We start from the raw sequence: 66,462 nt of genomic DNA on the forward strand, positions 1-66,462 counted from the left end.
GATATTAAGATACCTAATCCGCAGTTGCCTTCTTAATCTGTTAATCCACTTACGTGCACATCTGCAGGTTCACGAAAAAAGGAGGCACCGTGTTTACTTTTGCCACAAACGTTTCCAATTTGGTCCTTTCGGCTTTAAAACCCGGATGTCGTCTATTGAAAAGTAGAGAAATTTCCTAGCCAATTACCACATTAATGTACTTCACTTTTCTCGGATTCGCGAATCAAGTTTCATTTGAGAAGCAATTTACAAGAACGGGGCATTGCACTTGTAAGATACAAGCAAGCGTATATCAGCGCCAACCAGCCACTTGACAGACCAAACAGCAAATTGTTACACATGTTTTTCATAAAAGATACTCAGCGTTGGAAGATGTCCGCCTTTCCAAATTAAGTTGAAGGGGAGACAAAGCCTTTAACTGAAACACGCTGTCCCTACGGCGCTCAAAGGGGCATACAATTTACAGCAAACAGTACCGCAGTGCTTGGAGATCCCTATTAATTATGCGGCAGTGTCCTTTCGTTTATGGAATGTTTACATAGATATTGGGGAAAAAATGCCACAGATTTTTAGACTTCTGTATTAGCCAGTCATATTTCTGTGTTTTTACTTATATTTCTCCTTTTCAAAATGTTTGCATTTTCTTCGTTGCTGGTAGTGAGAGAGAATCAAAGAGTAATTGAAGCGGAATCTTTGAAGCATCTTGCGGCAAAAAGTTGTGAAATATTTTGTCATTTGTAAGATGAGTACTTGCAAAAAGCTGTCACGTGTTGGCAGATCTATTGAGCAAATAAGACATAAAACAAACACAGAAAGTTCAAAATTTCAGAAAATGAAGAAAATGCTTTTATCATTGGCAGAAGACACGTGCAGAACATGTTCAGATGGAAGGATATCTTCGCAGATTTTTAAAAACTGACTTTGTGAAGGTGACACGTGTCATTGTGAATAGCTACCCTTGATTTGTACACGATGCTCTCGCTGACGTATTCCACTGCAGAAAACCTAGGGTTGAACCATGAGACTGATTCTTACCTGCGCTTGGACTACTCAAACGATTATATAAATTTGTTCCATGCACCGAATGCGCTTTTTCATGAGTAAATGCATATGTATTTTTAAAATGTGTTATTACACAATTTTTTCAGCCATGAAAACACATTATGAGTAAGAATGTGTTGTATTCATGGAATTAATCCCGCTGCATATAAGTCTTTACTTTTTATAACACACGAACCGCTTTTCTTTGATGTTTAATCAACAGCGTTATCGACTGTGTAGTGGCTGAAAGAGATGTATAAAATGCTTTGAACAGCTTAATATTGCTAAACAGACCGATGTATAAACTTCACAAATTAAATTATTCTGATGGCATCACTTATAACGAGACACCATTTACTTTTGTCGAATCAACCATTCGGTCAACGCCTTCCCCGCATGCATCAGGCGCGGAACTGTTACGTCATCATCTATAACCTTGTAACGTCTCGCAAGTCGGATGGAAACCCACAATCTGACCCAGCCGCTGTTTAATGAAATCGACTTGTTTCAACAAGAAAAAACAAGGGTAAATAAAAACGCTTAGAGAACAATTGGAGGACGAGTGTTTTGGTGGCTGTCGAGTTATTTCTTTTCATGGTTTTTCCGCGAAGGTCTGACCCCCAGAGAGTTAAGGGCGGGCTCCCCCCTCGACGTCATCTAACGTCAAAATCAAGACAAGATGTGGAACAATAGGATGGCAGGATAAGCTATTGAGTGAGATGATCATTAAACATTGCCACATGTTTACCTCTCTCTGAATGTTTACCTGCATGACTAGCGCACACGAAAACAATAGTACGGGGCAGAGGTGATCGCCTTGCCCTACCCCGCGCTCTCAACGTACAGAGCGCCACGGCAAGATGGCGGCGGTCTGTCGTGCTCATCAAAGGCGTGCTTTAAGTGCTTCCAATATCACTCTTCCTCTTCCCCTTTGCTCTGCTCGAGCCTCCTTCCACAGAAAACACAAGACAGCCATTGTATCCCCCTCAATCGAGTTTCCAAAATACACACTCACTTTAAACAAGAGAAATGAAGTAACACTTTTTGGCGGTTTGCTCTCACGTCGAGGGCATAATTTTACTCCGATGTGTCTGTCTAGCGTGTTATTTGAGAGATTTGTATCTAATTCTCTAGCACCTGTGGGTAGGGTTCTTTTAGTTTCGCAGTCTGTCAATAATCAGGGAGGGGATCCCTATTACTACACACAAAACAATACTACTTTCTCTTGACCCGCCTTGTTAGCCCCTTCCAATGCTGCAGTATTTAGAGGAATTTTCATTATTGTGTGGGGAGGGATGTATGAAACATATTTCTATATTTAAAATCCTTCTTTGGAAATATCAAGTGTATTCTCAGAGTTTTTAGAAGATTTATGTCTTTGAAATTGTTTACAAATGTTAGAGTTGTTTAGGAAAGAGGCAATATACATTAGTATTAGTACGATGCGATATTTTAGCAGACAAGCTATTTGTTAAATTATTTTAGATTGAATACGAAACATCCCATGAACATAACTGTATTATCTTCTGGGTGTTACCTTCATGTTTATAAAAGGTCAGATATTTTTTGCATATCAACGTATTATGATACTATATGTTTATGGAACAACCTTTACTTGTTAGAAATCTGTAGAATCTCGAATATCTTCATAAAGCACTTCGATATATCACGAGGATGACGTCCTGAACACTTTCGTATACCAATGACAAAACCAAGTATTGATGACGAGCATTGGTAATGTCAGCTGGATGAACAATGCTTTCTCCAAATGATAATATTATTGATTTTGTATCCGTTTTAATTATTCATCAAACAAGAAATATTCCCCTTTGAGACAGATATTTCCTTAAGGAATATTTGCAATTTAGAAACATCCTTCAAAGCTTTCCTCGGGATAGACAACATAGACAAGATAAACTTGTGGTATTGTAGCAAAAGACACAATTCTGATTTTATGATACCGTGGAGTCGTATAACAAATAGGAGAGATGTCTTTTATTTATAAAAAAACGTTTTTGTCGCTTGTGTTTACAGTAATAAGTTGTTCTTTAAATACAGTAAATGTTGATTCTTTACTGTTAAGCTCGCTGCTTAAAAGCTGGGATTTTATAAATCTGTTGTATTTATGCTTCAATTACAACAGGTGTGGAGAAGAGAGTCTTATTTATTTCGGTATCGATAAATCTATGAAGTTTCTTTGTAATGCAATTGCACGTACTTCTCTCCGTCAGGGTAAATCACCAAAGTTGATACCAGTTTAGCCTCTCTGACTCCTCCGAGTCATTCTGTGTACAAGCCTTCATTCTGGAGATACTTACCTGGACCACATTCGTGGTAAGTTTGTTCAGAAGACCTTTTCGTGTCTTTAGTTCCTCAAAGGACAACGTTTTTTAGCGACTGAACATCTTTAACTGACTCGCCAAACACGGTTTTATTGTGACATAGACCAGTTTTTCAACAGTGCTATGAAATGAACATGTATTTCCGTTTTCACAACATGCTAGCAAATTTCACATAGCATTGGATTCTTTTAAACCCTAACGTCATACTTATCTGCAGGGAAACTCTCCACGGAATGAAAAAGTGTATTTGATACTCGTATTGACCTTTCGATCGACACTTAGTATTGTTGTGTAAACAAACAGGATGCTATGCCTTTAAATTACTGACCTAAATGTGTTTTTTTACAACGCTGCACATACGAGGTGCTTCAGATGATTTGTTTACTGACATCATTGATTTAATGTTTTTGGGTGATATGTAATTTGTGAACCAACCAAACAAACAAACAAACAAACACATATAAATAAATAAATAAATAAATAAATAAATAAATAAATAAATAAATGAAATCCATCAATCGTATTTGGGTTTTGTTCTGGAAACTACTATAATAATTAAGTGTCTGCAACATCAGGCTATTTATCAGAGCATGGCTTAAAGAACATTTGAAAGCCTGAATACTTTTATTCAGAAATAAGAACGTGATGCAATAATATTGATTCGTATTCACATTTTTACTCTGACCAAAGCAATAACGTTTTCCCTTACAGATGGTGCTATCTCGTGCTTCTTTTCCAGGCAATAACTGTTTTGGTTAGGAGGGTGGTTTAAGGTAGTATTAAAGTAAAACTTTACCCTAAAATTTGCCGCCATCCCATTTTCTAAACAGATTAACCTTGTCATTAAGAACTTTGAAAGAAATATGAAACGGCAACGCCAGAGAATAATCAATCAGTCCCGATTATCTACCGAAATAGTTTCCATTGAGCATAAAAAGCAAAATATCGGTGAAAATGATATGAATGGATCACTGAAACTTAATGATGACACCAGGAGTTCGCGAAAAGGGTAAGCTTGTCCTATGAACCCTCATCTTATCGACAATTTTTGTTTCAGGAAGCCGTTGATGTAAACTGTTTTAACGTTATCGGTTCCCTTTACAATATTTACAGTGAGTGAGTGTCTTACCAATTAGCGTCGCATCAGCAATTATTCAGTTGTGATTGCACAGTATTGGCCTTTGTTCATTCATGTTTATCTTAAAGGTTTACAATATACTTTTGGAGAAGCAAATGCTCTTCTACATTTACACAAACATTAATGAACATCGACATCACTCTGTTTCTATTCAAACTGTCTACTTTGAATTAATATATATTTCTTTCATCATGAACTCAAATTTATCTGATAAATATACCATATAATTAAAAAAACACAATTCACATTGTTACGGACTTTGCTGGTATAATCTAAAACAAAGAACTAAAAGTCAATGTACTTTTGTAACCAGGATGCGAGAAGATAATTCTGGGTTTATCATTTTAAAAAAGTGAATTGCGAACAACATTATTCATGGCATATCACGTATAACGCATCTCAAGCAACCAGGGAGGTACCTGTTCCATGTTTTCATATCAACAGACAAGAAATTGAAGCAAAGGTCAAAGGGGAAGGAATATGTAAAGTAGATGTTTCGGCGTCATTTTCACATGAACATAAAATGTGTAGGCCATTTTGTTTGAATGTGTTTCTTTACATGAACACAATTGAAACTTTTTTTTATCGATAACAACTTCTTTATTCTTTACAGTTTTAATCGTATTTCTGTAGGTAAATAAAATCAGTAAGAGTCAGCAAAAGTTTGGTTCAGTATCACTTTGTATATGTATGAAACGCGCTTTAAGTTCTAACACTGTATTTATTGTTTGATACTTTACTTAGAAGTTGACGGATGACAAAGAAGAGACAAAACTTTATTTATTTAAACTATGCAGATGAAAACATTGTGTCCCGATGTATGGATATATTTTCTAAACGATTCACTTGGTGAAAACATACTTCTAATTACCTTTTAACGAGTTGTTGTATTTATCTAATAAAATACAACGTAAATTTAACATATTGTGTCCAATGAAGCATAGATGATAGAATCTATGTAGGTAAATAAAAATAAAACCTGGATACAGCTATTTGAAAACTGGGGTGTGGGTTGAGGTGCATATAAAAAAAATGAACGGAATAGTCAAGGAAACAATTTGTTTGTTAGTCAAACAGTAATCAGTTAATCGTTATTTTGCTGGAAACATGTCACTGAATAATCTAGATATATTTTTATCGGTCAACGTGATCAGTATGTATTCAAAAATATATTAAATTATGGCGGTACACAGTCGTGCAAACCCACTCCCTTTAAGAAAAGTTTAACTCAGTGCTTCAATTATATGTTGAGTGTGACATAATTAAGTAAAATTATGTACGTATAAGGTTCGGCCGCTTTCTCTCATAGTACATGTGTAAATCTTTCATTACACTGGTAGACTGATAGTGCTATGGAAGCAATGATAAATGTATTGCTTTTCAACGAATTCCCATTTGTTGCCTCTTTAGATCATGATAAAGCGCACATTTATCATCACAGAAATCATTTTGAAGTATTTTGTGTTCAGCCAGTTTTGAGGTGTGCAAACGAATATTGACGAAGATCAGACAGAAAATTGCGTTTAACAAATTTATGACAAATTGAAAGTTTTATTAAACGGAATATTTGTGTCGCGAACTTTGTCCGCACTTACATGTATTATCATGTGCATGTTTTACCTGTGGAATCACATTGCATGTAAGAAGAAAATAAAAGAAACTTCAGTAATAATATGCGAATAAAGAATTATTAGCCTTCTTCTTCAAACATTGTTTAGTTTATTGTTTTGCGTTTTGTTCTAGATAAATAAAAAACTAAATGAATGAATGAATGAATAAATAAATAAATAAATAAATAAATAAGTAAATAAATAAATAAATAAATAAATAAATAAATAAATAAATAAATAAATAAATAAATAAATAAATAAATAAATAAATAAATAAAATCAGCATTTTCCCATATTCTGGGTGTTCCTTTATGATGTTTGCCGATATAAAAAAAAACACCTTGTACATTTCGCCTTGTTTGGCCACCATACCTTGTAAATCGCATGAGATCAAAGGGATATTTTAAGTGTGACGATATTGATTTCAGCGTTAAGAATGTGGCCGAATTTTCTTCTCACAGTAGTCCGTGGCTAACCCACGTTGCATGGACCACATGGAACACATGGAGGAGAGGGTTGACGATAGCTGGAACAAACAGGCTCGAGAATGATCGGGATTATGTATTCCATGAAGGTAAGAGGCAAGATTGTAATGGGATATCAGGAGACTGGGGGGAAGGTGGGGTTGCGTCACCCAGGGGTCGGGGTGTCTGGGGTGCAGGATGCCCGTGCTGTTCAATCCCGTATATGCCTTTGAAGGTAGTTCTGTGTCTTTGCTTAATGGAATTTGTATTGATGCTACATTTGTTTCGACGATTATGGTTTATATGATACATTGTAAAATCAACTTTTAAGGATTTTAATCCTGGGGTAGAGTTTGTGGGTATACGGGTAATGGGTGTACTTACGTTTTGATTATTATATATGAAACTAATATTTCTTTTGAATTGTGACGATAGGTAATATAATTGCATATCAGTAATGTGAATGAGGTACAAGTTTCATTTTATTGACTTTTTAAGTTTCATTTTATGCACATTTTTTTGCGAACACCCTGTATCATCAGCATTTGATGGTGATTCTTAAAGCCATGATCATGTTAACGTCGGAATTGTACAGTGGATGCTGTTTTTAGCAGATATTTCTTATGAATATGGATAGGGTTTTGTCGCTTTTATATATAGGCATGCGTATAAATATCTACGTATATAACGTGATCACATAGTTATATCATCATACCACAAGACCCAATTTCAATGTTGTTAAATACATACAAATTCTTAAGAAACTATTTGAATTGCATTAATATATGTATATTTTAAAGGTTCAAACATATAACAATGTGATATTATTTTAGTAGCAGCTCAAATAAGACTAGCAATAGTTTTATAAGTCTGCGGTGTTGTCAACCGACTATTGTTTCTCTGTGAGCAAATGAAACGACTCTGAGGTTATGCAAATACGAGTTTTCGCGCCAATCCACAAGCGTTTTCAGGCTGAATTCGAAGTGTTATTTGTGTGTGTCTGTTGTGTTAGGGACTGACAGTAGCTGACAGCTGAAGCATAGAGCATGTTCCAACTTTTGTCAATAAGATAACAAATACATTTACAACTATAAATGTGTCTGTGATTTCAATATTGTGAGATGCATAATATATGTAATTTGCATACGTGTAAATAAGAAATATTTTGATAATACTGAATTACATTTAAATCATTACACATCTAATATTCTTTGTACATTGATTGATGAAATAGTTTATTTACCTATACTTAAATAGAACAGGTTACCGTAATGCAGAATGTTTACGAATATTTCTTTATATTTGGGGTCTTTGTTTCTTAAAGCATGGTAGTAAAGCTACTAAGGGCAAGAGGCAAGCAACTATTTTTTCTCTCGAATAAGACATATTTTAATATAGACAGCTTGGTACTTTAATCACGAACCGAGTTCTTTATAGCTACTCCAATTGGATTTCTTACACTGTGTGTGTAACTCGCAGTAATTATGACATTTATGTTATGTATTTAAGTGTCATGGATACGAACTAATTAATCAACAAAGGTTCGCCATATCCAGTATCTAGATCGACAAAGGCAGGTTATGAAAGTAATGTCAATCTTGACTCCACAAGTTGAAAGAATGTATTTTTCCAAACACATTTCATGTAGCAATTATGCAAACGTACGATTTACACTGCAGTATTTCAATGGCCTGACGTATGCATTCCCTCACACGTAACATAATGTTTCCATAACGCTTCTTCACACGAAGCTGTTTCTAGAATGATGTCTGTAGTTTTGATAGTCTTTACCATCCGTATTTATTGTATCAGTTAGTCCTGTCTGGTATCAATTGGCATCGTGTGGTATTGACATTATTTGCTATTGTCTGGTATCAGTTGGCATTGTCTGGTATTGACATTAATTGATATTGTCTGGCATCAGATGGCATTGTCTGGTATTGACATTAATTGATATTGTCTGGCATCACATGGTATTGTCTGGTATTGACATTAATTGATATTGTCTGGCATCAGCTGCCATTGTCTGGTATTGACATTAATTGATATTGTCTGTTATCAGATGGCAGTGTCTGGTATTGACATTAATTGATGTTGTCTGGCATCAGATGGCATTGCCTTGTATTGACATTAATTGATATTGTCTGGCATCAGATGGCATTGTCTGGTATTGACATTAATTGATATTGTCTGGAATCAGATGGCATTGTCTGGTATTGACATTAATTGATATTGTTGGCATCAGATGGCATTGTCTGGTATTGACATTAATTGATATTGTCTGGCATCAGATGGCATTGTCTGGTATTGACATTAATTGATATTGTCTGGCATCAGATGGCATTGTCTGGTATTGACATTAATTGATATTGTCTGGCATCAGATGGCATTGCCTTGTATTGACATTAATTGATATTGTCTGGCATCAGATGACATTGTCTGGTATTGACATTAATCGATATTGTCTGGCATCAGATGGCATTGTCTTGTATTGACATTATTTGATATTGTCTGGCATCAGATGGCATTGTCTGGTATTGACATTAATTGATATTGTCTGGCATCAGATGGCATTGTCTTGTATTGACATTATTTGATATTGCCTGGCATCAGATGGCATTGTTTGGTATTGACATTAATTGATATTGTCTGGCATCAGATGGCATTGCCTTGTATTGACATTAATTGATGTTGTCTGGCATCAGATGGCATTGTCTGGTATTGACATTAATTGATATTGTCTGGCATCAGATGGCATTGTCTGGTATTGACATTAATTGATATTGTCTGGCATCAGATGGCATTGTCTGGTATTGACATTATTTGATATTGTCTGACATCAGATGGCATTGTTTGGTATTGACATGTTGTGTTTGATTTTATCTGGTGACGGATGTTATGTAGCATTCCTTTATTCTGGCATTTCTTCATTTCAAACATGCATTTTTATGCAAACAGTGTTAATGGCGGGTGTTACGGGTAGGGCAGGATGTGCTTACCGTTTTCGCGAAAACCTGGTGTCAGTGATCCATTCATATAACTTCCATCGCTATTTTGCCTTTTACGCCCAAAGGAATCTGATTTTGTAGAATAATGGTTATTCTCTAGCGTTATTTATTTTTTTATAATGATAATGTCTGACTCTTGTATTGTTAGGCGCGAACCCTCCGTTCTTCAGATATATAGATACCTACTAAGGCAGATATTTATTGAAAACGAAAATGTAAATAACTGTATTAAATGTTACTGTTATCCCGAAATAGTGTTTCCGGGACGATCATGGTAAGTCACCAATACTGAAAAAATAGTCACGACAATTGTTCATTTATTTGATCATGGAAGATTTATTCAGACCAGATACCTCGGCCTAGTATGGAAATAAAAGCGACAAAGCTATTATCATATTCATAAGAAATCTCTGTCAAAAACAATTCGATTTTACGATCACGACTATATCATGAGCACTATCAAATAGTTATGATACCAGGTGTTCGCGAAAAACGTTAACGTATCCTGTCCCACCGGTGGCACCCGTCACAAACACATGCAAAGGTAAGTTATTTGTTCACCTAAAAACACGGGAACATATGGTACAGTATAAATAGGGAATTGCACCGGACATCATTTTTGTCACTGTTGCCTCAAATTTAGAAATGTCCCCCACGTGTCTACCATAAAACTTTTTGAAAGCTTTACTGAGGCCTTGAATGTGGTAAATGGATCAAACAACTTCTAAGCAAGAATTGTATGAGGCTCTTTGAAATCTTGGTACAAAGAGCGTGGTCGAAGGATTGTATGCCCTGTCCAGGGAAGACTTTGTGTTTGGCAGGAAGAAAATGGAATCAGACCAGGCGATATAATTCAGTAAGACAGAAATGACATGTTGGTGAAATACCATTATGTTTTATAACTGAAGATAAGTTAGACGTAGATAAGTGGATATTTATTTGTACGAATTCTTTTGTCAATATTAAAATATCCGTAATGATGTCTGTCTGTGGAGTGAGAGGCTGGCCTTGCGGGGTGAGTGAGTGAGTGTTTTATTCCGTTTTAAGCAATATTCCAGCAATATCACGGCAGAGGCACATATATCTTTGGAACAGTTTAGGTTATGCGTATGGAAATGCATTAGTAGGTCCTGAATCCTCAGTGGCAGTACTTTGAAATATATACAAGCAATCTCAACAGAGCAGCAGTCCTCACAGAGATTCTGCTTTCTGCTTTTAATTTAGTCATTAGTTTTTCAGTGTAAACAGTTCACAGTGTCTGTTTGCTGATAAACTGTCATACATAGAGATTACTGCTAATTTACCATATAGCGTTATGAAATATCCATGTCATTAGGCGAAAAATACAATTACACAAGTCAGTTTACAGGACTTCGGGTTTAACGTCATTTGTGAAAGCACTGAGTGAATGGTGAGTTGGTTGTCAGTACGTTTCAGTTATATAACGTTGTGTCAGCTGATGTGGGAGGAAAGTCCCAAGTGATGCAGATCATAGACGTTTACCACTTTAGTGAGGTGTGGTGAGGTGAAGTGAAGTGAAATAAACGTCGCGTCCAAGATGAACGCACTTATATAGCGACGTGCATGCACGTGAATATGTGTGACAATTTATAATGCTAGCACTTTGAGATACCATACCGCAGTTTAACATGAATACCCCACTCAGACACCCTCAGCCGGCCACTCCTTGTTTTAGCCCCTTAATGCCGAGCGCCAGACAAGGTAACAACAAGTACCATCTTTTAACGTATTTTTGTATGACGCGGCCGGGGATCGAACCCCGGACCTTCCGCTCTCCAGGCGGACGCTCTACCACTAGACCACGGAGACGGTCCACTTTTGTGAAACCTAAGAGTAAGTACTGACAAACCAAGGATCATAATCGGGGCACATCCAGATTTAAACCCAGGATCAGCGGATCCTGGCACAATTCAATTTCGGTGCTTGCCAACACCCGCCGTTGTGACTTCAAATGCGTTGTACAAATGAATTCGACTACTGGTAGCTGTCCCCCTTGAACGGCAACCGTAACTGCTCAAGCAAATTCTGCTTCATGAGAAATGCAGCAGAGGGTCAAGTGAAGAAGTGTATCATCCTGAGAATTATAAAATAGACGATGTCATGTCAAAGGTTACCACGACACATCTAAATCAGAAATACTGTTTTATCCCATATTGCCCTATATTGCCTCGTATTACCCTGTATTACCCTGTATTACCATGTATTACCCTGTATTATCATGTATTACCCTGTATTACCATAGCGATCTCCACATTGTAGACGCGGGATAAAGATTCAACTGCATGTAGATCCATTTATATAATTTACATTATTATTTTGCCTTTACGCCCAATGGAATATGTTTCGGAAGATAATCCAGACTGTTTGGTCTCGGGCGTTGACGTTTTATATATATATATTATGCCCCGTTCATATGCACAACATTTACTCACATAAGTAAATTTGCACATGTGTAACTATACACACATGTGTATATATAAATTTACTCTTCGTTCACATGAAAATTAACTCAAGTGTGTAAATAAGGTATGCAAATGGTGTAAGGCACACATATTCATCGGTATGTTCACGACTTTCAACATGAAAAGGTTGTTTTCGAATCATGAGAAGAGAGTTAACTTACAGAAATCTTCGCATGAAGCAACATGTGTTTGATTTAATATGTACACCAATTTGGACTCCTTGAGACCCAAAGAACACACCGTCCACCCAGCTCTGGGTGTCAGCATAAAAGTTGATATTGCTGTAGTCTGAATAGTGTCATTTTCAGAAGAGAGAACTGTTAACAATGTGTTTGGTGTTGGCAAAACAACAGATATATAGTAATTAGATCATCCTCTGACGTTGGCATAAACATTCACATTTCAACATATACATACAGTACAAATTTATATTTACATTTGCACCTGCTCCAGACATGATGTAAATTTGCTCCTGGTGCTAATATACATACATATGTAAACGCGTTCACATGACAAATATACACGCATATGAATAGAGGTGCATGTGAACGGGGTATAAGTCCTACACCTATCGACACATAGTTATCACATACGTTTTATACGTAACACGAATATTCCCCCATGTCTTTCGAAACTGGAAATATCTTTTTTGTGTGTGTCGTCAAACCCTTGACAAATTTCAATTTACTAAGGATCGGTTTGAATTTCTGTATAAAGAAACACTTTTAATGAATGAATGATCGGCGAAAACATGTGAGAATGTGCAATAAGCTTCGTGTAAAAGGATGTTTTTTAGAGGAGGTTATACTTTCTTAGCCAATGCACTTGATAGCTTAATCTTTTTATGATGTATATTCCGCCGTAAAATGAACAACGAAGTTCCATTCCATGTGTGTTTATGTGTACATTGTCTCATTTCTCGTCTGACGATGACCGTTTTTTCACCTTTCTTTATAATATATTCTGTGTGTCATGCTTTTATTGCATGATATGATTATGATTATAGAAGGGGTTTTGTTGCTTTTATATTCATGAATAATTATACATAAAACGTCAACACAAGAGAATAACGTCTTTATTATCGGCTGAAACAGATTCCATCAGCGTAAAGGGCAAAATAGCTTTGAGAATGATATGAATGGCCCACTGAAAATAGTCCTCGTTTGAAGAAACCCGATGCATTCATAATTGCGATTCATATTTTGTGATGCTGTACAATAAGGTACGGATGTAAATTACATTCAACCTATTTCAGTGGTTTTATTGTGTGAACGAGAATGACACGATGGTGTAGTTTTTTACATATAGCATTGACAATAAACATTGAAATGTTTGAACAGTTAATCGACTTTATTCTGTATACAAGTCTGGGGCGAAAAAGACCTAACATGATACGAGGGAGAAAAAACATACAAGTCCACCATTTGTCACATCGTCATGATGAAAATATACTACTCAAAAGAAGTTAACGAACAACCTTTCTTTCATATGATAACAGTTAATCTCTCATGCCGTGACAGCTTAACTATAGTAATGTGAAAGAATAGATTGTTATTTAACTTCTTTTTGAAGTATATTTAAAATGCGTGACAAGATATATATTTGAAAGAAAAGAAGCCACGTTAAATGTTACTTTATCATTGCTTTAATTATTTTAGGTTCACCAAAGGAAAAAAAACACTCGTATATTTATCACGTGACCTTCCGTCAGAATATATAACAATGCAAATGTAAATTACGACGTTTACCCTTGAGAATATTCAGTCTCGTTTATTGACGAAACAGATTCAAGCGGGTACAAAAGGTAAAAATAGTGAAAGGATTAAATGAAGAAAGTGGGATATTGTTTCATTCAAGAGGCATCATACCTGGTAAGAGCGCAACGATAAAATATATATTTTAACTGTTTTGCTGTAACAAAATATAATTTCTTTGGATATTCCCAACTCAATTTCAACCCGTAGACTTCCAATATCCATTTAAATGCACAACTCCAGAGAACAACGAATCTCCACCACGATTAGCTAAGAGTTATTTCCCTTTGAATGATGACATCTAATTCTGCGTCATACTCTCCTACCACCATAACTGTGAAGATACAAATCCCATTCTCAGGTTAAAGTTGTCTTTATTTCTGACCCGACTGATAAGTCATGCGTTAAACGGTTGAGCATATTTGCTGTTGTATGTTTACTATTTGCCCTTTTGTACGACGTATTGAAATATGATTGAAAATACAATATATAAAACATTTAAAAAAACATTTAGAAAAACTCATTTATGACTGTATTGCATATGCTCATCTGATTGGTCGGTAAAACTAAATGTTCTAACAAAACATATCTGATGCAATTAAGTATTTAGATTATTTTTATTTTTGTTGTTCGTCAGAGTTTAAAATAATTTGTTAACTATAATTCATGTAAACATTGTCTTATTTCCTAAAGGCTTACACTGTTTTTATTACTTTAAAAGTTCCAACCGAATTCATTGTACATATTTCAAAACCAGCACCGTTACTATGGACGAAACCAGGCGCCGATCATTAACCCTTTTAGACATACTTATCTCCCCTTGACCGAGATCGCCATGCATTGACCAAATCCACTATGAATAGGATGCCAGTGCATGGATTTTCAACGATCCCGTCCTCAGTTTCAAGACGTGAAGATGAATACACACAGTTTCCCATACCTACGATTTTGCGATCTTATGGTTTTCTGCGAATAACTTTAAATCAGTTGTTGACAGTGCTACGATCTCTTGTCTCAAATATGCTAAATCAATTGTTTGGATTTACTTGCTTTAATCGCGGTAAATTCGATTGCTTATTTATATTGCCGATGTACAAGCTAAATACGCATTCTTTTAGAAACATCGATCTAAAGCTAGGTGTACATTTAAGAGGAACATTCTCTCATTTAATTGTATATTCTCACGAAAGGCTTTATGAAACTTCAAAATTTGAACGTCATGCACAAACGAAAAAAGGTCATATATGTGTTTGCATTTTTTCTTCCACAAAGGCTTTTAGTTGTGTCATACAGATTCATTTAAGACATTTATTATACTCTTCGAGGCACCTTCTTAACGAATCCCCCTCCCTTCCTCTCCACCATACCATCACCCCACGGGACTAATACCTGCCACACGTGTTGGCCATACGCTCCGCTGTTCCTCCGCATCAATTAAGTTAATTAACACTTCACTATTGAAACCTGGTCTCGTAGATCTAGCTCTAAAGCACTTCTCAATTTCTGTTGTTTTTGTCAAGATGTTTAACATGTTTTTGGCCACTTCAATGACCGACATGGGAGCATTATTCGTGGACGGTGTTGAAGCTCTAGTGGGTCTTGATAAGAAGGCTGACACATGAATTCTGAACATGTTAGTAAGTTGGTAATATATGAATAAGACTGATATAACTTTATAATGGATAGAAATGCTTGGAATATTTTGATTGAAAACATGACGCCCATAAGCCCCCTGCTACAATGAGTGTAAGACAACTATATAAAATAATAAGGAACAAGCATTTTCCCCATGTTTTGAATTTATGAAGAGAGAGAGAGAGAGAGAGAGAGAGGGAGAGAGAGAGAGAGGAAGAAAGTTTCAACATCGACATTATAGTCACCGAGTTAATAAAACACTTGCATTTCTCAAAGAATACTCTTAATTTGAATACTCTGTATTTGTTTGAATATATTTCATCCACAAAACTCAATTTGTAAATTAAGACATTAGACATTAACATCGGTGGCGCTCCTCATCATGTTGAAAAACCTGGTTGCTGTAGTAACATTTGAGTCACTTTGAGGTGATATTATTTCAGCAGTTGACAGTATTTCACACACAATAACCCAGTGTATAGTATTATAGTGTACAGTGTATTACTTTGATGCCTGTTGTAGTTCACGATTTGCTCTGAAACATAACGTCTCGAAGCACGCTGATACAGAAACACCATGAGCATGTTGATTTCCCTGCATGTATGATACATGACACCATGGATAATCATATGTGTTAGACAGTAACACGGGAGCCTCATGTAAATACATGTACATATATGTTGATACCTACAATGTTAGCAGGCAAGAAGTTCCGTCATTCCGTGTAGTCTCTCCGAGAGAGAACAAATACAAATCGGTTGAGAAAATACATTTTTACTTTTAGTTGCCTCACCATTAGGAGATAAGAGGAGCGTTGTTAGGTTCAGTCATTCCTGGTGATATCAGGACGTTGAATCAATGTAGTTCACAGTGAAGTCCAACATTGCTAAAACTAGAGAGACCATATACGTCTCTGTTTAAACACATAAGAACTGGCATCTAGAGCAGAATAAAATAGAAAAAAATATAAGTCGCATCGGAAAGCTGTAAAGTAATTCATAAATACAACGTGATAAAAGAATTTGTAAGGAGGCAAGTGTAAGCCTACCTGTACAATATAAAAGAATGGAAAAATTATTTTTTCTTGTACCTTTTTTCAGTAGAGTAGCACAAGCTTACCCTGTTCGCCAACACCTAGTGTTATCACAGAGTATCAGTGATGCATTCATATATTTCACACTCTTTTGCCTTTTACGCCCAATGGAATCTCCTTCGTCAGATAATCGTGACTGGTTATCCGCTGGGGTTGACGTTTTATATTCCTAAAAAATATCAAAAATATATCCCAATAAAATTCATGTCTGTTGTTGATATCAGGTTATCAATGACGTGTACTTCATTTAATTAATTATATCAAATTTAAATGTAAGAATATGTCTGTCAACATGTGCAACGAACTGCTCGTAAGTGGAACGTGTGACAGTGGACGTTATATTGGCCACACTGTCAAACACAGTCAGATCTTAAATATCGATGTGGATCATTTATCATCTTTCAATGCTTATCATGCGTGTAGTGACTTTTTGGACCAAGAACAATGTCAAGAACCTGGTATTATTAACACTGAAATTTATTTTTATGTCCAGCGCTATTCCAGCAGCTCCAGCCTTTGGTGCCTACATTTCAACTTTTGAGTTACAATCGCGCATGCTCATTCTACGAAGATTTCAAAGCGCATCGTGTGACTTTTGTATCAAAAGTTGATTGATTAGGGTTACAACATTCACGGCCGTAGTAAAGCCTTCAAAACGTTTATGGTAGAAAAGTGGAAAACATTTCCAAATTTGACGCATCAGTGACAAATATATTGTCTGGTGCAATTCCGTATTTTGACTTGTACCTTATGTTTCCGTGTGTTTTTCTGGTGAACAATTGACTTGCTTGTACGTGTGTTTGTGACGGGTGCCACCGGTGGGGCAGGATATGCTTACGTTTTTGGGAAAAGCTGGTATCACCTCTATTTGACTGGGATTCATAAATATAATAATAATACAAAACGTCAACGCCAGAGAATATCCGCCGAAACAGATTCCTTTTGGCGGAAAGACAACATAGGGTAGAAAATTATATAAACGAATCCCTGAAAATCAGTGATTACACAAGGTGACACACGGTTTTCGCACGATTATTGATATAGTAAAAAAAATGAAACTTTCAGAAAACAATTCTTATGATTGTGGAAAGGGTTTTAACGATTTTATTACAGCATCATATCTTCAATTTGGATGATCTCAGTTTACGAAGTTTGTCCTACGTTGTTTATTATCCGCTTAGTGATATTTTCGATCAGAGTGTTGGAGTGCGTGTCTTGTCATAGTTCCAGTGGCGTCGATATATTGGCTGCTGCACACCAGATGAGGAATCACAAAACAGTAGTATGAATGGTTCTCGTAACGCCTTTACGACCGATGTATCCGAGTACAATAGGTGCTGAAGTGACAGTTTCGTGCTGATTTGCGTGATATACAGGTGCTTAGCATTTCACTATCTGCACCCCATAAACATTGTACACAATGCGAGGAAGCTAAGACATACTGACATATGCAAGTATACGAAGGCGAATTCAGAAGGAGAATGAAAGGGGTAACATCGTTGACATTTGGAATTGTCAGCAATAAACAATGTTAACGTTGAAATTGATATTTTGTATGGACATCGTTGATAGCTAAAAATTCTCTTTTCATATACCCGCGTGTATATTTTATTCAACGTATTCAAATCGTGTGCATGTTCAAACTAACACAGCAATCGTCTTTTCTGTTTCTTAAAGTGCATTCGTTTTCAACCATCAAACGCTGTATAATTCTAATATTAGTTCTCAAAATGGTGTTAGGGAGACAATTACGTTTTTCAATCAAGAACAACCTCATGTAGGAATGGCAATAATTATCATTATTATCAAATGAATTGATATGGGTTAACATTAATGGTTCATGGTACAACTAAACGGTGTAATTTTGTACGCGCTGCAGATATTAGGTTCTGTTCATACCAAGGAATCTTTATTCCAAGAAACACGAAAGCTGTAAGGGAAAGGGGGGAAGATATTGTGTGCGCCCGTATCTAACACGTGTTGGTGAAGCTGGGGGTCCGAGAACAATACGATACTCTCTTCACCTAGCATCGCTGGCCGATTTGCGAAATTTGAGACCAAACATAAATATAACACGGTCCCGATCACCGGGGTAGCTACATCATCCTTAGGCACCGCTTGTCGCAAAGTCTGGGAACTCTGCTTTAATCTGATTGGCCTCAGTCAGCTGTCAATCACGGCAGGGGGCGGACGTCAGAGAAAACAAGCGCCCAGCGCGGCAATCGTTCTAGATGTCGTTACAAAGCTGCCCCGCCCCTCAAATTCCGAACATGAAGAAATACAATTCCACGTACTCATGGCAGTGTTGAAATCGTCTCATGGTAGCAACGGATAACGGTGTGTGGGGTTTGGAGAATGACTTGCGTCGATCTTATGTATCAGTTTTATTCACCTTATTTTCCGTACAAATCAGCCAGCGATGAAAATCAGGTAAGAGGAGCAGGGCTTCAAGAAGCTGACAACTTTTGTAATTGAATTCTAGCAATACTTTAATTGTATCTTTCGATAAGGGCATAATTGCATGACAAATAGTCGCGGTTGGAAGCATACCAATAGGGACTCTCTAACATACTTCACGCTCCCGACATTACCAGTGATTCTTGCCCTGTCTGCCTAGACTATAAGCTATAAATTCCATTCTCACAAATACTCCACACATCACATAGCCAGAAATTCGCTGCCACCGATGTTTAATACGAATGTGCACGTTTCAGAAATTCGGCGTTCCGTCGATGTATGAGAGTCCTCATGCCGGACATTATGTAGAAGGCAGTCCCGGATCCGAACGGGACGGCGAACCAGCTAAGGAAAATCAACCAAAAGGATCTCAGTACCTGAACCCAAACTGTCTCCTACTTACATACTTCTCTGGAGATATTGCCTCCGTTGTGGACGAACATTTTAGTCGAGCTCTCAGTCAACCAAGCAGCTATACGATAGACAGACAAGGGAGCAAGACATACTCCAGATCAGGTAAGTGCAAGTTTCATGCATTTGAAAATTTAATATTTTAAGAAAAGACCTTATTGAAATGATATTTGAAGTCAATAGTTATTTAAATTAGGTCTTAAGGATTTATTTGAGGTGCCACATATAATACCAGTTCAATAAATTTGAAATTATTTTTCAATAATCGGAATATTGGTGATGGGGAATATTTGTCATTACCGTCACTGTCAAAGCTATTGATGCTTCGTTTGCTCCATTGGTCATTATCTTGATGAATATACATTATATCTAATCCTTCTAATTCCACCATTAGGGAAATGTAACGTTATTATCAACACTGAATTTATGTGACTGGACATAAACATGCATTTTAAGATTTTTCATAGATCATATCACTTCAAGCAAAAACATGATCAGATAATTCCCTATCCGACTTAATGTTTATGAAATATGGTAATAAATATATTTTACATTTCGAGTTGTATATCTCTTAATGGAAAAATCATCGATAATTATTATTCACCAGATAAAGAAACATTTATATTAATTATTAAGATGATTTCCTTCAACGTCATTTATATCTGCACTATCATGATGAGAGATTAGAACAATAGTCACACGTGTTTAATATGTGGGCCCAATGCTAGGATGTATATTGTCACGTGACCTATCAACCTGCACTTGGAACTCAAATATGCTCTGTTTATTTGCTCTGATTAACTACCATTTGGTTTACCAAATGTTCCTTATTTATTAAGTCACAAGGTCATTAATAATTATATGGTGTTTCGATTTTTTTCAAAACCATCATCCAAAAGTAACCGGAAGGAAAGGTTGTAATTTTGAAATCATTTTCTAAAGGAAGGCTTTCCTACAATTAGTGCAAATAATAACTAAGATATTGGGAAACAATCCAGAGAGATTGATGAGGTTTGGCGTATCTAACGCTAGTTACCCACTTACACATTTCCAGTACTAATTAATTAAATAATCCAGCAAATACGCCCCAGTTCATATGATCCTACTTTTATAGCAACCTTGCTAACTAAAGAGAAAACATCCACGATATGAATAATGAGATTTAGTGCTAACTGTTATGAACCCTAAACTCGCACTGTTAGCTAATCGTGTCCAGAGTACACTTCTTTAGAACATGTTCAAATAAGACATATTGTTTATTATATTAGTTTAATGATTTGTTTATACGTCGACAATAGTTTCAGTTTCAAGTCAAGATGTGTTCTCTATTTCAATTTGAATGATGCGTGTTTGTAAACCAACCTCCGCAAATATGTCTACCATTAGCTGCGGAACTGACACCTATCGATGTGACGCAACAGCACGAGTTCCTAACGTGATGGCGTCATCAATGACTTTCCCATGCCCGCGTCAGCAAGACGTTATGGTAATGCCATCATGTAAAGTGGAAGTTACCTAAAGTGTGCCAACGACTCTTCAACCCACCCACACCTATGCAATATAGATCAAGTACATGTCATTATAAAATCAGCTGATGATGTCAGGCAGTAGATTAGAGATCAATTTCACTCGGTTCTTGATGCTTTTGATTACCCTATAAAACATGTTGGGTTTAATAGGTAGTGATTCAAAAAGACATGCTCATGATATAGTCGGATTCGTAGAGTCGGATCTGCTTTTGGGAGAGAGTTCTGAATATGGAAAGGGTTTTGTCGCGTTTATTCCCATAGTATATGTTAACTAAAGTTATATATATCTAGTGAAGTTTTGTCAATTGTCAGATCAATTTCATTTGGCTCGTGACATTGTTCTGTTTCTGAAAGTCTATCATCAATTTGAGGGTTTTGATTTCATACACGAACTCAGCTGATCCTATTAATCTGCAGACAGATTATCAATTTCTGATCTTTCCTGTTTGAGTTTTTAAAAAAAAGTTTTATAAGAAAAAAATCTTCACTGACTGACCCCTATTTGAAAACTAACAACTCAAGTTTCACCATTTTGAACTCTTTGAGTAAACATGATAGCGAAAGACTGATGTAACAGATCGCCTGATACCAAATGGTTCTGTGTAGGAGCTCGCTTCATCAACGTACTTCTATTTATACTACACAACGCTCATTGATTTTTATCGCGAAACAATAAGCTTTGAAACGTTTACAGTCTGTTACACTTGCAAAGGCAAGCAAAATATAAAAATTGAAAGAGGTTATTTATGTGTCTTCTTAATGATATGTGAGAAAACACGAAACTTCGCAATAAAACAACAGCAAACACGTTGTTTTCTTAAAGAAAAATATCAAGATCGTCAAGTCACGAAATCAGCGCTCAAAGGCCTGTCCTGTCGACAATACCAATGTACCACCCCCGTCCCTTCCTGCTTGAATTAAACCGAGGCTCATACATAGCATATGTCTTCACATTCAAATTACAACTTTGGAAAAAAAACCTCTTTTATCGTATCGTTTCTCTGTGTGTTTTAGTTTGGCCGTCATTGGCGCAGAATTTGGTTACGATTTTTTACGGTCTTCGTTATCTTGTATCGCCGATTGTTGCAACCGGAGCATATCCTGAACAGGCTTCGTTTCGTTTTTATTTTCCAACTTTTTGTATTCCCTTAACACGGTAGTTTCAAATTCATTGACACTTCCATTCAAGGTTTAACTTTTTAACTGGTCTCAAAGCAACGTTTTTTAAATTTCTCAGCTAATTTTTGAAAACTATCTTCAACGTTTGAATATCTGTTTGAAGTTAAGTTAATATCTTACACGAGGGCTTTGCTCTCCAACTGTTACAAGATCACACAGTATCACTGCTTGTCACTGTACCAGTTTTACTTGGCACATGTTGGCATTGGTTCGGGATGCCCGAATTCTTTCTGGTAACGCTGCCACACTCTGTTGTCAAATAAATTTGTCGTTGTTGGTTCCCGAAGGGGTATACCAGTGCACCAAGAAACAGTACCATCTAAGTAGGAGTTCGTAAATTGTTTTAGAAACACTTAATGAAGTATATCCAGCGTATTATTTAGGTGTAGTCATTTTTGTGACACAGTGAGGCACATTACGTATATACAATAAAAGATTGAATAATATATTTTGATCATATTGAATAAATACAGACACGACAACATAAGCATTTCGGGATGGGGCAGGATACGTTCACCGTTTCGCGAACACCTGGTATCATCACTATTGGATAGTGGTTCCTAAACACAGGCTCATGATATAGTCAGAATCGCACAGGGGACGGTTGTTTACCTAATCCATGTACCGGTAGCGTTCTTGAACCTTAAAATATTGTGTTGCTCTCAAATCGCATTTTTACCTAATCCATTCAATCCTTTTCTCAATAAGTATTCCAATGATAAAGAACACCATTGTCCACAAGGTACTGATAATAATGTAGCATGTACTTATTGTACAACATAGCACAGCACAGCACAGCACAGCACAGCACAGCACAGCACAGCACATAACAGCACAATCTCATCAAAGAGAACCCGCAACTTGACCATCTCATACTGGATAACGTCTTACCTTTATTCGGAGGACCATACGGACATACTGCTAAACACATTGTGGAATATTTATGGGACGATATTAAATATCCATAAGACACCACGTTTAACAGCTTCTCAGACACGATCTTACACGAGTCCTTGTGGTTACCAAATTGCCAGACGCATACCCAGACAAACCAACTATAATTCATACAAGTGTACATTCATCAACCATCACCCCCACCTCACCCACCTCCAACCCAGACGGGCACATGTTCTCACAAATTAAAACTAGTTTTCAACCAACAACTGGAACACGGTTCTAACCAATGTAACCAACTGTTTGGCAGCACAAAGTTAGAGCAATTAATTCTTTAGTTGCCAGACGGGCTGAGTCGCCCCTTCATTATCAGCACCCCGCTCGTCTTGCACGTGCTGTCTGCTGACCTCAACAGGGCTATTTCTCCATGTCAGTGGTCAGTCTGCACGTGCTGCTCATATGTTGTAGGCTGATTGACCACTTCTCCGTCGGGCACCTGTCTCCGTCAGCTGAGAGATTGTAGTTTCAGGGAGAACCTTCGGGGTGTGTTTATAGAACCGGATGCTAACATGCACAGCCAGTATACCAGTCTGTATCAAGAATCAAGAATCAAGAATTTTTATTGTACAGAACACCCTCGTAGGGTAGGGTACAAACTATCTACATGTGGGCATGTATATAATTCTAGACATGAGAGGTAGATATACATGATGTACGTTATACATAGAGGTATTACATGTTATTTCATTTACATTATATAAACATTTATGTATATCATGAGGTGGCTGGTAGCGTACACTTAGTGTTGATACTGCATTGATGGACTAGAAAGGGTATTTCTCATGGCCTTAGCTTAAACATGTGGAATACAGTCCTGGCAACAAGACTTGGCCATTCTTTTGGTGGGTTCATAAATTGTTGTATGTAACATCTCGGATGTGAAGGGCTTGCTGTATTTGATTGAATATTATTTGCTGCTGCATACACACGGCTCTGTAAATAACAAAGATCATAAAGGTCAAAATCCTCTTTATTTTTGATAACGGTATGATTGCATAAACGTTATCGCGTATATAGCTTTTTTATTATTTTCATCATTTAACAGTTAGCTTAACTCCCGGGCAAACTATAACATACACCATGTTTGATGGCTGAAAATGAAACAAACAACAAATGTTATTTCGATAGTCATGTATTGATACGGGTATCGAAGATGTGCTTGGACTTTACCTTGGTAGTGTTCCGGCGACTGTTTTCAGCCTGGTAACGTTTTGAGAACGTTTAAAATGTTTTGGTCAAATCCAATTTTCAAGTGTATACTTTCTTTTGATCGGCAGTGTATGATGCGTAAGGTTATGTAAAAACATACAGTGTCTGTGTCGGTGTTAAAACGTGTAAAATTATAAGCAGGACGACTAAATGTATTGTTTATTACTTTGTACATTTACACATACACGTCTTAATTACTGTAAATATTATATTAAAGTACTCAAACAACAGCTTCCTTCACATCATACGGCTATGCTGAGGATAAAGCGTTTGAGATAGAATTGCAATTTTTCATTATTATGATACGTCTTTCATCTTTCTGTATGTAAGAATTCTTTTTCAAAATTAATCCCCGATTTGTGTTTTGTTTTTTTATGTTATTTTCGCCGCATACTGATACCGCACAGGAACATGTACCCATTTCAAAGAGACATCACATACATCAAGCAGATAAAACTATAAGAACAAAACATGTTTCCGAATTATAGATGCCATCCAACCTTTCGACATATCTTACATTTCCTGGCAATGTTCTACAATATTTCATGTTATCACTGTTGGGTTGTCTTGTACATAAATTGGCGCGTTTTCAAAACACGACAGGACGATTCCGTGTTCGTAATATCTGATCCAGTCGAAGTTTTTATTTCACCCTCGCCCTTTCAACAGGAGGCCTTCAGACAATACGCGCAGCCTCAGAGCTGACTCCGTCTTTTCGCTGGGTCGTATCTTAGCTTGAATCTCGGGGCACGAGATGGGGAGACAGGGGAATAGAAAAATACCCCCCTCCCGTGAAAATATATCTACCTCCACAAGTGAAAACACCCACCGTGCTCGCCACCAGCGACATCGGGAGGGTTCGGTTGGTTTGAAGGTTACAACGCACGTCATATATGTACGTTGATCATGTGTAATTTACAATAATGAAACTGCACTATTTATTGAGAAGGTTAGTATTTATTATCAGTATTGAAAATATTTTTGAAGTTTATTTTTACAACTTTGATGAAAGGAAATTGTTACATTTGATCCTGTCATAACCGAAAAGAAAAGTGTTTTTTTTTTAATATCAAATGTCTATAATATGCTGGACCCAACTACACAAAGCGATCTTACCGCTAAGATGATCTTAACTCCCATACTTTTACATAGGCTTACAATAGTCTTAGCGCTAAGATCGTTTTGTGCAAGTGGGTCCTGGTGTTTCAAAAAGTTGAAACGTTCACATATGCGTGTGTATCTGCTTGGATGTTTGCTGTAATTAATGTAACAACTAATAAGATGATTAATTAGATTAAACTATTATTTGGTTTAAGGATGACGTGTTATGCTTCACTCAAGGAGTTTGAATTTGTTAACGTTCATTACGCCGTACACAGACAAAAAATGTTTTCCATCAACATGTACAGACACAACAGACCGAAATTGATTGCAACGCCATTTTATGAGTTTGCTATAATCAAGTTACTTTATAGTTATGAGTTTGATTTTACTTATCTATATACTATTAATATCGCTTTATACTTTTCTTGCAATCGACCCAGATTAAACGTACTTTCGTTGAATCTGACGTATAGAGTGAGACCTTATCTGTACGGACACCCGGTGTTCTGGACTAGTGACAGCGGGAACAACATGTTTAATACTCCGTGTCGTGATGGTCACACTGGTATTACGTTACCAAGGTAACGGTACTGCGCATGAAGAAACCCGTTCACTTCCATGCGTTTAATTCTCATTCTCCGGCCAACACGGTAAGACAACCGACATGTCTCGTTCACAAAGTATTGTAAATATAAAACGTCATGGCTAGAGTATAGCCAGTCTCGTTTATCTGCCGAAACAAATTCCATTGGGTGTAAATGGCAAAATAGCGGTAAAACATTATATGAATGGATCACTGACAATCAGTGATGACACCAGGTGTTCGCGAAAAGGGTACGCATGTCATTTTCAGTTAAACCCCGTGACTATTAATGAAATCGAGCATAGTTGCATACTAAGATTGATACTATGACGCACACTTAATTAAGATGTACACAAAGATGCTTATGCCCCAACAACTACTCGAGTTTAATAGCTCGGGATTTATAACACTCTTGTCACGATATGGCTGAAATATTGCCGATGTGACGTTAAATTTTAACTCCCTCACCCACTCACTATAACACTCTTATCAAACACCAATAGTTATCATTGAAAGAAACGAAGGTATGTCAAAGAGTATAGATTATACACAGACACAAAACAATTTCCGGAAACACGTATAGATCATGTGTACTTAAAAAAAACATGGTTCTCACTTCATCATTGAAGTGTTGATTTGCCGGGGAAGTGACGTTTCAAATGCGCCATCTGTTCGCTTGTCACTGTACTAATCGCCGGATTTGACCGCCATGGGGCGCTGAGAAGCGCCTGTGTATCATTATGCATTTCGGGTAAAGCTACAATTTCAGTTTTATAAGAAAATTTTGTTCCTTGTCAAGAAATGTTGCTAGTTCTCCATGATGGATTGCCCAGTGAGGTTTTTGTTTATGAGAGGCCTCCAAAAGTAGACCATCTTTAACGAAGCGACAAAAAAAAGTGGAAGTGTTTGAAAAGAAAACCTCAAGTGGGATGTGTGTTTGGAAGTTTTATACACAAATTCCTCATTGAAAAATATAAAACATAAGACATTTTGAAAAGTAGCTTTCACCCTTTGAAGAAAAAGAAATATTTATAGTTCGATATAATATTACCATATGATTAATATTGCATATACACTTATAAAGCAGATCATCATCATCATCATCATCATCATCATCATCATCATCATTATCATCACCATCATCGTTTATCATTATTGTTGTTATTATTGTAATTATTATTATTATTATTATTATTATTATTTACAGAATAATATATAAATGCAGCAATTATTATTATTATTATTATTATTATTATTGAAACAGTAGGGAAATGTAGACAGGCTTTCGTGCCTTGCCATGTGGTGATCGCTACGGTCAGCACCTGACGTCACGAAGGTCCGTTTCCCACCGAACTTACTGTACGGACATAGCGAGCGCCGTCCATACACCTGGACTACTTGTGATTCAATAAACCTTTTCCTCCGAACAAACTAGCCAAAGCCGCGCGCATACATTCCCATATCGGAATATTTGGTATCAAAATTCGTGGTATCCGGCCCAACCGGTATTAATATACCCAATAACAGGAGGCTTTGTATTTTATATGTTTATAAACACAGACACAGAAACGTACAATGTTGCCTGACCATCTGTGAAATCATAAAGAATAATTTTGTACAAATATATTCCCACCATAGGATATAGTAAGGCTTAAATGAAAACACTCTCCGGAATGGGAGAACATGATGCATTCTCTAACCGGTGACGTTGTGATACAATGGAATTTAAATAAGATAACCTACGATTACATAGTGATGCACAATACAGAAAACCCCGCATTAGCACAACAAAAATGGTTATTAAAATTAAATGAAAACAACATGTATTTAAGATAAGATGAAATGAAATATATTTATTGAAACAACAGAGACAAAATAGACATACACACAAGCAGTAGGTATTAAAATACATGTAACATGTAGAGCATATTTACAAAAAAAGGTAAAAGAAACAAATAATATAATATGTTAGATATACAATTCGGACATTATTGCCTAAAATTGTAAACATGGTGAGACATATTATTTATGGTGTTGACATCATTATTTTAAAAAAATGCATAAGAATAAACCATCTTCGTCAACTTGTCTAAAATTATTAAAATATTTATATATAAGGAAGAGGATTTCGGGATGTCAACATGTTCATTCGGGGAACACAACGTTTCGGAGTATATGCTTACACCTTCATCTGGTAAATTCTCTTCCTTATGTGTATCACTTCTAAATGCCTTTCAAACACTTAATATTTATATAATATTTATACTTTATATAGGAGAGATCTTTGATATCATATATGTCATAACTTTCTACCTGTCTGCTCATAAGGAAGAGAATTTTATGGATGTCAACTTTTTTATTATGAGGAACACAACGTTTCGGAGTAAATGCTTACTCCTTCTTCACCTGATGAAGGAGTAAGCATATACTCCGAAACGTTGTGTTCCTCATAATATAGAAGTTGACATCCATAAAATTCTCTTCCTTATGAGTATCACTTAAAAATGCCTTTCAAAGACCTTTCACCTCATAGTTTATTGTTTTCACAACTTAATACAGCCATTTAATAACATTGAGTTCGTGTACCAACACTGAACCAACGACCTGTGTAAATGGGTAGGGTGGTCCGTCTGTCTTTAAGTCCGCTTGTACACAAACACACGGAAGATGGCATCACTGTAAGAATGCTACAGGGACGTGGAGTAAACTCAGGCCCCGTACTGTACCGAGTTGTCGAGTAACAGTGACCTTGTAGTAGAGGGATGACATTGAATTTGGTCAAACTAACACACCTGTGATTGTTGTCGTTAAGGGCAGGTATTTGCTTAGGCATTACCGTGGTAATCCATTGTCAACATCGTGCAAGAAATAAAGAATCGAAAGTGAAACGAAGAAATCCCTACACATTTCTCATGGTCATAGATGCAGGATAAAAAATCGGTCGCCAAATTTTTGATGATATTCTCATATTTGATAATGTTGTGTTTCAACTTAGCCAATACTTCAGACTTTGTTGTTGTGTGGATATAAGCTTTGTTTGATACGCTTTAAGTTACAATGTTCAAGCAACTCCATTGCGAATGCGATGCTTTTAGATTCATTTCTAAAATCAAGCATTAACACATGTACAAATCTTAAATTGACTTTTTAATTGTCTGTGAGTGATGCAAACCAAATAAAAAGAGCCGGAACAATGTTGTATACATGTATTGTGAAAATTAAGTAACAGTACAGAGGGATTTGCATTTGATTGTATTTGGGAATTGTTTGGTTAGATGGTTGGATGGTTGGATGTTTGGTACTGAATAACATTACATTTCAAATATGGCGTTTTTGAAACAGCTAATACAGCCATCAGTAAAGATGTTTTTTTAAAGGTTGAACGTATGTCATGTGTTTTATAATTAAACTCATGCTGAATGTTTTGCCTTTTTAAATCCTCCTCAATCTTCCGAATTCTTGCAACCCATCAACATAATTAGAGGCTCCGCACAACATGACCTTTACGTGCTACAAATTAAGACTTAACAAACTTACGTAAACCGTGGCGCAGTTTTGGCAAATAAGTTACAAATCATCGAACTAGTTTGACAAGTTGTTGGAAAACACTCAGCCCGTGTAGGGATTATAAGCTTGTCGTGTGCTAATTAGAATAATTATAAAAAAGTCATTAAAGGAAATCTAGAATTAGACATTCTTAACTTCAAACCAAGAGCAAATCTGACACGCTTGTTTCACACATGGAACTGCTTTCCTTCAACGTGCGCAACTAGCTTTAACTCCGTTCCCGCCTTGAGTAACTCAATTACTGAATTTGCGCTGACTTCCGGGAGGAAATATGAACCGATAATTTGCTTTATATATCATTTAATCACATGAATAATCGCTGTTTAACGCCAGTATATCCCTCAACACTCGTTGGAAGGAGATTTAAAGACGGTGGTTTTCAAACAAACGTCCGGAGTGCACGTGGAAGTTGTTATAACTGTTAGATCATTAGTGGTTTGGTAAATAGGATGTTCTACCTCCATTTTGAAATTTGTTTTCTGTATAATTCTCTTTACCTGTCAGGTGAATTTAGAAATGCAACATTGAAAAATTGTTTGCTTTGGATTGCCTCTGCGTTAAACTGCGGGCAAAAGAAAATATACACGCATGTTTGATGGTGGCTTAAAATTAAAGAAAAAAGAAAGTTTGTACCATTTATCCATATTTGATGGTGGTTAAAATGAATCAAACAAGACATGGTTATTCGATGGTGATGTATTTGATACAAGTATCGTAGTTGTGTTTGGGATCTTAAGTTTGCAGCGTTTCGGCGAATGTTTTCAGGCTGGTAACGTTTTGATATGTACTGTTTTTGGCAAATTTAATTATCATGTGCATACGCTTTTTTGTCGGCAGTTTATTTAAGAAAGAATGCCTATGTTCTCATCGGTAACCTTGGCATTTCGGAATTATCAATCCATTTTGTTTGAGATTGAACGTGCAAAGGGGCATTACAAAGATTTGTCGATTTTGTAATAACGTCCATGCGTATTGATAACAAACAAAACATTGTTGACACGCTATCAGCGAACGCTTTATTCGGTGAAATATACATGATAAAGAGCATATATAACCAGAAAGAAGACAGTACTAGATTTAACAACCTTTTCAAGCAACTTTGGAAGGTTATGTTTCAGTCCAGACAAAGTAAGACATGTACTCTTTGACAGTGACAGTATAGACAACTGGTGTTATTTGTCTTTGATTGACTGATATCAACAAGTTTTCAGTTCCGTTAAACAGATTTACATAGCCCCTAAGATGTGCTTCCAATCCCCAGGGGTATTATTGCAACCTCAAATTAATTTGCATCGAGCGCGAGGAGACATCATGTGAAATATTATCGCACGTGATCTCGCTCCAGGAGGCGATCTGATTGGTTGACATGTGTTGACGGGCGCTGAGGGGCATGTTGTCAGTTTCGGGGAAATAGACAATTATTGCACGTAGAGAAACGATAAACCTCTTGAGTTTCACGCTTAAATGTTATCTTAATTTGGTTCCCGCGATTCCGACAGTAGAACAGTTTAGTTTCAAAATGTTGAATGTATGAGAAACCTTGCAATGTCTTCAAAATATGGCTTTAAATAAGCATAGCTCCTGGACGTGACAGGCAATGTGCTTATTCAGAATGAGGTACCGCCTCTGAAAATAAGCGACAGACCTTTTCTGGAATGTGCAAATTTGAATGTGATTTTCGTTTTACACAATTAAATAATTTTTATATTAATGGTGTTTTTTCCAAATTAGAACGAACAAGTTTGTATTTCTGCGAAGCAAAGATTGGTTGATCCCTCAACAAATAATAAACTAAACAATAAGAGCATTGCGTCAGGTTTTTCATAGATCTGATTTGTCTCAATTGTCCTATAAATTAGACAGTTCGTGGCGTCATGCATGATAATATGCATTTACACTTTCCAACATGCCACGTGCACAGGCACTATCATTTACAATTATACATATATTCATTCATACAACATACATACACGGAGATAATAATTAATATCTATATATATTTTAATATATGAAATGACAAAACCCTTCCATTTTTGCAGGACATGTCTGCTGAAAGCACAGTCGATTGTACGATTTCGACTATATCATGAGCATGTGTTTGTGTATCACTATCAAATAGTGATGATACGATCTTATCATATTTGTAATCAAGGTTTTTATCCATGTGAAAATAATTATATCAATCATTTCAAGTGTCACGGGTGTCACGGGTGACACGGATGCAAAACAAACACATTCATAATCTGAACATCATAAAAACACTGGCACCTTGTGTGTCGACAACACTCGCGTTCTGACCTTGATCCAGTCTCAGCCCCATGTACACTAGGGTAAGCTGATCCCCATTGTTTTACCCACAAAACATGCAGTAGACAAAATACCTCCACTTCCATGAGGCCATGTCGAAAAGATGGGGATGGAACTTGTGGCATCGAGCTTCAAGAAATGCTTAGCGAAATCTGATCACCATCTGGATAAACTTTTCATTACTTGATCGCGTTTGTGATAGGGATACTAACAACTTGATACAAATACTTGATGTTTGGAAAATGTGATTTTTTTGTAGATGTTAATGACTAATTTATACTGATACCCAGTGGCACCTGGCATCTTATTGTACAATCCATGTACTGTTACTTTCTGGGGTATCCATGTTAAACCACGGGGTGGTATTTCAGTGGACCTGCACTATAAAATCGGCATAAGTCCGAACTAGTTCAAGCAGACACACAGACACAGACACAGACACAGACACACAGACACACACACACACACACACACACACAGACACACACACACACACACACACACACACACACACATGCGCGAGCTTCGCTCTATAGGTGCAATAATATTAAACGCGACGTTAAACACAATTTTACCTTAAAAAAGATGAATAACAATAATAAAAACAAACGATACCAATAATACTATACCCGAGAGTAATCCAGTCGAAATAACTGATGTCTGTCGAGATCTCTTTTGATGGATCCGCAATATCCACTACAGACATGTTGCGATTGTTAGTGTCCATGTTGGATATTTGCATGGTAAAGTTTGTCAAGACTTGACCACCACTTCTCACTTCTCCGCTGCTTGCAACACGCGGGACAATTTGTCATTAAATATTTCCCGCCATTTTACACGCTTTGGATGTTTTTGAAATCGATAAGAAAGTGACCACTTATCCCTTGTATATGTACATTCCTGGCTTCTCTATAGGCTTCCTGTTGGCCAGTGTTTGTTGTCAATATGAGCGATGAGCTAAACATTGACATTAGTTAAATACCGTGCGTCCCGACCCACATTCCTGTCATTAAGGCATAAACTGACGATCCGAGGCATTGGAAGGACCAACAACATGGGAACGTTATGCTTGTGTTTTGGCGAGAATGTTAAAGATACGATGCATTGGTTATGTAGTGTGAATCAAAATATATACAATGAATATATACAACGGTCGTTAACCCGCAATCCACGCCTTACTGTAGGGGACTGTTAGGACCTTCTGTGTTTATGAACGTGACATTACGATGTACCAACGACTCGTTAATCCAGACGGTTGCACTCGGTAATTTCCGGATTGACGACGTGTCACTGTATCTTAAGAAAATAATAATGTTTCCTTCTGATATGCAATTCGTAAAATATGTTTCTTGAAGTATTATAGTCTTTATAATGAAATGATATCCAATCCGTAACATTGTAGCTTCTGAAATTGAAAATGGTAAATTGTGCGTAATCCGTATCGCAATGATACCTACATGACATTGTGTCTGAAATGCTTAAATGTCTGCGGTGTGTATTTGTTTTTGGGGTTTGTCGAAGGGTAAATTTTCGAATAATGGTCAGAGATGTACTTCCCGTTATGGTAGTGTATTAAGTGTCTTGATCACATTTTCCCCCTCACAATGATTTTAGCGTCAAAGTTATAAGTGCAAAGTAATTATGCTTCAGACTGTTAAAACAGAAATTGTCAGCCACGAAGGATACATTTTTGCAAGGTGTTCTATATATTTTTCTATTTTTTGTATCATTGTTATAATTAGTTATAGTTTTAGTTATAAATATGTTTGTAACTGTAGCTGAAATAAATGTCCAGTATCCAGAATAAATATCCCCGCCCCCTCCGATTATCAAATAGTCGGTCCCTTACTATCAACTACTCAAGGCAAGAACACAGAAGTCCAGCAAAATGGCATATCAGTAAATACTACAGAAATATTTTAGTCCTTCCTTTGTAGATTTGAATCAAATTCGCAGAATTAGGATACATTATGTGCAATACAGAACTCTTCTGAAAGGGTTCTGGGCATCGGTAAATCTTGTACAAACATCAACAGTTATCTTGACTGGCAACAATTTCATGGGTATTATACATTTCTAAACACTAACATGGGTATTATACAATTCAATACACAAACTCCGCGAGAAACAATGCCATACCCACAGCACCAGTGTCCAAATGATGGCGGGTTAAATTCTTCAAGACAGAAGTCCTGTGAACGGGCGATGTATCAGTGTGCGGTATAGCCTCCGGTATTTCCAACAGTTGGTCTTGTGCAATGTTTGGTTACAGGAGCACGGGTGTTACGCTCCACAAATAGTCGCTCTACACACCCGAGTTGTGCAATGACCGGTCACTCCATACGAGTATTCCTGGATGAGCATGTTACTGAATAGTGACACGTGTGGAAACACTCTCTGGCAGTTGGTTAGTTTTGTATTTCGTATGGAAACAATGACGTAAGAAGGAGATTCCGGTGGTCAAGTGTGTTTGCGTTGTGTGTTGACCCGTGTTATGGTTGCGATACTTGTGGCTACAGTGTAACCATCCTTCTATGTGAATGAGTGTGTGAGTGAGTTGGGTTTTTCGCTGATTTTAGCAATATTCCAGCAATAAACCCGCGGGGGACACAGGAATGGGGCTTAATATTGTTCTTCTCAGTAAGGCTGTCGCCGTTAAAAAAAGAATAATAAGTGAGTGATTTTAACGCCCCTTTAAAAAAATATTTCAGAAATTAATATCACTGTGTCAGTTTGATGTGAGGAAAGCCTGAAGTGTCTTTGGTCGTAGAAGTTTGGTGAAAATCACGATCACAGCAAACTATGGTTCCTAATGAGTTTCAATGCTATCTATATTTATGAAAATGAATCAAGAAATTATTCCTTATATTGACATCACTAGTACTATATTTCTGTTAAACGTTCATATGTGCATGTGTTAATACGATTGTTGGTTCCACCAAGGGGTCATTTGTGCATTTTTTGTTATTGTTATAATGTATAAATGCCATGGTTTAAAATATACTTTATGTATAATGTCTTAGCTGTTTGCACTGGACCCTTAGAGATGTATATATATACAATACTACTACCTTATCTTTATATTTTATAAGAGGGAGAAATATATTTAGCGCCCGTATGGTCTTGTTTCATTAAACATCAATTATCAAATTGATAACAAATTAGACAGTTTGGACAAGTACTAACTAGAATTGTACTGTCTCCCAAAATTAAACTATCATCTCCTTATTGGCGTCAGAAAAGCACGTGTTAAAATGTCACGAGGTCCCAGTCAGTGGTGATATTCAAATACAGAATTTGATTTAAATACGGTAACGTGAGCCGTGTGTCGGCCGTCATCTGGCGGCGAAACAGCCATATCGGGGACCACACAACCCACAACGAGGCACGAAATGAACGCCATCGTGTGTTCCCAACGCTCATTGTGCCGTGCCGAATGAAGTCTCCGCAAACCAGAGCAGCATGCATATAAGAAATCAAAGAGGATCCGGGGTGGGCTATTCTAGTGGAGAATCTTGCTCGCATCTTTTCCCAGTATTTCTGTGTTTTTCTTTTTTCCAACGCGGAATAGGACGCACTAGACTTTAATCATATGCAGTACGCTACTGTTATTGTCAGATGGCAAAAATACAGGGCTGAGGGTTTGTTTACATTTTCGGCATTCGACTTCCCTCGGCCGATTTGCCTTCTTAGTTTGGCGGAATGTTCACGTGTAACACACACCGTATAACCATTTTGCAATGTTTTATCAACTAACCAAAGCCAAGAATTAAAACAAGAGATAATTTGCATTCAATGAAATGTAAACAAGACATAGCCTTTCTCATTTTGATATCTGAATATCAAACGATATTCATATTTCTTCTCTATGGGAAAGGAGCGTCGAGCTCTAAAGGTCAATTATTTAAAGAAGTGAATATTGGTCATGTCAAATAATGTCGCCCAATGTGAAAACAGATGCCGAAGAAATCGTAGAGTTATCATGCCACCTCGATCGTGAAACAATAGTTCTAAGAATAGAGGGTGATAAACAGCGTCTGGACGATGCGAGGGTGCCACGATAATGTATTCTCAGAAGACACATTGCGCGATCAAAGGTTGAAATCTATATAGGCAACATAAGTTTTTGCTGTTTTATAAAGCTCACACCTTGTCTATATGACCAAGGTCCCAGCTAATTGGTGTCATTATACACCTGTGGGTCTATCTCCATTTAATCAGAAAAAAAATAATCTAAACCAAAAGAAAGTAAACACTTGAGAAATGGATTTGACAAACGTTATTCAGACAGTTGCCGCAACACTGCAAACTGAAGGTTCAAAACCGAACTATGTGGCACCCGTATAACCATTACTTCTTTGTTTCATGTTTAGTCACCATCAAGCATGCATGTACACTTTGTTTTGACCGACAGTTACTCTTTTATAAAGCACACATGTTGTATATATGGCCCAGTGCCCATTTAATTGGTGTCTTTGTATCTATGTACACTTGTGCTCTGTCTCCCCTATATCGGGAAAACTATATATGGCTTGAGCACGCTGAGATACCTTGTAACGAGCGAAAGCACCGTGATGATAGCAATCCGCATACTCTTAACTGCACGCGCGGATACAGCGTTCTGGAAAGAAGAGGGCGAGGGGTCGTTACAAATGTTTTATTTTATCTATTTGTTGACAGTAAATATGTCAATCGGGAAACAATTTGGTTTTTGTCTTTGTATGCAAGGATTAGTCAATTACCACACCACCCCCTTCCCCCCTTCAAACTCGTTGACTTGGTTGATTGTGCGGCGTACTCCAATGGCGTAGGACGCTGCACATTATATCGATCATTGGTTTGTCTGGTGAGATTATTTACAGACCGTCGCCATGTTGCCGGAATATTGCTGAGTGCGACGTTATGAAAGAAAGAAAAAAAGACACACCATTGTCAAATCAACATAAACTTATTCCCACCGTTTCTTTTCCAGATACATCCTTAATGTGCAATCGGAAGTTACCACCATCATTTTGGAATAGTGCATATCAACCGCCGCCATCAGCTTCCGGTTCCGCTCACAGCAACTTCCCTCTCAGTGCGGACTCATACTTTCCATCCTCTCTATACGGACTCCATAAAAACTGGCCTTATTACACGTCACAAGCCCACACATACGGCCATCAGGGTCCCCATGCCTTTTCCTATTCAAGCATGGATTCTGCAAGTCGTCTTAACTCACATTATAACTCTCTTATGATGCAAAACCCTTCACTCGGCGGACGTATGGATTCCAGACATGCGCAGTACGATCTTGGCAAGAGCTCGGACGCCTTTACCGCCGCAGGATACTATTCTATGGGGCGCTTCGGGTCAGACATTGCTTCAACTGTTGGCGTCGACTCGGGGATCTCAGGTTGGTTAGCGTCTCGCAAATGTTACTAGGGTTGCCTACAATTATATTTTGTGTTGGTCTATTGTTTGTAAACTCATATCCGTCTGTGTATAAAATGTTGCGTATCTGAGCCAAGAAGCTGGAATGTTCTTCTGGGTTGAAGTGTGTGTATGCTACACAATACCTTGCCCTTTCAACATATCTCGACGTTTTCTTTGCTTTAATGTCAATATTTCAGCCGACAGACTGGTATGACAAAATAGACTGATATGAGTGGTTCATTATTTTTGGTATTTTATGCAAATAAAACTCTTAATAATTCAGATAAGCTTTCCCCAATCGTAAACGAACACATACTGAACTGTAATACGCATGAGTGAGTAAGTTAGGCTTAGCACCGCTTTGAACAGTATTCCTGTTCTATCACGGCGTGTCAGTTTTGTGTGGGAGGAAATCCCGAAGTAATGAATGTCTTAGACGTTTACCACTTTGGTGAAACTCACGGGCACAGGCATGGTGCTTACAAACCTAAAAGCATAATCGGGGTCACGATCATAGGTTTCTGGCATGCCCAAAGGGACGCAACTCTGCACAGCGAATTAAGGCGCCCGAGACAACCCCGTAAATAGGAATGAATACTGATTATATGTTTTGTGCAATTTTATATGTTTTTTTCGCTATTTGTTTACAGGTTTGGATCTTCCTCTACAACAGACGAAGAAAGAGATGTATTGGTGACAGTGAAGACGTATCAACTCATGCCAATCACGTGACTTGCCAACGTCTGATGAACAAATCTACACGGCAGTGACAGATTCATTTGTGGTCTGCAGGAAGAAGCAGTCGGGGTGATTTCCCTTTGGAGGACACGTGACACGCCAAATCACGTCGGTGGTTCGAATGGCATTTAAAACAAATCACGCGAGAGCGGCGGAGGCCCCGGTCGTCATTGCAGACAACCTGCACCAACAAAGATTGCGCCGCACGTGCAGTGACTTTAATGAATTACATCACAGAGCGCCCAGGGCGTAAAGGGCGCATGTTTTATATGTATATATGCTCAACTTATTGTATGAATGGGCACTTGTATAAACTGGTGAACAAATGAGAATATATACCCGGGTTTATTTTTATTCATTACTACGTGTGTGGTATCTTAATATGTTTGTTTGGTCGACATTTGCTCTTTTGGGTAATTCTGTTAACATTTGCAATATTTATGCCACAGCCGTGATTGATGTAAGGCCCGGGGTCCTGCACTTCCGGGACAAACCAGCTTTGAAGGTGTGAGCGACAGCTCATAGTGCACAAATACGCCGTACTGTGAAATGCCACAACCATCACAGTGTCCGCGTATTTCTGTGTGAGGAATGTACAGGGTGCACCGAGTCAGCAAATACTGAACAAAGGATTTAGACATGTTCACAGTAACAAGCGGATTATTTTAGAATTAAACCTAGCTTTGACCTTTGAAGCCATTTAATTGGACACGGGTTGACAATTGGTTTAAGGCGTTGCGCCCCTTAGTCGTTCCAGGATGCGCTGATAATTTTCTCCGATTATGTTCCATGGGCTGTCTTTCGTGGGGTTCAGGATAATATTAAATGTCCTCGATCTACATTACTTGAGGCGTTCATCCTAATTCAAGATGACATGGGGGCACGGATGAGTCGTCTAAGGCGCCGCAATTTGCTGAGCATAATTCCGCCCTTTGGGTATGCGTGAAACCTATGACTGTGGGTTCGAATCCCGGTTCGCCCCGATGATATTTCTAGATTTGTCAGCGTCATACCCGTGGGTTTCACCAAAGTGGTAAACGTCTGAGACCTGCATCATTTCTGGCTTTCCTCCCACATTAAGCTGACACGCCTTGTTAACTGGAATACTGTTCAAAGCGGCGTTAAACCCAACTCACTCAAGCCAACATGCTATGACAAACTGATACATCCAATTCGCCCATTCATGTCATTTTAGCATAATGGGGTTCACCGGATGGGTAAAATTTCGTCCTTCTTACACCAAAAAGTCATTGTCTCAGTGTCTCTGAGATACTGTCCAAAGAGGCCTAAAACCAAAAACCCCACCCTCCTGAGACGCGGAGACAAATTCGGTGAAGGGCGATCACCATCATCCTACAACAATTACTAGGGAGGTGTACAAGAGACGCCTAGGAATAATCACTAACAGCAACAGCAGACGGTCTTAAGTATACAACTTAACGAAACAAGCAAAACATTTTAAAACAATTATTTTTTTTGTCGATGGAGCGCTTTTACACACAGTAACCTGAGCGGTACGAATCTGTATTATTGCATAAGAGATACAGCGGTTCCCTTCCCGATACACTTCCCTTGTCCAAAACTAAGATGATAGCCTTCACGAGTTTATTTTCAAAATTTAAAAAAAATGCTTAAATAAGCGTGATAAAGTTTAAGTTTTGACCTTTTTTGGTTGTAGAGTGTTGTTTCTTTATTTCACGAATTTTTTAAGCAACGCTGTTTGGGCTCAATATCGAAACACAATCTATGTTAAAGTAAAAAATCCCCGTGTGTTTTGTATCCCGACCAACCTTTCATTTAATTCTGTGTTCCCGAAATATTTACTACTTCTGTAATTCGTTTCATTAATATTCTTATTATGCTTGTCGCAACAGCGACTAACGGGATCGAGTGGTCAGGCTCGCTGACTTGGCTGAAGCATGTCACCGTATCCCAATTGCGTGGATTGATTCTCATGTCAAACACTGGATTGTCTGGCCCAGACTCGATTATTTACAGCCCGCCGTCATATGCTGGAATATTGCTGAGTACGACGTTAAACAACAAACCTTTATGTTTGGGGGCGGTTATCTTACACACAATCACAGATAAATCTCAGCTCGAACTCCATCAAGTCGACATACCATTTAAGACGATTTAGGTTCTAAGACCAGACAGAATCATTAGCGACATTATGGTTCAATGTTTCCGCTTATCTCGAACTACAGGAAACTCGACTTGTTTTCGATGCTGCCCAAGACTTCGAGGTTTAATTGGATCAAGGTTGTATTGGCGCCCTAACTCCGTATCCATCGAGAATAGAATTTAAGACACTGGCCGTGTCTTAATAAGGTTATAAACTCGCCGAAATGTCAGAACATTTTTTATATATATTATAATGTTTCTTGTCTCTTTTACGTTTCAAAGACTGAATTTATTTTAGTTATGCACAATGAACATCGACAAAAAGGGAACATCATCTACATCGGTGATACATGTATATCGCCGGGTGTCACCTTTAAAAACTCCAAAGTCACAGTGGTATTATTACGCTAATAGCTTTATGTTCCGATGTGGCGCTGAAAGATCGTGAGTCCCTGCTGTCGCTTTGTTGCGTAATACTGATTTAAACTTTTCACTGTTGATGCAACTTATGTTAACACGTGGGAGTTTTTAGCTAAAATTTCTCCCAATGGAACTTCAATGGAGCAAGCAGACGTGAGTCCTCGGGAGTATGAGAACTGGAAACTGACACAATTCGAGTCCTGTCTCAGGCTCCCGACACTGTCGCCAGTTAGGAGCTTTAAACTACCCTGAATTCTGGCTTTCCCACAACTTTAAGCGACAGTCTCTCAGCTATCTGGACAATCAAGGCAACAGTTGTTGAAAAGTACACAACTCTTTTTCTTACACCAAGATTCGATGACAATTTCTCAAATTATCAACTAAATCATTGTACGACTCGCGGCAGTTGCTGCCCATAAGTCAAACTCCTCGCACCACACTCTCTGAACCGAGGCTGTTTCGGAGCCGGAATTTATCACCCCCTCACAAACGGCAGGTCAGGGGCTAGGCAGTTGTGAAATTGATTAAGAATATGAAGTTTGCTTCCTGTGTTTTTTGCATACGTGTCATTATATGCTTCACAGATGAAAATAAACAAACAAGCCCTCTTTAAACGGCGCATACAGTGTGGGACTCCCTTGCCGGAGTGAAATAAAATAACATTTACGGGTAATAGAAAATATTGTACAAAGTCTACGGATGGAATAAAAGTTATGTCGTGGATTCCCCATGGAGAACAAACTAAATGTTTGCTAAAGAGAAAACGAGCTGGTTTTATAGGGCGAGGGAACACACGTAACCACCTGCAGTTCACTCGGGACTTCTCGAGATATTTCGCCACTTTTCGCTTATTTTATTCTATAATTTCGACCACAGCTGAAAAATGCAAACAAATATTGCTTCATTTTGAACAAGAAAAAGAACTAAATGAAACCAAAGCAATTATTTCTGCCCATACGAACCAAAACGTAAGCACAAATTCAGGAATCAAGAACCCGAACCCTTTCCCGAAAGTGTGAGTATGGTTTTACGCCGCTTTTAGCAATCTTCCCGCAACATCCCGCGGGTGACACCAGCAATAGGGCTTGAGACATTTTACCCATGTGGGGAATCGAACCTGGGCCTTAGACGTGACCAAGGAACGCTTTAGCCACTTCTCTACCCTACCGCCCTCCCATCCCGAAGATGAAGCTTTTGGTTACTTATAGATACATTCTTAATGTTACATACATTATTGATAAGCAGTCGATACAACTGATTGAGAATTAGTGAATATTGCTTTGCGCCATTGTCAGGAATATTGTTTTCTATGCCAAGGAGCCTGTGAATCTGGATCCGGCAAACCAGAGGTTGACAACATGAGCACCAATCCATAATGAGCTGGGCCACACATAAAGCTTGACCTTCATTAATCGACTCTAAGCTAGGGACCTATTCTCAGGCGGTATCCCTATGGGGTACCATAAATGTCACTTATCTGAAACACTACCATTGATAAACTTGCCACACTTTAGGACATGGTACCAAGACAAACAGCGTCTTGAACTTCACAATATGTTTGTGATTGTTGAACCATCATGCTGGCGGCGACATCAACTACACTCGTTTGTTTGTTTGTTTATTGTTTAACGCCGCACTCAGCAATAGTCCAGCTATATGACGGCGGTCTGTAAATAATCGAGTCTGGACCAGACAATCCAGTAATTGACATCATGAGCACCGATCCACGCAATTGGGATATGATGACACGCACCAACCATATCAGTCACCCTGACCACTCGATCCCGTTCGTCGCCTCTTACGGCAGGCACGGGTTGCTGAAGACCTATTCTACCCAAGATCTACTTGAACTGCAGAAGAAACATCAACTTGCGTCATTTCAGATTTGAGTGTAAAACTTTAATGCGTTGGGGCAGTTTCGACATGAGTGATTTATACAGACCCAGCAAGCCTCTCGTGAAGAAAGGGAGACCCATGATCTTGCAGCATGAACACAGGGTGTAGGAGCCATGATAAATGACAAATGCTTTTTTAGTGGAGATTCGCGTCACGCTGGTATCATGATGTTGATTATTATACTGGCACGTTAGACATAAAGGTCCTCTATTTTTACAGAAGTTTTATCTCTGGCCCGGCACTCATCTACTCATTTGTCAGTCAACGGATGGACACTTTCCTACACATTCAGCAGCAATGTCCTTTTTTGCAGCAAAAGCTCGGTGGATATTTGTCAGCATGTGCACATTGCATATGCTTCAGGACAGAATCCGGAAGAAAAACACTTCAGGGTTCATGGAGTATGAAGACTACTTGATAAAATTCCTCAAAATACGTTTGTCACTGACAATCAAGTTGTCAAGGGGAAAACATTTCCAATAAATTGTCATATGTACACTGTTCCATCGAGGTGTCATGGACATTAGATGTAAGACTGATAACGTTGACGAGTGATACACTGCAAACAGTTTTTGTATTTATGAACTTAACAACCTCTGGTTGATTAGGGAATTCGGAACAGGGTTGATGCCCTGTACCCAATGCCTATCAATGAGTGAGTGAGTGAGTGTGGTTTTATATTTAGCAATATTCCAGCAATATCACGGCGGGGGACACCAGACATAGGCTTCACAAATTGTTCCCATGTTGGGAATCGAACCCGGGTCTTCGGCGTGACGAGCGAACGCTTTAACCACAAGGCTACCCGGCCATCCGTCTGTATTATGAGCCGTGTCAAGAGGACTGGATGGTTACAATGGGGGATCCCGTTTATTGTGTGTTATCATCCCCGGGACGTGGATCGTTGCTATCAACAATGTTCCTGGTTCAGACTTTTATAACGTGACATTGTTACAAAGTTTGATAAATATGACGAAAATATTCACTCTCTCACTTTGATAAAAGCGCAATGATGGATAAATTGCCGGACAAAAGAAAGTAACCACCAATGGTTGATGGTGGCTGAAAAAGAGTGAGTGAGTGAGTTGGGTTTAACATTATTCCAGTTATATCACAGCGTGGCAGCTTAAGGTGGGAGGAAAGACCGAAGTGATGCAGGTTTCAGGCGTTTACCACTTCGGTGCTGACAAACCTAGAAACATAATCGGGGCGAACCGGGATTCGAACCCACAATCCTGGCGTGTCCAAGGTACGCAACTCTGCACAGCGAATTGCGGCGCCTAACACGACTGGGCCATCCGTGCCCCGTGTTGGGATGATCATGAAAGCGATCATGATGCAGACACTTTTGACAGAACTGGTTTGGATCGAACCACACTTGTGTAAGCAAACCAACTGACCACGGGACTATCTTTCCTGCTCCCTAAGTTTCTACTTTATGACAAAGTGGGGTCTGTTTTTTCACCTGAAAATTTGCCTTGGACAATATTAGACAACGTACCCTTGTCGTATGTTGAAGACATCCGTGGCACAGATGTTGAATTTAATGCTATTTGAAACAGCACCGCACAATGGGATAATATTTTTGCTGTGTTAATTCGATTTTATCAATATCCAATCCATATCATGGCGGGGTGAGAAGGCATCCATGCGGAAAATCGAACCCTTGTCTTCGTTAACCATTACCCACCCCATCTACCCTAATGTTTAAAGCAGACCGAGTTGATAAGACAGTATGAACCTCGGTGGGGTAGCCTGGTGGATAATCCGTTCGCCCGTCACGCCGAAGGCCCGATTTCGATTCCCTCCTGGGTAACATGTTTGAAGCCAATTTCTGGTGTTTCTTGCTTTAGAATTCCTAAAAGCGGCGTAAAACCATAGTCACTCACTGTAAACACACTGCTGTCGTCCCGCGTCTTCCTAAGGATATTGAGAAAACGCTTTTCCAGTACAGAAGTGGTTGAGTTCTGTGTCACGCCGCTTCAAACAGCATTTCAGTTATATCACAGCGTGTCAGCTTGATATATTTGTTTGTTTGTTGTTTAACGCCGCACTCAGCAATATTCAAGCTATATGACGGCGGTCTGTAAATAATCGAGTCTGGACCAGACAATCCAGTGATTGACATCATGAGCATCGAACCACGCAATCGGAATACGATGACATGCGTCAACCAGGCCAGCGAGCCTGACCACCCGATCCCGTTAGTCGCCTAGCATGGTCAGCTTTTACGGCGAGCATGGGTTGCTGAAGACGGGTCAGCTCGAGATGAGACCAAAGCCCATTGTGATCACTTGTTCCAAGAAACATATTTAAGGACATTCTTGGATTCGAACCATCGATGATACAATTCTGGCACGATTAAGAGACCAACATATTCACTACGAATTGCATCACTTGACTGAACTTAGCTCACGTGCTCCCTTCAATACTGGATATCGGATGAAATTATAAACATCTATAAAACAATAATTTTGATATCCTTTAACAAATATATAAGCGTAAACATTTTTTTATAACCCATACACTATCTTTTATAATGAAAAACCTCCCCACTAATATAGCAACGGTTAGGATTCAATAGATATAAGTCAAATGTGTTTGTGTAGTGTTCACACGTTGTTCACGTTTACTTACATCCGGGTCGTTTTCGCTCCCAGTCACGTGAGCGGCGCCATCTTTCCGGCCAGGAAGCGAGGAGCAATGAAGACATTGAATTCAGCCCTGGGTCGCGTTTGGCTTTAATTGTCTTTGGATTCGGGCTGTTATGAAACCAAATGAAAGTTTTGATTCATTGTTTTGGGTTCCTGGGAGAAGTTCTGATACTCATCTTACCTAAACCACCTACACGTTTCCGTACAAAGCCTGTTATTCCCAGCCTAAAAACTTCCAGTGGAACAGTCGTTTCCGTGTTCTGCAAATGAATTGCCATGTTGTGGAAATGGACCGTGTCTTTTCTGTCGTTTTACGGGCGATGCTGATTTTTGTGTGTTTTGATGAAGACGAATTGTCCGTCGTGTTCTCGGGGCATATGGGGAATACAGGGGATGTTGGAGTGCGTGGAAAGTTGCTGTAACGAATAACGTACTGCGAGAATGTTGTGTTTGGTTTTCTTGGTATTTGTTGCTTAAACGTTGTCACTATGCCACAGACATATTTCAGTGATACCAGAGGGTAACAAAAAGATATGCATTGTGTAAAGTCACACTGTCTTGCTCTGCAAAATTAATATTTGATTAATATTGATTAATATTTTAGTCGATAAACATTGATGTCGACCTCATTGTATACTTTGCCAGTACATGTAGTGAAAAAGTACTAACACATTTAAACACACACTCACATAAAAAGTAATACATAAAGCAACTAAGATAAAAAGATAAACAATACCAACACGCTACAAGCACACACAGCTATCCCACCCCAACCGTCAACAAATAGTAAAGTAAAAAATACCAAAAATGCGTTGATAAGAAAGATATCTTTTGATTTTTCTGTGGCTACATAAATTAAAGATAAATGTACACGTCAGCTGTTTGAGTGAGTGTAGGGTTTGAGGAGTAGGATGTAAAATTAGCCGAATTCAGTTTTTATTGATAACTGTAACTCCTCATCTCACAGAAAAAGAGCATCGGGTAATAAACCATTTTGGCCACAATTGCTTTGAAAGCTGACACAACTACTTGTTGAAATAGATAAATACCATTTTCAAATTACATTTATTCGAAAATATTTGGTAAGTAAAATAGTATGAACGTGTTTTCACATAACTAGAATATTGAAACTGGGTGATGTGTCACGCGAAATATGTCACCTTAATTTAGGAACGTTTTTTTTCAAATCCTTTTCACTCGGGCAAATGGTAAAACATATCATGACGAAAGTAACGATGACTTTGTTATTTTTCCTACAAAAAGGGTGTGAGGCTTGGTTACCTTCCCAACAAAACCTTTGCCAAATGCCACTCAAATCATGTAGGCTACTTGCCCCAAATATATTTTCTAGATGGCTCATTTTCCAGTTTGGCAGAAAAAAACCTTGACGAATAGCGGTTCACGCCCTCACACACATTTTGACAAGAACATCGAAGGAAAAAAGACACGAAGGCTTTAAATGGGAATGAACAAATTAAAAGGAAAAAGTATACCGGTTTGTATATGTTCGCCATAATGAGGTTGTGTATGATGTAAGTACTACTGCTGCTATTGCTACCACCACCACCAACAACAACACTGCTACTACTACTACAACTACTACTACTTCTACTACTCACTTCGGGCTTTCCTCCCACATTAAGCTGACACGCCGTGATGTAACTGGAATAATGTTAAAAGCGGCGTTAAACCCAACTCACTCACTCATTACTACTACTACTACTACTACTACTACTACTACTACTACTACAACCAACACTGCTACCGCTACTTCTACCACTACCACCACAACTTCTCTGCTTCTACTACTACAACTACTACTGCTACTAAGTACTGTTCCTGTTACTACTACTACTACTACTACTACTACTACTACTACTACTATACTGCTACTACTACTACTACTCCTACTACTACTACTACTACTACTATACTTCTAATATTACTACCGCTACTACTACTTCTATATTGCCACTACTACTACTACTATAACTACCACTGCTACTACTTCTACTATACTGCTGCTACTACTACTACTACTACTACTACTTCTACTATTACTATAACTACCACTACTACAACTATACTGCTACTACTACTACAACTTTTGCTGCTGCTACCGCCACTACCACCACGACTTCTCTGCTTCTACTACTACCACTACTACTGCTATTAAGTACTGTTTCTGTTACTACTACTACTACTACCACTATTATTACTACTACTACTTATACTGCTTCTACTTCTGTTATTACTACTGCTACTTCTACTTTTCTGCTACTACTACTACTACTACTACTACTACTACTACTACTACTACTACTATACTGCTACTGCTACTACTACTATTCTGCTGCTACTACCACTATTACTACTACTACTACTACTGCTACTACTATGCTGCTACTATTACTACCGCTACTACTACTTCTATATTGCCACTACTACTACTACTATTACTATAACTACCACTGCTACTACTATACTGCTACTGCTACTACTATTCTGCTGCTGCTACTACTACTACTACAACTATACTGCTACTACTACTACTACTACAACTTCTGCTGCTGCTACCGCCACTACTACCACTACCACCACTACTTCTCTGCTTCTACTACTACCACTACTACTGCTACTAAGTACTGTTTCTGTTACTACTACTACTACCACTATTATTACTACTACTACTTATACTGCTTCTACTTCTGCTATTACTACTGCTACTTCTACGTTTCTGCTACTACTACTACTGCTATACTGCTACTACTACTACTACTACTACTACTACTACTGCTACTGCTACTGCTACTACTAGTATACTGCTACTACTACTACTACTACTACTACTACTACTACTACTACTACTACTACTACTGCTACTGCTACTTCTAGTATACTGCTACTACTACTACTACTACTACTACTTATACTGCTACTACTACTACTGCTACTAAGTACTGTTCCTGTTACTACTACTACTACTACTACTACTACCACTACCACCACAACTTCTCTGCTTCTACTACTATCACTACTACTGCTACTAAGTACTGTCCTACTACTACTACTACTACTACTACTATGCTGCTGCTACCACCACTATTACTACTATAACTACTGCTACTGTTACTACTACTACTACTACTACTACTACTACTACTACTATTACTACTGCTACTACGAGTATACTACTACTACTACTACTATTACTACTGCTACTACGAGTATACTACTGCTACTGCTACTACTACTACTACTACTGCTACTGCTACTACTAGTATACTGCTACTACTACACTACTGCTACTACCACTACTACTGCTACTAAGTACTGTTCCTGTTACTACTACTACTACTACTACTACTACCACTACCACCACAACTTCTCTGCTTCTACTACTATCACTACTACTGCTACTAAGTACTGTCCTACTACTACTACTACTATTAATACTATGCTGCTGCTACCACCACTATTACTACTATAACTACTGCTACTGCTACTACTACTACTACTACTACTATTACTACTGCTACTACGAATATACTACTACTACTACTACTACTACTATTACCACTGCTACTATTGCTACTGCTACTAGTACACTGCTGCTACTACTACTGTTACTTCTGTACTGCTGCTGCTACTACTACTACTATAACTACTACTACTGTACTGCTATTGCTACTACTACTACTACTACTACTATACTGCTTCTACTACTAATAATAATAATACTATTATACTGCTGCTACTACTACTACTACTACAAAACTGCTGCTGCTACTACTATACTGCTACTACTATACTGCTACTACTGTACTGCTACTGCTACTACTACTCCTATACTGCTTCTACTACTACTACTACTACTACTACTACAATACTGCTGCTGCTGCTACTTCTATACTGCTACTACTACACTATACTGCTGCTACTACTACTACTACTTCTACTACTACTAGGACAATGCTGCTACTACTATACTGCTGCCACTACTACTATACTGTAACTACTAAGCTGCTACTACTACTACTACTAATCCTACTATTACTACTAGTACTGCTACCACCACCACTACTATTACTGCTACTTCTACTACCACCCCCACCATGATGATATACACATTTACCCACATACCAAACAATTACCACACCATTTTCTCCAACATAAACAACAACACCATCACCACAGACAACAACACCACTAACAACACCACCGCCATGATATACCCACATACCAAACCATTACCACACCATTTTCTCCACCAATACCACAACCACCATCATCACCATCACCATCACCATCACCATCACCACAAACAACACCACCACCATGATATACCCACTTGCCTATCCATCACCACATCACCATTATAACCTACTCTACCATCATCACCACCCCCGCTATAAACACCGTTACCACATCACCATTATAACCAACTCTACCATCATCACCACCCCCGCTATAAACACCGTTACCACATCACCATTATAACTAACTCTACCATCATCACCACCCCCGCTATAAACACCGTAACCACATCAACATTACAACCAACTCTACCATCATCACCACCCCCGCTATAAGCACCGCTACCACATCACCATTACAACCAACTCTACCATCATCACCATCCTCGCTATAACCACCGCTACCACATCACCATTACAACCAACTCTACCATCATCACCATCCTCGCTATAAGCACCGTTACCACATCACCATTATAACCAACTCTACCATCATAACCATCCTCGCTATAAGCACCGCTACCACATCACCATTACAACCAACTCTACCATCATAACCATCCTCGCTATAAGCACCGTTCTGCTATTACCAACCCCATCACCGCTGTAAGCCACGTTATCATCATCAACATTTGAGCCAGCGTTATCACCATCACCATCGCCGTTGCCAACATCTCCACCGTATGTCCCACAACCACAACAAACACTATCCACCCGCCCAAAACATCACCCAAACCTCAACCATCACCACCACCATCATCAACATAAGCAGACTCACTATCGGCAACACGAGCATGTATTTCTGCTGGAGACCATTACAACGCGCTTACAAAATTTGTTACCAACATCTCCCCTACTTAAGTGCCTGTGCGGCTTAATCTATCACAGATCCATACCGCATTTTACCTCCACAGAACATACCCTCAACATCTGCGATAGTTAGCGATCTCCACCCTTAAAATATTTCAAGGTGGAAATTTAAGTTAACCGATTTCAATGTCATTATTTTGTCATCCATCTCGTCAGTCCCTTTGCTCTCAGCTCAGTGGGGGAGCAATCTCACCCCCTTCACCATGTGTTCTGTACAAACCGTCACCACTTGCCGGGGAGCAGGTGGCGCGATGTGACCCCCGCCGTCAGCCGTTCACGTTCTACCACCCTGGTGTAATTAGAGATATAAATTCAAATTATTTCTGTGAATTTTCCGCTCAATAAAACAGGTTTAGAGGACATTTAGAAAGAGTAGCTCTTTGCACTTTACATTGAACTTATCTCAGCCGTGACCTCCCTTCTTGATGTGTGGCGAAACACTGAAATGAACTTGTTCCGTTGTTGGAATTAGCTAATATTGGTAGATGAGATCCCAGTCGAAGTGGAGGTTTTGATGCCTCCACGGGTGGTAGCTTTAAACTGGTTTTATGTGGTCTGTACTAATGCGATCAGTATCATGGCGCCTTGCGGTTGGCCATGCGCGGGTGGTTCCTAATACATGAACGCAGAGATTTGGACTGAATATCACCAGAACCATTCACACTAGTTTTCGTTATGATTTATAATGTGTCAACTAACTTTGGTGAAAATGCCGTTAGATATATCAATGCAAATGCACGTTCGGCTTATGATTGAAAATTAAATTTCGGTTTGACTTCAGTTTGGTGAGATGAAATTGAGGGATTATGTCCATTTCGTATTTTATACTTTTTATGAGTATAGTGCTTCATTGTAAGACATGTAGACATACCAAACATAAGCCCCCGAGATCCGGGTTCGAACTCTTTCTCAGCAACCCTTGTCGTAAGAGACTAACGAGATCGGGTGGTCAGGCTCACTGACTTTGTTGATGTATGTGATCGTATCCCAGTTGTGTAGATCGATGCTCATGATGTCAATCAAAGGATTGTCTGGTCCAGATTTATTTTCATACCGCCGTCATATAGCTGGAATATTGCTGAGTGCAGCTTTAAACAACAAAGTAAACAAAATATAAAGTATAACATTATTATACAGATCAGAGAAACCACCGCGAACCTGAGCCCCACCCTAGATCTTAATCTTACATGTCCCAGTGAGTGAAGTGCACCGAGTTTAGATCCATGTACATTGTTAACGGACCTGACACTAAAGGTCGTAACAAAAAGGAGAGTAGCAATTTTTAATCTAAACCAGCAATGTCTTTTACTGTCATGTTTTTGCAGAAAACATGAAGTCTTTCAAACATGGAAGCGAAACGCATTTTCCACCCAACAGACACATGTATGTTCGCATGTCTGTTTGACTCGGCTATCACCATTCAAAGTAATATACAATGTTATATATTGGGGGAAATTCTAATTTCCTGATCCGACTGTTCAAAAACAAATACACCTAGCGTTTAGCAGCCATAGACATAGCAGTTTATCAGATTAAACAAACCACATGTTAAAAGTACGCGTACTGTTGCCTTCAGGGCAGAGACATTAAAGACTAGCGTCTGAAAGGGTCAAGACGGAAAGTTTTGAAGAGAAATTATGTTTGAAAACAAAAACATGGTTCCACTTCCGTGTTAATACACAGAGAGATGTTTACAAAAAACAGAACGGTGCTAAACGTCTTTGAATTTTCATAATGCCTTTTTGCAGGTCCATTAAGACTGAAATTGTCATTTTGAAATCAGTTTTGATACTCGTTCGTGTTTTTAATGGTATCCTTACAATAAAAGTGGAATTATAGGTCGTGTGTTTGTAGAATAAATGTGGTGTCAAGTTTCTTGGGTTTGGCTTCGGGAACAAATAACAAAAAATACTCACATGGAATGCGATACCCTATATGTCTTTGTGATTATGTTGCCCTTTCGCTCTTATTATTGACAATGTGATGATACAAGGTGAGGTGAAATAGGGTTTAGCGTCGCGTTCAAGACTATTTCACTTATATAGCGACGTGCCTGTATGTGTGTATGTGGTTGCTTGTACTAGCCAAGGACGTTTGTCAAAGTAATGAAACTCACAAGCAAGTACACGGGGCTGACAGAACACATGCCATAATCAGAGCAAATCTGAGATTCGAACCCACGAATACCGGATCCCGGCAATGCTATGGAACGCATCTCTTCGCTGTGAATAAAGGACAACATACAAAGCATACAATCAACACACAAAATATACAATCAACATACAAAGCATACAATCAACAAACAAAATATACAATCAACATAGAAAACAAAACATACAATTACATACAACAGAAAACATACAATCAACGTACAAAACATACAATCACCATAGAAAACAAACAACCAACATGAAAAAAACATAAAACAACAAACAAAATATACAATCAACATACAAAAAATAAAACCAACATAAAAAACATACAATCAACAAACAAAATATACAATCAACATACAAAACATACAACCAACATAAAAAACATACAATCAACACCCAAAATATACAATCAACATACAAATCAACATACAATCAAAATAATACATACAAAAAATAATCAATAAAACAGAAAAAACAGCATATCGTTCAAATAAACTGCAGCTTACTCGGATCGATTCTGCGCACATGCGTTACCATGACCGGTTGTGTTTTTTCTATATGTCTCTGCATAAACCGCTAACTTAGGTAATTATTTCAACATCACAGACCGAGCTTGTTATGATAGTATGGATGTCTCTATCGATGACAAGACGCCCAGTCTGCTCCTCGGGGCCTCCGGGGTAAATAAGCCGGAACAACTGATATCGGTGACTGTAAAAACAAGAAACAAAGAAAATATAATCCCGATTCGTTTTAGTGTGATGGATAACTTTTTAACATCATTTCGTTTTCGTTTCGTTTAATTACAGCAAAAACTGCCAAGCTGTCAATAAAAGCTTGCCTACCGTTTCAATTAGAGTTCATTAGCAGGCAAGATTGTTTACAGTTATTGTGGAGATCTCGTCCAACCGACCACTCGTTGTATGACCCTTATCAGAAAAATCATAGAAACAACAAACTAAGTGCCAGGATATGTCAAAATTAGCGTGTTAGAGAAAAACGAACACGATCGTATCAGCGGTGTATTAGTTCGACACTGTTGTGTTTTATGTTTCTTTTCCGTTTCCGTTTTCCGACCACACTTTTACATCAATTGCATCAGGGATATAAGGTTAGGAATTGCCACATCCTGTATTTGTATTTCGCCGAACACAACGTCTACCAAGTTGATGTTTTCACAGATGACAGGTGAAGTGAGGTGTTGTGAAATGTGGCTTAACGTTGCGTTTAAGATTATTGCACTTGCATAGTGACTGGCATGCACGCTTTATAACCTACCGCAAGGCAGGGTAACAACAAGTACCATCTTTTGACTCGGTATGACGCGGCCGGGGATCGAACCACCGACCTCATCTTAACCACAGAAACCACTATGATCGTCCGTTCCAACTGATAAGAAGCGTGAATGACCCATTGTCAGTGTCCGGTAATCGTGGGTTTGAATCCCTTTTTTTATTCGATTATGGTGTGTGTTCTTTCGGCCCATTGTCTGAGCTACACGAAGACGACAAACGTCTGCAACCTTGGCTTCACCCCACAATAAGCTAGCACTATAAAAACCAGCATAAGTCTAGACTAGTAAAAGCAGCATCACACACACACGCATGCACGTCGCTATATAAGTGAAATAGTTATAGAGTGTTGGGACCTATTCTTCACCTGATCCCTACTCGTGTATATACAGAACCGTGTTATTGGTATGTTGTAAGTCTTGAAATTAATGCGTCTCCAGTGCGACTGTTAAACCCTAGCCAAATATGCGACTTAATATTAACAGTATGTCAAATAATCAGTAAGATCATTTATAAGTTATCGAATCTAAGAACGACTCATTATAAGGTTCGAATGCCAATAAATAGACTTACTGATTAAATTAATAGAATGTATTTCTGTTTATGCATTATTGACAGTGACAGAAGAATTGGTTTTACAAATTTTATCAAACCTGACCGGTATGGGACATCCAATATTGTAATAAATTTGCTTATACATCTCAGTCAATGTATATCCTCCAAACTAACATACATTTACTATTCGAAAAAATGTATATTCCGTGGGAAATTTAACCCAAAATTTAAAAAAGAAAAGAAAAAGAAAAAGAAATTCATTTTAAATTGATAAATGTCTCCTGATGCCATGTTAATATAACAAGTTGGCGTATTGACTTCCTTATCGCTCCCCTGTACCTGTTTCTAAGACCAACACCAAATCCCATCATGCAAGGGAGAACGGCACCACGGCCTGTGTTGGGGGAAGGAATTACGTTGGGTGTAGCGCTTAGATCGCGTCAAGGGAGGGGTCCTATGCCTTATTGTGTGGCTTACACGAGTAACAAATCTGTGTTTTCTTCTCTGGAAACTCATTTCCTCTGTTCCTCTTGTGCTAATTTCATCACCCCAACTTTTGTCTTGTGTTTCTCGGTTTCCCTGGCTAGCTTGTTGTTTGGTATTTGACTAACATTCCTCCAGACGGCCATTCTCTGCCGGCAGAGGGCGCTAAATTGTAGAGCAAACAACGGCCTATTTTTTCAGCTGATCAGCTCACAAATGTGACGTTCGGTCCATCGTAGCTGTCTTGACATACATCAGGAGTTTTTGCTGTATGGATAAACTAAGTAAGGAGACAAAAACCAATACAAGTTGAAAGTAAAGATTTCAAGAAACTTCAATACATTGGCAATTGTCAACACAGGATGGAACGAGTTCAAATAAATAAATCAATCAATAAATAAAATCATCACATATACAATTTACTATTCACATGAATCTGTATGTTATTTTGAGAAGAAAGAGGAGATAGGGCGCTCCGGTAAGCTATTGATAACCTTTAAATTTCACAATGTGGATAAACAATCATATTTATCTCCTTCACAATGTGGATAATCAATCGTATTTATCTTCTAAATGCTCGGCCCGTGAAGATCCGGGGTAGAATAGGTCTTCAGCATTCCATGCTTGCCGTTAAAGGAGACTATGTTTGTCTTGAGAGGCCGGCGACTAACGGGATCGGTTGGTCAGGCTTGCTGACTTGGTTGATGCATGTCATCGATCCCAATTGCGTGGATCGATGCTCATGGTGTCTATCACTGGATTGTCTGGTCCAGACTAGATTTCTTACAGACCGCCGTCTGGACTATTGCTGAGTGCGGTGTTAAACAACAGACAAACAAACAAATCCTAAAAGCTAAAGGATTAGAATTTGGGGACCCTTTAGCCGACGTTCGGAGCTGACCGGGAACATATGTGAGGAGATTACATGTTAATATCATTATTAAATCCAATTGTTTGCAACCATTTTTTACAAAGAATTGGAGTGAGTACATGAATGTTGTTTAACACCACAATCAACAATGTTCTAGCTATGTCACGATAGCCTGTAAATAACCCATTTTGAATCACGCAAACCTGTGACTAAAACACCGTCCACACCATTTTGGAACCATAACACTCAATCCGACAGCCACAGATCCCGACTACTGGTTCCAATTTAGTCGCCTCTTGCGACCGGCAATTGGATGTTGGAGACCAATTCTAAACAGTCACATGGGGAACAAGACTTTTAGACCATCTATGATTGATGTCTTAATAGATCACTCACTGCACATTAAATAGCCTTGATGAACGTGACTGGTTAACGTTCATGTCAGAAGTTTTTTAAATATACATTTTGGACAATTCACGTTTTCTTAGTTACTAGCAGTTGAAATGTAGGGGAAATTTGAACCAGATGAAGTAAAACGTCACTCAAAATTTTATCAAAAACATCAAAGTCTGTCCTATAGAACGATTGAAAACACAAGTCGGAGGCTGCATTTAATCATATTGTCCAGTTTAGTTAGTCTGTCATACAGACCCTGAAACAAATATATCCAATACAGCCCATGAAAGTCTATAATGTTTTGCAAGTCTAGATTACTGCAGTATCTGAAAACGAAGAAAGTATCTGGCTGCTTTTAATTATATTTTATAACTATAACCTATTTTTCTGTAAAATATGTTCATTTCAGAGACTAGATGTTAGTCTACAGTTTATCACAAAAGATAGAAAAAATACAGGCCATTAGAAATAACGTAAATTGGATATGAAATGATGTCAGTTGCTCAAATGAATACATAAAACCGCAGATATCGTTGTAATTATTTATAGCCAATTTCGAGTTGTCTCCCCTTTAAAGTGCCTGATAATGCCATCAACCACGTGGCCACCCCATATCTAGTACTTCCTAAAATACCAAATGTGTTTATATATTTCATTTACGGTAAATATTCCTAGAGTCACTTACCACTTTAAAGCGCTTAGCATGGCAGAAACTATGCTAAAAGGGCGCTTTTCTCTAAACATTGTCTTCTTATGAAATTGCTCAGCAAGCCGAGACGAAGGCATAGAATACTTGCCGAATTCCACAGTGTTAGCTTGTTGTTCCTTGCTACCTAAACCAATCAAATTGCTGCATTTCCACACACTAAAGTGCACGTGAGTCGTAATGACGACACATTTGTGAGCAGAAAGCGCCATCCCCCTGGAAAATTAATGAAACTGTTTGGTAATGGCGCGTGGAAATAGCACTGGACATCTGAGGAATTTGCAATGCACATCTACACCAACAACTGTGTATTTTGTTTCTTTTCGATCCATCTCTTGTATACATACGAGCTATAACTTTAAGGAAAACATTGGATTTTGTTTTGTAATCGAGTAGTGTGTAAAACGGAGACACACCCCAGGCCATAACGAAATATTTCAAAATATCCTGTAAAATTTGGTTCCGCTGCAAGATTGGTATTTAACTTGACATAGATTGATAATGTTGTGTTCTTTCGCAGGACAAAAGATCACATTTGGACCAAATAGCTTTTGGAACACAAATGTGAGACTCATAAGAGGAATACAAGATACAAAATTAATACAATTATCATTATTATTGCTTGTATGAAGGACGTCATTTTATCAAGCAGAAAGGTTGTTGACTATGACTAAATACCTAGATACATTGGAGCCTACTATAACACATGAAAGGTTAAAGTATGCGTGTAAGCATGACAAACGTATCATTTTGCAGAAAATACAAAGTTACTTTATCCAAGCTTACATTTGTCCCATCGTCCCATGGTGACCTGGGATTCCAAATCCCCATCCTCTTGAAACTCAGGAGAATATACCTTTGGTATTGTTATTGCAGATACGATAATTCTAGACGCTGTCCCAAGTCTTGAACTTCTGTTGTAGAACACCTCGCTAGACACAACTAAGGAAGTGTCGGGTTTTCTCGATCTGCATCTCTGCTATGACTCAATCAAGTGACGCTATCAACACAACTCGATACCAGACGCTCGTGTACTTTCTTTTGTTGTGTATTTTTGTAACTGATTTAATCTGGAAACAGTTCTCTCCCCTGTTTTGCAAAACGCTTGTTATCGTGGCTGACATGTTTTCGTTTCATTCGAAGCGACCTCTGGCGGCGAAAACATTACTGGTCCCAGATTGAGGAGTATCGAAAGATAATAAGTCAAAATTATTTTGTGTGCGTTTTTGGACGTCGAAGGATATCACTCATCAATTTCTTGTTTGCATTGTATCCATTTAGCCGCCTATTACGATGTTTGAAAATGTCGGAGTGATGTTTTAGTAACACAAGCCATCGCATCATTATCTAAAATGCACATCATTGTATCATTACGCTTGCAAACACTGACTGTGCCTTCAGCTAGTCATAGGCGTATATATCCTTGATTTGCAGCTGAGATCCGTTGTACAGTTCCATTGCCCAAAGTCAGCTAGGTCGATGCTGAAAGGCTTGATGGAACATCTGACTCCTTGTGACCTATATGAAGAATGTGTAGACGCGGTTGTTAGGTGGTAGGACATTGGGGATTGAACATCAGGACGTTTTGAGCCTGAGACATATTGCAATATTTGAAATACAAGATTCAGGACGGACTTAAACGAATGAATGACTCATTCATAAGCATCCAAAGATCCCTTAAATGAAATATGAAACGTCAACGCCAGAGAATTATCAGCCCCGAACAGATTCCAGTGGGCACAAAAGGCAAAATAGTGATGAACCTAACATGAATGGATCGCTGAAAATCAGGTATTCGCTAAAAGGGTAAGCATGTCCTGCTCTAGTGGTAGAACCCGCCACCGTGTCCTGCACCGTGACCGTGGAATATATTTATTTTATTAATTTTTTTTATCTAGAAACGCATACACAAAAGCAAGTCTAGCCAGGCCTAGCTAGCTCTATTCAGCATAGGGATTTTTTTAATTATTTTTAGAGTCAAGAAGGATATTGTGTTATATAAGATTTCAGAGACTAAATGTTAGTCTATCGCCACTCTTACAACTTGCATTAGAAAGTAAGTGTTTGTTTGTTGCCAAACGGCACACAGCAGTACTCCTGCCATACGACGACGGCATGTAAAAGAATGCTCTTATTTCAATGCTAAAAGTGAGTGAGTGAATATGGGTTTACGCCGCTTTTAGCAATATTCCAGCAATATCACGGCGGGTCAATGCTAAAAGTGGGAGACGAACAGTATATTTGTTTCACAAATAAGCTTTTTATCTCATCAAACTACATTCCTTGACATCATGAACCAATAATGTCACTTCTTGTAAGAATTGGAATCGTTATAAAGCATCACCCTTCTATGCAATGTTTACATTACTCGCAACATATGATATTGATAAGCACACTTGATAACATAACATCAGTCCAACTCGGACCTAGGCTCCTATAGATTTCCTCCATGGAAAGGATGTGTCTGTCCCGAAGAACATGCAGGTACATTGCTGCTGCCTTATACAGCAGACGTTTCACTATTTAATCGTTGATTGATCTTCCCTCCCCGTCAACATACCCAAACCCCCTACCCCCACCCAACCGCCGGGCAACTAGTATAAGAGGTCTGGGGGAGGAATATGAGAGTGAATCGGTGTACTGCTCAGGGTTAATGATATTTTGATATATGGAGAACATGAAGACAAGGGTGTCATTTTTCATATTTTATTGCATCTCTAACTCATTCAGTGGGTACAATGTGCACTCCAGAAACAGGGGAGCGTGAAAAGAAACATGGTTTATGAATAAAACCTCACAAAATGCTCATTGGGAAAAACTTTTAATAACGAACGGATGTGTTCAGAAGGTTAATAGTCGTCATCGCCCGCAATGGTTTCTATTATGTATATCAACAACTGTTATTGTCTTGTAAACTGAAATCTAACAGCTTAAAAAATGTAATGGTCTGTTAACACCTCTTGAAAATTCGCGGCAATAACAAGAGCATGAAATTATTGAAAATGTTTTAGGAGGTTAAAAACGTATATCTTCTTGGTACAAATATGCTGCTTGCAGCACTGGACGTCATTATGTCGAGGCTGACTTCCATTTATCACAAAGGTATGCTCACCCCCGAGGAGAAAATATGCTATGATAGAGCCACCCTCATGGAGTACATTGGCTGTAATAATACTTTAAGAAAACTAATCATGCATCGAAATATGTTATACACGTAAATGGTCGTACTTTCGGTGGAGAATGAAGTACTTTAATGGTCGTAAGGAATTCTTGGTTTCCTTCTTAAAGAGGCATCATCTCAATGTCCACATGTTAGCTACAAAAAACGTCATGGAATGAAATATGTTATTAAAAATGTTTCTTTGACATATGCTTATAAATGTATGCCATGTGCTTTGTAACTACCTTTGTTAACTATGGACATTAGATGGGTATCATAATGTCAATGGTTAGATCAGTCTCGGCTATGCTTTGAATATGGAATAAAATACTTACATTAGATATATTTGATATAATGCGACCTATTTCAAATATAAACCTTACACAAACTCAATACATGCAAAACTGATGTCTTACATATACGATGGGTATTATTGCATAACCAACACACTGAATATACACTGTAACATATGTATCAATTATAAACGTTTGCTGTAACAGTATACCACATCATGTGTCTCACTTAATAGATAAACATGTTTATATACAAGTATATGTGATCGAACAAAATATGGAATGTCTGAACATATTTAAGATACGAGGATGTGATGCTCCAAACAATTGGAAAATAGTTTTACTGCCACTTTAATGTCCCCTTCTTTGGCCTTATTAATGACTATAAAAATGTAATTATAAATCCGTAAGTGAATATAAAACGTCAACGCCAGAGAATTATCAGTCTCGATTGTCTATCGAAACAGTGTCCATTGGGCGTAAAAGTCAAAATAGTAATGAAAATGTTATGAATGGATCACTGAAAATCAGTGATGACACCAGGAGTTCGCGAATTTTCTATTCGCCCTCACACTAGATGTAAATGGACGTTTCTTTACCGTCCCCCTGTTGAGTTTAACAGCAACACAAAATACCATGTAGTTGTAGGGACTTTTTGTGTGCAACAAACCCTGGCGCATGAACAAACACCGGCGTCGATCGTTGATGGAGCTGCATTGAAGGAAACAACAGTTGATGAAAACATTACGTTCCTTTTTTTCAAACCACCCTCGAAACTCTAAACCATCTTTTATTTTGGAAACAGGAGAGGGGGGTGTATAGAGCGTTAAATCTTGTTTTGTCTTGGCAAAATAGAGCCGACAGTAAATGTGTTACAGAACGGCCACGGCAGTGGTAAACATAATACTTACCATTTTCTCCTGTCTTGGATCATTGCAGGAACCTTGGCGCCTGTCTTGGCTAACATATGGTTACGAGGTGGTACAACAGTGCGAAAAAAAGATTCTCTGTTGCTGACGGTGAAACATTGTCAAGTTTCTCTGTACGATCTAGCATAACAAAACAAAGACTAAGACCTCATTTTCAGAGATCTGGATTAATTTTAAGACTTACATCGTGTAACAGTTTAAGATATCGCAACAAAACTGTGTCATTTGTTTGGTACACTGAATGCTGAGAAATTGCTTATATTCTGTGAAGCGTATGAAGATGATCATATCTGACATTTAAAACCAAAAATGTAAATGATCGAAACAGAGGGGGAAAAGGTAGAACTATTTCATACAGATAGGCTCAGTAATCAGCAGATATTTTAAAGTAAATGCAGAATGATATTCCTCTCAGATCAGCGTAATCCAAATGATCAGCCAATATTGTGAGTGCATATTCATCTTAAAACAATTGCAATGTACAAGTGTTTTAGATAGTGGATTACATTAAACATTGCCTTTTCAAATACAATGTACACCGAACTCCCTCGGTTGAGTTTATAGCCACATATGGTTTAAAGGATGCAACATTGTGATACCTCTTCTGCACTGCGGTCCTACATGGTCACTACGCTTGTCTCAAACTACGAACGGATTTCTTTTCGATGTGTCACAGGATTTAAAGAAGTTTCGCTGTATGTTTCAAATATATAATTACATTGCTGTATTTTTCAAATACATGTTTATTCCGCTGTATGTTTCAAAACCTTTCTCCAAAAACGTTTATTTAGATCTTTTAACATGTACATGGCGAAATATGTACACCTACATTAGACATACATGCGCTAAGTATGACTGTTAACGCTTTACTGATAAATTGTGGAAGAAAGAAATCTTGCATGCTTATGTGAAGACTCTGAAACCTTACTGGCACCTACAGGCAGCAGCCTTATATTTTGAACTGAAGCTGTCATATTGGTGGTGCTCTGGCATACATCGTGTTCATGGTAAACGAGGTGGATGTGTTCATCATTATTCATATTGAAAGGTTCATTTCAGAAAATTACAAACATTATGAAAAAATATGAATTAACTGCGTTAGGTAATAAATTATTACTGAACTAAGTCGTTCTGTCAGTTTGGGAAGAAACACCTTCGGAAAGATAAATTGTAATTTTCGGAAACTGTAGGGAATATGAACGAGTGTCAGAGAAATTTTAGTGTTTTCATTATTTCTTTAATGTAAGTGAGGAAGGAAAATGGAATTTTGATAAAAAAAAAATAACTACCTTAAAACGATGATGAACAACTACGAATATCGTTGTTGATGAGAGACGACTTGTAAGGAGGGACAATTCCCAAGCAAATGTGCACACATCAACATCAAATGTAATGGACGTGTGTGTGTGTGTGTCTGTGTGTGTGTGTGTGTGTGTGTGTGTGTGTGTGTGTGTGTGTGTGTGTGTGTGTGTGTGTGTGTGTGTGTGTGAGTGTGTGTGCGTGCGTGCGTGTTTGTGTGTGTGTGCGTGCTTGTGTGTATTATGTGTTTGTGTGCGTGTGTGCGTGCGTGCGTGCGTGCGTGAGATAGTGATTATGGTCCAAAATAAGTTAAGTAGAAACTAAGACTGCTGAATCTCTACAGCATAACATTAGCTTCGGACCCAGTTTCGTTATAAATTACTAGTATATAGGAAAAAGGAAACACACTTTTAACTAATTAATTGTCTGAATCGGTTCAGTATCGGATTTCTGTACAATAATATTACATTGACATATAGATCCCTGAGCATATATTAAATAAAATATTAGGCTCCATTCAACTCTAATCCCCTTCTCATCTCTAGCAGCCTATACTCATCCCCTATTTAGCTCCAGCTCCTGAAATTAAGATACTTGACGGTTCCTTTAATACTCATGGGTTTCCTTTTAGACTGATTTAATGTAACCTTATAAATAACTATTTTTCAGGGACTACATGTTAGTTTACGAGATACAAATGAATGAAAACGAGTCAACATGAAAACTTCAGTATGATTGGTAAGAATGGGTGAATGAATAATGGAGTTTAAGTGGCTTCCAGCAATATTCTAGCAACATCGTGACAGGGGCACCTTCTTCTATTTTCTGTTACGCACATTCTATTTTGATGTTCTCTTGTTGTGGCAAAGATCTTGTTATAAACAAAATAAAATCATTACGTTATTAATACCATGAAAACTTTTAAAAATTAGCCGTATTCCTTCCTGTTTAGAGAGCTATTCATTTTCTAATTTGTAAAGGGAAAATCTTTATTATCTTTATCTTATTATTATCTTTACAATTGAGTAGTATATACATGAATTTTGATGCCAAAGAATGTCATTCTGGGGGTGATACAAAGACATCCTGGAAAGATACAGACGTAGATTGAAGTTATAGATTGATGCCAAGGATGTCTTTCTACCAGTGATACAAAAACACCTCTAAAGATACAGACAAGATTGAAACTATGACGTTTAGTTATAACATTGTGTTCCCTTGCATCATGCAGTTCCGAGCTTCTCCCTCCCAGATAAACCTATCGATAAGCACACAGAGTGCGGCATGTAACAAGACTTGACATGTCTTCTCTTCATTAGGTTCTCACTAATGTCCAAAAAAACTTATTCACTGCGCAGTGTGCAGCATTTCATAACATGAACTGAACTAAACATGCACCCTACTCTGTTTAAAGAACGGGAACATGTTGGAGTATCGTGAACCTATCAAGGAGAACAAGAAGCTCCTAGCGAGGACGGAGACAAGGAGATCACATCCTGCCGAGCTGACCCAAGGAATACAAATTATGATCAACGTTTCAACGCCCGCCATATTACCCTACTGGTGGGGGTACTTTAAAGCCCATAAAAATCTAAGTGCGTCTTGATTGGTTCACGATAAGAGGACGAGAATTGGTGAGTCGACGTGAAAACAACGAGAAGGAGTAATTTGCGGAAGTGAAAGCGACTTATAAATAACGAGGGAGATGAGGGTTTGTCAGCAGGGTTATCTGAATGATAAGATTAGCTGCTTCACTGTTGCAGATCCCTCCACACTCTCACAATTGGATCAGCTTGTTAAACAGAAATGCTTCTTCAACTTGAAGGGATAAAGTCAAGCAGTTTAAAATGGTAAAAAAAATATATTTTGAGAGAAAAATCCAAAATACTTAACACATATCATACTTGTTTTGTCTTGGTGCTAAAATGGTTCGATTGTTGTACAACTTTGTGGTCACATTGTTATATAAACATAATACATGAATACAAGTGTTTCTTGGGGACTTTAAGAGCCATATCCTTCCTTGGTACAAGGTGATTTTCATGTGGTGTATTTTTTCTCTACACGTTCTGTATTTAACTGTTAAAATGACAGCCTTTGACATTTCCAAAATCGTTATTTTGCAATAAAGCTCAATGTTCTCTATTGTTTATTTTCTATGGAAGGACATAATCACATTTTCAATACTTCTCTTCTTAAGGTTGTTCATCTGTAAGAAAGAAACTATTACGAAACAAAACAAATTTCACATATAGCATACAATTCCTTTACTCGTTAGAATCAATTACGAAAACCAAACATTAACTTTAAAAGAATTTCTTAAGTTCCCATGAGAAAACTCTCTACACAAAACCTTTGCAGTGTTATTTGTATTTTCTTCCAAAGCAAAACGATGACTGCACAAATCGGCGCAAGAAAGCAAAATATTGCTCTAGCCCGATTCATTTTCCATTCTCGTGTTTTCTCGCTGCTCGATGCACGTGCGTTTGTTGACGCAGGCACCACACGCTTACATATCGTCACTTCTCGCAAAATATCTCCATTTCACTCAGTTGCGCGAGATTTGGGGGATACGCTCCCCCTGTGAGGAACAACACTGCAGTAGTCGTGTAGGCAACACGTTATACAGGAATGCTAACGAACCCACACTTTCACGATCCTAGAACGCTAGTCATGTCTCAATACATCCACTGTTTACTAATTTTGAGATATTCTGAATAGTTGTAGGGGAAGTATCACTTGCAATATAGAGAAGGTTTTCCTGAAGGCAACCCTCCATCATGTAGACCTCTTCATCAACATATTCTGTTCACACCTCGCTTGTGTGTGGTTTCATACAAGAAAAGGTAGATTACAGAGATCTTAAGAAGGTAAATGGAATGGAGGCTATCGCTTATTTATCATTCCGAAACGCGATAACAATGAAACCCCACGTAGCTCCTTTACCCACAACGAAATACAAACGTGCCAGCCATTTACTATAAGTCGTAAATCATTTTCAATGAATTGACTCTTTAAAATTCTCCATCGATTGAAGAATTGTTTTTCTCTTTGACAGCACAGATACACATCAAAAGCATCCATGAAGTTTTAGGAATGTATTGATGGCCACAAGTTAAGGATCATTTTGTAATCACCATGTGAGAAGCTATCAACCATGCAGTTTTCAAAATTCCATTTCACTGAAGCTGAATAATATTCTGGTCCACAGTGGCGCAGCCTAATCATGACACTTTCCTGGCAATAACCTCAAACGAAGACGTGAAAATAAATAGACTTTTTTCCCTTGGACATGTGATTTTACAGGCCATTATTTGTATATCATCGACCTTTTCAATAATCATAAGAAGTATTTGCTGAAAGCAGATTTCATTCATTTGTAAGATTATGACTACACCATGAGCATGTGTTTAAGAATCACTATCAAATAGTGATGATACCATGTGTAGGCGAAAAGGTGAGCGTATTCTGCCCCTCATATGCAAAGGCAATTGTTCACCAGACAATATCGGTATATGTCACAATATGTCGGACATCATCTGTGTCACTTTTAAGTCAAATTTGGAATCCACATGTCAACCATAACACTTTTTAAAAGCTTTACTGATGCCGTGGATGTTGTAACCCTGATCAAACAACAAGGCAAGAGTCACATGACCCTCTTTGAAATGTTCGTAGAAGGAGCATGCTCTGATGTACTTCAAAGTAGAGACACCAGAGGAAGTTACAGTGTAGTTTCAACATTTACAACATACTATCCCATAGCGCCGTGTGTGTCTCAAGGGCGGTCGGGTAGCCTAGTGGTTAAAGCGTTAGCTCGTCACGCGAAGACCCGGGTTCGATTCCCGACATGGGTACAATGTGTGAAGCCCATTTCTGGTGTCCCCCGCCGTGATATTGCTGGAATATTGCTAAGCGGCGTAAAACCATACTCACTCACTCACTCACTATGTGTCTCAAATTAATATTACTATTTTCCGCTACGTCATCTTCTGCCTTAAACTTCGGTTTCTATCTGTGAATCTATATATTTACATTTTCATCACAAATTGATTTAATACTTGGAAAGTTACAAAAGTAC

General features: G+C 38.2%; 1 protein-coding gene across 2 annotated transcripts; it reads left to right on the forward strand.

The window, feature by feature from the left end:
• Positions 1-6,596: 6,596 nt before the first annotated feature.
• Positions 6,597-38,365, forward strand: LOC124138320 (transcription cofactor vestigial-like protein 2). 2 transcript variants are annotated; one of them, XM_046504911.2, is made up of 4 exons: positions 6,597-6,705; positions 19,283-19,541; positions 36,841-37,263; positions 37,934-38,365. In XM_046504911.2, the coding sequence occupies exons 1-4, from the start codon at positions 6,679-6,681 to the stop codon at positions 37,978-37,980; spliced, it is 756 nt and encodes a 251-aa protein (XP_046360867.1). In that variant the 5' UTR covers positions 6,597-6,678; the 3' UTR covers positions 37,981-38,365. The 2 variants fall into 2 exon arrangements, with proteins under 2 accessions (XP_046360867.1, XP_046360866.1); XM_046504910.2 differs by lacking the exon at positions 6,597-6,705 and adding an exon at positions 18,848-18,998 and having other exon boundaries at positions 37,934-38,364.
• The last annotated feature ends 28,097 nt before the right edge of the window (positions 38,366-66,462 follow it).

The sequence above is a fragment of the Haliotis rufescens genome, unplaced genomic scaffold (genome assembly GCF_023055435.1).
Source record: "Haliotis rufescens isolate VD_foot unplaced genomic scaffold, xgHalRufe1.0.p SCAF_5, whole genome shotgun sequence".
Taxonomy (NCBI): Eukaryota; Metazoa; Mollusca; class Gastropoda; order Lepetellida; family Haliotidae; genus Haliotis; species Haliotis rufescens.

Coding starts and splice junctions, on each gene's coding strand:
- LOC124138320 (XM_046504910.2), top strand. CDS start 18,924: ATGACTTGCGTCGATCTTATGTATCAGTTTTATTCACCTTATTTTCCG. Junction 18,999..19,282: donor CAGCCAGCGATGAAAATCAG/GTAAGAGGAGCA, acceptor TGCACGTTTCAG/AAATTCGGCGTTCCGTCGAT. Junction 19,542..36,840: donor CAAGACATACTCCAGATCAG/GTAAGTGCAAGT, acceptor TTTCTTTTCCAG/ATACATCCTTAATGTGCAAT.